Genomic DNA, 60,948 nt, shown 5'->3' with positions numbered 1-60,948 from the left:
GATGATGGAGTCAGTAGTAGTACTGGTAGTACTCTCAGAGATGATGGAGTCAGTAGTTTTTCTGGTAGCACTCTCAGAGATGATGGAGTCAGTAGTAGAACTGGTAGCACTCGCAGAGATGATGGAGTCAGTAGTAGTACTGGTAGCACTCTCAGAGATGATGGAGTCAGTAGTAGTACTGGTAGCACTCTCAGAGATGATGGAGTCAGTAGTAGTACTGGTAGCACTCTCAGAGATGATGGAGTCAGTAGTAGTACTGGTAGCACTCTCAGAGATGATGGAGTCAGTTGTAGTACTGGTAGCACTCTCAGAGATGATGGAGTCAGTAGTAGTACTGGTATCACTCTCAGAGATGATGGAGTCAGTAGTAGTACTGGTAGCACTCTCAGCAATGATGGAATCAGTAGTAGTACTGGTAATACTCTCAGAGATGATGGAGTCAATAGTAGTACTAGTAACACTCTCAGAGATGATGGAGTCAGTAGTAGTACTAGTAGCACTCTCAGAGATGATGGAGTCAGTAGTAGTCCTGGTAGCACTCTCAGAGATGATGGAGTCAGTAGTAGTACTGGTAGCACTCTCAGAGATGATGGAGTCAGTAGTTTTCCTGGTAGCACTCTCAGAGATGATGGAGTCAGTAGTAGAACTGGTAGCACTCGCAGAGATGATGGGGTCAGTAGTAGTACTGGTAGCACTCTCAGAGATGATAGAGTCGGTAGTAGTACTGGTAGCACTCTGAGAGATGATGGAGTCAGTAGTAGAACTGGTAACACTCTCAGAGATGATGGAGTCAGTATTAGTACTAGTAGCGCTCTGAGAGATGATGGAGTCAGTAGTAGTACAAATAGCACTCTCAGAAATGATGGAGTCAGTAGTAGTACTAGTAGCACTCTCAGAGATGATGGAGTCAGTAGTTTTTCTGGTAGCATACTCAGAGATGATGGAGTCAGTAGTAGTACTGGTAGCACTTGCAGAGATGATGGGGTCAGTAGTAGTACTGGTAGCACTCTCAGATATAATGGAGTCAGTAGTAGTACTAGTAGCACTCTCAGAGATGATGTAGTCAGTAGTAGTACTGGTAGCACTCTCAGAGATGTTGGAGTCAGTAGTAGTACTGGTAGCACTCTCAGAGATGATGGAGTCAGTAGTAGTACTAGTAGCAATCTCAGAGATGATGGAGTCAGTAGTAGTACTAGTAGCACTCTCAGAGATGATGGAGTCAGTAGTTTTTCTGGTAGCACTCTCAGAGATGATGGAGTCAGTAGTAGTACTGGTAGCACTCTCAGAGATGATGGAGTCAGTAGTAGTACTAGTAGCACTCTCAGAGATGATGGAGTCAGTAGTAATACTAGTAGCACTCTCAGAGATGATGGAGTCAGTAGTAGTACTAGTAGCAATCTCAGAGATGATGGAGTCAGTAGTAGTACTGGTAGCACTCTCAGAGATGATGGAGTCAGTAGTAATACTAGTAGCACTCTCAGAGATGATGGAGTCAGTAGTAGTACTAGTAGCAATCTCAGAGATGATGGAGTCAGTAGTAGTGCCAGTAGCACTCTCAGAGATGATGGAGTCAGTAGTTTTATTGGTAGCACTCTCAGAGATGATGGAGTCAGTAGTAGTAGTAGTAGGACTCTCAGAGATGATGGAGTCAGTAGTAGTACTGGTAGCACTCTCAGAGATGATGGAGTCAGTAGTAGTACTGGTAGCACTCTCAGAGATGTTGGAGTCAGTAGAAGTACTGATAGCACTCTCAGAGATGATGTAGTCAGTAGTAGTAGTAGTAGGACTCTCAGAGATGAAGGAGTCAGTAGTAGTACTAGTAGCACTCTCAAAGATGATGGAGTCAGTAGTTTTTCTGTTAGCACTCTCAGAGATGATGGAGTCAGTAGTAGAACTGGTAGCACTCGCAGAGATGATGGGGTCAGTAGTAGTATTGGTAGCACTCTGAGAGATTATGGAGTCAGTAGTAGTACTAGTAGCACTCTCAGAGATGATGGATTCAGTAGTAGTACTGGTAGCACTCTCAGAGATGATGGAGTCAGTAGTAGTACTGGTAGCACTCTCAGAGATGATGTAGTCAGTAGTAGTACTAGTAGCGCTCTGAGAGATGATGGAGTCAGTAGTACTAGTAGCAGTCTCAGAGATGATGGAGTCAGTAGTAGTACTGGTAGCACTCTCAGAGATGATGGAGTCCGTAGTAGTAGTAGTAGGACTCTCAGAGATGATGGAGTCAGTAGTAGTACTGGTAGCACTCTCAGAGATTATGGAGTCAGTAGTAGTACTGGTAGCACTCTCAGAGATGATGGAGTCAGTAGTAGTCCTGGTAGCACTCTCAGAGATGATGGAGTCAGTAGTAGTGCCAGTAGCATTCTCAAAAATGATGGAGTCAGTAGTAGTACTGGTAGCACTCTCAGAGATGATGGAGTCAGTAGTAGTGCCAGCAGCACTGTCAGAGATCATGAAGTCAGTAGTAGTACCGGTAGCACTCTCAGAGATGATGGAATCAGTAGTAGTACTGGTAGCACTCTCAGAGATGTTGGAGTCAGTAGTAGTCCTGGTAGCACTCTCAGAGATGATGGAGTCAGTAGAAGTACTGATCGCAATCTCAGAGATGATGGAGTCATTAGTAATACTGGTAGCACTCTCAGAGATGATGGAGTCAGTAGTAGTACTGGTAGCACTCTCAGAAATGATGGAGTCAGTAGTAGTACTGGTAGCACTCTCAGAGATGATGGAGTCCGTAGAAGTACTGGTAGCTCTCTCAGAGATGATGGAGTCAGTAGTAGTACTGGTAGCACTCTCAGAGATGATGGAGTCAGTAGTAGTGCCAGTAGCACTCTCAGAGTTGATGTAGTCAGTAGTAGTACTGGTCGCAATCTCAGAGAAGATGGAGTCAGTAGTAGTACTGGTAGCACTCTCAGAGATGATGCAGTTAGTAGTAGTACTATTAGGACTCTCAGAGATGATGGAGTCAGTAGTAGTACTGGTAGCACTCTCAGAGATGATGCAGATAGTAGTAGTCCTGGTAGCGCTCTCAGAGATGATGGAGTCAGTAGTAGTACTGGTAGCACTCTCAGATATGATGGAGTCAGTAGTAGTAATAGGAGGAATCTCAGAGATGATGGATTCAGTAGTAGTACTAGTAGCACTCTCAGAGATGATGGAGTCAGTAGTAGTTCTAGTAGGACTCTCAGAAATGATGGAGTCAGTAGTAGTACTAGTAGCACTCGCAGAGATGATGGAGTCAGTAGTCGTCCTGGTAGCACTTTCAGAGATGATGGAGTCAGTAGTAATGCCAGTAGCACTCTCAGAGATGATGGAGTCAGTAGTAGTAGTCCTGATAGCACTCTCAGAGATGATGGAGTGAGTAGTAATGCTGGTAGCACTCTCAGAGATGATGGATTCAGTAGTAGTTCTGGTAGCACTCTCAGAGATGATGGAGTCAGTAGTAGTACTAGTAGGACTCTCAGAGATGATGGAGTCAGTAGTAGTACTGGGAGCACTCTCAGAGATGATGGAGTCACTAGTAGTCCTGGTTGCACTCTCAGAGAAGATGGAGTCAGTAGAAGTATTGGTAGCACTCTCAGAGATGATGGAGTCAGTGGTACTAGTAGGACTCTCAGAGATGATGGAGTCAGTAGTAGTACTGGTAGCACTCGCAGAGATGATGGAGTCAGTAGTAGTACTGGTTGCACTCTCAGAGATAGTGGAGTCAGTAGTAGTACTGGTAGCACTCTCAGAGATGATGGAGTCAGTAGTAGTACTAGTAGGACTCTCAGAGATTATAGAGTCAGTAGTAGTACTGGTAGTACTGTTAGAGATGATGGAGTCAGTAGTAGTACTTGTAGCACTCTCAGAGATGATGGAGTCAGTAGTAATACTGGTAGCACTCTCAGAGATGATGGAGTCAGTAGCAATACTGGTAGCACACTCAGAGATGATGGAGTCAGTAGTAGTACTGGTAGCACTCTCAGAGATGATGGAGTCAGTAGTAGTGCCAGTAGCACTCTCAGAGATGATGGAGTCAGTAGTAGTGCCAGTAGCGTTCTCAGAGACGATAGAGTCAGTAGAAGTACTGGTAGCACTCTCAGAGATGATGGAGTCAGTAGAAGTACTGATCGCAATCTCAGAGATGATGGAGTCATTAGTAATACTGGTAGCACTCTCAGAGATGATGGAGTCAGTAGTAGTACTGGTAGCACTCTCAGAGATGATGGAGTCAGTAGTAGTACTGGTAGCACTCTCAGAGATGATGGAGTCCGTAGAAGTACTGGTAGCTCTCTCAGAGATGATGGAGTCAGTAGTAATACTGGTAGCACTCTCAGAGAAGATGGAGTCAGTAGTAGTACTGGTAGCACTCTCAGAGACGATAGAGTCAGTAGTAGTATTGGTAGCACTCTCAGAGATGATGGAGTCAGTAGTAGTACTGGTCGCAATCTCAGCGATGATGGAGTCAGTAGTAGTACTAGTAGCGCTCTGAGTGATGATGGAGTCAGTAGTAGTCCTGGTAGCGCTCTCAGAGATGATGGAGTCAGTAGTAGTAATAGGAGGAATCTCAGAGATGATGGAGTCAGTAGTAGTACTAGTAGCACTCTCAGAGATGATGGAGTCAGTAGTAGGGCTAGTAGGACTCTCAGAGATGATGGAGTCAGTAGTAGTACTAGCAGCACTCTCAGAGATGTTGGAGTCAGTAGTAGTACTGGTAGCACTCGCAGAGATGATGGAGTCAGTAGTCGTCCTGGTAGCACTCTCAGAGATGATGGAGTCAGTTGTAGTATTAGTAGGACTCTCAGAGATGATGGAGTAAGTAGTAGTCCTGGTAGCACTCTCAGAGATAATGGAGTCAGTAGTAGTTCTGGTAGCACTCTCAGAGATGATGGAGTCAGTAGTAGTACTAGTAGGTCTCTCAGAGAAGATGGAGTCAGTAGAAGTACTGGTAACACTCTCAGAGATGATGGAGTCAGTAGTACTAGTAGGACTCTCAGAGATGATGGAGTCAGTAGTGGTACTGGTAGCACTCGCAGAGATGATGGAGTCAGTTGTAGTACTAGTAGGACTCTCAGAGATGATGGAGTCAGTAGTAGTCCTGGTAGCACTCTTAGAGATAATGGAGTCAGTAGTAGTTCTGGTAGCACTCTCAGAGATGATGGAGTCAGTAGTAGTACTAGTAGGTCTCTCAGAGAAGATGGAGTCAGTAGACGTACTGGTAGCACTCTCAGAGATGATGGAGTCAGTAGTACTAGTAGGACTCTCAGAGATGATGGAGTCAGTAGTAGTACTGGTAGCACTCGCAGAGATGATGGAGTCAGTAGTAGTACTGGTTGCACTCTCAGAGATAATGGAGTCAGTAGTAGTACTGGTAGCACTCGCAGAGATGATGGAGTCAGTAGTAGTACTGGTTGCACTCTCAGAGATAATGGAGTCAGTAGTATTACTGGTAGCACTCTCAGAGAGGATGGAGTCAGTAGTAATCCTGGTAGCACTTGCAAAGATGATGGAGTCAGTAGTAGTGTTAGCACTCGCCGAGATGATGGAGTCAGTAGTAGTACTGATAGGACTCTCAGAGATGATGGAGTCAGTAGTAGTACTGGTAGTACTGTTAGAGATGATGGAGTCAGTAGTAGTACTTGTAGCACTCTCAGAGATGATGGAGTCAGTAGTAATACTGGTAGCACACTCAGAGATGATGGAGTCAGTAGTAGTACTGATAGCACTCTCAGAGATGATGGAGTCAGTAGTAGTGCCAGTAGCACTCTCAGAGATGATGGAGTCAGTAGTAGTACTGGTAGCACTCTCAGAGACGATAGAGTCAGTAGTAGTACTGGTAGCACTCTCAGAGATGATGGAGTCAGTAGTAGTACTGGTCGCAGTCTCAGAGATGATGGAGTCAGTAGTAATACTGGTAGCACTCTCAGAGATGATGGAGTCAGTAGTAGTACTGGTAGCACTCTCAGAGATGATGGAGTCAGTAGAAGTACTGGTAGCACTCTCAGAGATGATGGAGTCAGTAGTAATACTGGTAGCACTCTCAGAGATGATGGAGTCAGTAGTAGTACTGGTAGCACTCTCAGAGATGATGGAGTCAGTAGTAGCACTGGTAGCACTCTCAGAGATGATGGAGTCCGTAGTAGTACTGGTAGCACTCTCAGAGATGATGGAGTCAGTAGTAATACTGGTAGCACTCTCAGAGACGATAGAGTCAGTAGTAGTACTGGTCGCAATCTCAGAGATGATGAAGTCAGTAGTAATACTGGTAGCACTCTCAGAGATGATGGAGTCAGTAGTAGTACTGGTAGCACTCTCAGAGATGATGGAGTCAGTAGTAGTACTGGTAGCACTCTCAGAGATGATGGAGTCCGTAGTAGTACTGGTAGCACTCTCAGAGATGATGGAGTCAGTAGTAATACTGGTAGCACTCTCAGAGACGATAGAGTCAGTAGTAGTACTGGTCGCAATCTCAGAGATGATGGAGTCAGTAGTAGTACTAGTAGCGCGCTGAGTGATGATGGAGTCAGTAGTAGTCCTGGTAGCGCTCTCAGAGATGATGGAGTCAGTAGTAGTAATAGGAGGAATCTCAGAGATGATGGTGTCAGTAGTAGTACTAGTAGCACTCTCAGAGATGATGGAGTCAGTAGTAGTGCTAGTAGGACTCTCAGAGATGATGGAGTCAGTAGTAGTACTAGCAGCACTCTCAGAGATGTTGGAGTCAGCAGTAGTAGTAGTAGTAGCACTCGCAGAGATGATGGAGTCAGTAGTCGTCCTGGTAGCACTCTCAGAGATGATGGAGTCAGTTGTAGTACTAGTAGGACTCTCAGAGATGATGGAGTCAGTAGTAGTGCCAGTAGGACTCTCAGAGATGATGGAGTCAGTAGTAGTACTGGTAGCACTTTCAGAGATGATGGAGTCAGTTGTAGTACTAGTAGGACTCTCAGAGATGATGAAGTCAGTAGTAGTGCCAGTAGGACTCTCAGAGATGATGGAGTCAGTAGTAGTACTGGTAGCACTCTCAGAGATGATGGAGTCAGTACTAGTACTGGTAGCACTCTCAGAGATGGTGGAGTCAGTAGTAGCACTAGTAGGACTCTCAGAGATGATGGAGTCAGTAGTAGTGCCATTAGGACTCTCAGAGATGATGGAGTCAGTAGTAGTACTGGTAGCACTCTCAGAGATGATGGAGTCAGTACTAGTACTGGTAGCACTCTCAGAGATGATGGAGTCAGTAGTAGTGCCAGTAGCACTCTCAGAGAAGATGGAGTCAGTAGTAGTACTGGTAGCGCTCTCAGAGATGATGGAGTCAGTAGTAGAACCGGTAGCACTCTCAGAGATGATGGAGTCAGTAGTAGTGCCAGTAGCACTCTCAGAGATGATGGAGTCAGTAGTAGTACTGGTAGCACTTGCAGAGATGATGGAGTCAGTAGTAGTACTGGTAGCACTCGCAGAGATGATGGAGTCAGTAGTAGTACTAGTAGCACTCTCAGACATGATGGAGTCAGTAGTAGTACTGGTAGCACTCTCAGTGATGATGGAGTCAGTAGTAGGACTAGTAGCACTCGCAGAGATGATGGAGTCAGTAGTAGTACTGGTAGCACTCTCAGTAATGATGGAGTCAGTAGTAGGACTAGTAGCACTCGCAGAGATGATGGAGTCAGTAGTAGTACTGGTAGCACTCGCAGAGATGATGGAGTCAGTAGTAGTACTGGTAGCACTCGCAGAGTTGATGGAGTCAGTAGTGGTACTAGTAGCACTCACAGAGATGATAGAGTCAGTAGTAGTACTGTTAGCACTCTCAGAGATGATGGAGTCAGTAGTAGTACTAGTAGCACTCTCAGAGATGATGAAGTCAGTAGTAATACTGGTAGCACTCGCAGAGATGATGGAGTCAGTAGTAGTACTAGTAGCACTCTCAGAGATGATGGAGTCAGTAGTAATACTGGTAGCACTCGCAGAGATGATGGAGTCAGTAGTAGAACTGATAGCACTCTCATTGATGATGGAGTCAGTAGTAGGACTAGTAGCACTCGCAGAGATGATGGAGTCAGTAGTAGTACTGGTAGCACTCGCAAAGATGATGGGGTCAGTAGTAGTACTGGTTGCACTTTCAGAGATGATGGAGTCAGTAGTAGTACTGGTAGCACTCGCAGAGATGATGGAGTCAGTAGTGGTACTAGTAGCACTCTCAGAGATGATGGAGTCAGTAGTAGTACTGGTAGCACTCTCAGAGATGATGAAGTCAGTAGTAATACTGGTAGCACTCTCAGAGATGATGGAGTCAGTAGTAGTGCTGGTAGCACTCTCAGATATGATGGAGTCAGTAGTAGTACTGGTAGCACTCTCAGAGATGATGGAGTCAGTAGTTGTACTGGTAGCACTCTCAGAGATGATGGAGTCAGTAGTATTACTGGTAGCACTGTCAGAAATGATGGAGTCAGTAGTATTACTGGTAGCACTCTCAGTGATGGAGTCAGTAGTAGTTCTGGTAGCGCTCTCAGAGATGATGGAGTCTGTAGTAGTACTGGTAGCGCTCTCAGAGATGATGGAGTCTGTAGTAGTACTAGTAGCACTCTCAGAGATGATGGAGTAGTCAGTAGTAGATCTGGTAGTAGTGTCAGAAGTGACCATTTCAATAGTAGGTCTTGTAGTAGATTCAGTGATCATGGTGTTAGTAGTAGATCTCGTAGTACCGGCATATTTTGAGGAGTCAGTAGTAGATCTGCTATTCCTCTCAGAGATGATGGTTTCGGTAATCAATCTGGTTGTACTGTCAGATATGATGTTATCTGTAGAAGAATTGGTAACACCGTCAGAAATGATGGTATCATTAGCAGATATAGTAGTAATGTCAGGTCTGATGGAGTCAGAAGTAGATCTAGTAGTAATGTCAGGTATGATGGAGTCAGTAGTAGATCTAGTAGTAATGTCAGGTATGATGGAGTCAGTAGTAGATCTAGTAGTAATGTCAGGTATGATGGAGTCAGTAGCAGATCTGGTAGTAATGTCAGGTATGATGGAGTCAGTAGTAGATCTGATAGTAATGTCAGGTATGATGGATTAAGAAGTAGATCGAGTAGTAATGTCAAGTATGATGGAGTCAGTAGCAGATCTGATAGTAATGAGCTAATGACAGGTATGATGGAGTCAGTAGTAGATCTAGTAGTAATGACAGGTATGATGGAGTCAGAAGTAGATCTAGTCGTAATGACAGGTATGATGGAGTCAGAAGTAGATCTAGTAGTAATGTCAGGTATGATGGAGTCAGTAGTAGATCTAGTAGTAATGTCAGGTATGATGGATTAAGAATTAGATCGAGTAGTAATGTCAAGTATGATGGAGTCAGTAGTAGATCTGGTAGTAATGAGCTAATGACAGGTATGATGGAGTCAGTAGTAGATCTAGTAGTAATGACAGGTATGATGGAGTCAGAAGTAGATCTAGTAGTAATGTCAGGTATGATGGAGTCAGTAGTAGATCTAGTAGTAATGTCAGGTATGATCGAGTCAGTAGCAGATCTGGTAGTAATGTCAGGTATGATGGAGTCAGTAGTAGATCTGATAGTAATGTCAGGTATGATGGATTAAGAAGTAGATCGAGTAGTAATGTCAAGTATGATGGAGTCAGTAGCAGATCTGATAGTAATGAGCTAATGACAGGTATGATGGAGTCAGTAGTAGATCTAGTAGTAATGACAGGTATGATGGAGTCAGAAGTAGATCTAGTCGTAATGACAGGTATGATGGAGTCAGTAGTAGATCTGGTAGTAATGACAGGTATGATGGAGTCAGAAGTAGATCTAGTAGTAATGTCAGGTATGATGGAGTCAGTAGTAGATCTAGTAGTAATGTCAGGTATGATGGATTAAGAATTAGATCGAGTAGTAATGTCAAGTATGATGGAGTCAGTAGCAGATCTGATAGTAATGAGCTAATGACAGGTATGATGGAGTCAGTAGTAGATCTAGTAGTAATGACAGGTATGATGGAGTCAGAAGTAGATCTAGTCGTAATGACAGGTATGATGGAGTCAGAAGTAGATCTAGTAGTAATGTCAGGTATGATGGAGTCAGTAGTAGATCTAGTAGTAATGTCAGGTATGATGGATTAAGAATTAGATCGAGTAGTAATGTCAAGTATGATGGAGTCAGTAGTAGATCTAGTAGTAATGACAGGTATGATGGAGTCAGAAGTAGATCTAGTCATAATGTCAGGTATGATGGAGTCAGTAATAGTTCTGGTAGTAATGTCAGGTATGATGGAGTCAGTAGTAGATCTAGTAGTAATGTCAGGTATGATGGAGTCAGAAGTAAATCTAGTAGTAATGTAAGGTATGATGGAGTCAGAAGTAGATCTAGTAGTAATGTCAGGTATGATGGAGTCAGTAGTAGATCTAGTAGCAATGTCAGGTATGATGGAGTCAGTAGTAGATCAGCAGCGCCCCAGAGATCTGGTCGTTGCAGTATAGCGCTCTGCCACTAAGGGGAGCAGCGGTACGTCTGATGGCACTGAAGGAATTCTCCAGACCAGGTATCACCAGCACACATTACACTTCACACTCCGGCCACTAGGGGGAGAAAAAGGCTTTATTTATTGGGCCACTCCTCACACTGGTAAAACTAGGGGTTGGATAGGAAGTTAGTCAGAAGCTGACTGGGTTGGATTCAGGCAACATCCCGTGGCAGGGGGTGTTGCAGGGAGAAGACACAGGGGGGTCCCTATCAGGCGTGGGAACCTGGCAGGTGCCTAGCGAACAGAGCAGAGCGTTACGGAACCGCGCCTGCACACCCCGCGGCGGTATCCTAAGAAAGTGACACGAAGGGAAGGATATTGTGGAACAGTGAGAAACGAGATCAAGCACAAAGGAGAACCAGTAGGAGTCGTGCCGTGGGACTGAGGCAACATCCTACTGAGGCGCGTAGCCGGTGGCCGGAACACCGCGGGAGTAACTGACTCTAGGCCTTACTCCGAACTTCGCAGGACAGTTAATTATTGGTTGGCTGTCTACCTTAAATTTCCTACGAAGACATAGGGGGCAACGCGTGGAGAGGGGCATCTCTAGGGTCCCGGAAGAGCTCCGAGCCTTCCCGTCATACGGGTGCGTCCTAGCCATAACATACATGGGGGACGAGAAACTAGTAACATCTGGAACAAGCGAGAGAGAATTAGAAAGAACGAACGAACGAGAACAGCAGTTTTGAGGACTATTCCGAATGCTCAGCAGGGTAGCACTACAACACACAGGTGCTAGTGGTAGGCACTGATTTCCACCTGCAAAGGGAACTCTGGATGTGCCCATCGGACCGGCCGGTCTCTGATAGCCCTGTTAAACGTGCTCTGGATTGAGGATCCTGAAGTCTTCAGTAAAGACTTGCAACCCTGCAACCTTGTGTCCTCGTTATTGACTGCACCTCACACCATCACCATCTACCTTACTGGGAAGCCTTGGGGACATACTTCACCTGTGGGAAGTTATACCATCCAGCTGCCATTCCATCACCCCAGCGGACCCCACAGCAGCGTCGGCCACCCTGACCGAACACCACAGATGGCGTCAAGAATCCCTGACAGACTGTACTACCTTTATTGGACGCCCCTTAGCAGGGTCGCGGACCGGGTCTAGCCACCGTGACAGCCTCAGAACCGAACCAGAGAGGCCCGGTACCGAGAACTCGTGGCCCTGTGTCTGGGGGCGCTCCAAGCACTGCTCCTGAAGTAACAGGGGAGGCGAAGAAACTTTTATCCTCAGCCTGGTTAGATTGTGGGAAAGTGCGTATCACAGCGGGTCAATGTGAAAGAAAAGTGTTACCCATAGTCTGTCAGGATGATGGGAAAGCGTTTCCCACAACCTGTCAGGGGGTTGGGAAAGTTTCATCCCCAACCTGTCAAGGTGGTGAAAAAATCGTTCCCATAGCCAGTCCGGGTGAGGGAAAAGTGTTACCTATGTCCGGTCAGGGGAATGGGAAAGTAGAGTCTACATTCTGTCAACGGGATTGGAAAGTAGAGTTCACAGCATATCAGGGGAGTGGAAAAATAGGATACTGGTAAGGTGTGCCCAGAGCATGTCACGGCGGAAGAAAAGTTGGATCCTTAGTCCATCAGTGTGAGGGGAAACTTTAATCCACAGCCTGTCAGGCTAATGGAAAAGCAATGTGATCCCCTTGGAAGACTTGTTTGAAGACGCTGAATGACCTCATGGGGAAGACCATCTCCAAATTCCTAAAAAAGGGGGTACTATGGGATCCAGGGATGTTGGATCATAAGGTGGGCTTGGGGGATGATCTGTAAATCAGTCCCTCATGTCGCCTCAAAAAGGGTGAGATGTCATAGAAAAATTTTAATCCATAAAATCTCCAGAAGTACAAGATCTTACATGTCATTAAAGTAAAAACACATGTTTAACATAGAGTAAGAGAGGAAATGATGTCTAGTTAGGAGTTGAGAAAAATTCATTAAAACACCCATTGAAGCTAGGACCTCCTAGTGTGGACAGGAAATTAAGACTGGCATATTTGCTGGGAATAGGCATGAAATCTGGGGTTTGTTTAATAAAAGGTGGAGAAATACCTTTCACAAGCACCAGCTTTTCAGAACAAAAGACTGCTTCAGACACTTGGGCATCGGTGGAAAGTTATGAATATTGGGGTTAGGATCGATCCGCTATTGATGGGATATACATTTTCAGCTTCTTGCATGTTTTTCATAACTGTTGAACATGCCTATCTGCGCCAAATTAAGGCATGCCTTCTATTGACAGTATTGTGTGAATAGTAGTAATATTTAATTTGACATTGGGACACATACTGTGTTTTCTGTTCTAATCACTGACGTAAGAGCAACATGACTTTGTGGCTGGAGAAGATAAACCGTATAATCTCGCATTTCTTACAAACATTTCAGGTTCATATAACATTGATAAAAACTTTTATGACTTAATGATATTATAAACTTTATCAGTATTATATTATCTTAGCTTTTTTTTTAATATTTAATGCCTGTATGTATTAAGGACACAGAGCCAACGTTTTAGAATTTTTCTGGTCTTAGGATGAGAGTCATTATTAATGTATTTTTATTGAAAAGATATCTGTCCACTTATAGGGAACCGGTCACCTCAAATTGGCGGGATATTAAAATGATTTTTTACCGGTCCGATGGGCGGCGTATCCTCTTCATTTGTCCGCCCCATCCGTCCCTGTTTTATGCAATATTTTAGGGAATAAGAGTATGCGTGCACCATAGTTGGCACATGCGCCATGCAGTCTTCAGTGGCGCACATGCAGTATGCTTTGCCCTACTGCGGGCAAAGCCGAAAAGCAATACTGCGCATGCGCCTGCACACTATGTCCCAGAAGTATTTTACTGTGTTCCGGGACATAGTGCGCGGGTGCTGCGCAGAAATGCTTTTTGGCTTTGCCTGCAATAGGGCAAAGCATACTGTGTGTGTGCCACCGTCCTTGGTATTGGTCCAAGCATAATATATAAGAATCAGTATATGCCTGTTAGGATTATGCATTGACTAAGATCTGACATGATCGAAACGCGTCGCATATTCTTCTGTACCTAAGCATTTGCACAATAGCAAGGAATTATGGATTGAAGGAATTTTAATGAATGAATAAAGAAGCATTGTTTTATGGAGCCAGAACGCTTTCTTTTTGTTGCCATTTCATTCTGTCCCTGTTCAAGGGGACTTACTACTGGTGTCTGGGGCTCACACAGTAACGCCCCCTTCGGAGCCCCCCGGACTGTGGTCTAGTGGTTCCACATCAAACCTTAATAAATACGAATGTGAACTTCTACATCTGTGCCTCCGTTTCCATTTGTTACAGCCAAACACACTACTGATCCCATTATGGGATGTCAGGAGCACATACAGACAAATTTGTCTATAGACGCTACTGATCACATTATGGGATGCCAATAGTACATATACTGTAGACACGTGGGGCCATCAACACTACTCATCATATTATGGGATGGCAGCAGCACATACAGACACATTTGAGCTATAGACACTATTGATCACATTATGGGATGTCAGGAGTACATACAGACTGTAACAACTCTGCTGGCATCACGGCATGGCCTCACATCTCTCACACAATCTTACCCACTGCTCCAGGCCATGATGTGGTTTCTCTTTAATGCCAGCTCCATGTTCTGTGTCTCTGCTCTCTGCATGCCTCATGGCTATGTGTATAGGGGGCCGGCGCCTGAACTCTCTGGTTCTTATAGGAATCAGGTGCATCTGTCTAATCAGTTCCTGACCAATTACCAAGAGGCCTCCTGTATATAGTGCAGCTCCACCCTGTGGTCGGGGCCTGTGCAACTTACTCCCTCAGTCAGTTCTTAGCTGCTGAGGTGCCAGGTCCTGTCTCGGTTACTCTCTCTTGTCTGCCACCCAGGGGGGCATTGTACCCTGGTCTGTGTCCTGTGTAGCCACCCAGTGGGGCTTAGTACCCTGGCCTATGTCTGCCACCCAGAGGGGCATCATACCCTGGCTTGTGTCTATGTCTCTGTGTCTTGTCTCGTTCCTGACTCTGTCTTAGTCTAGTCCTATTCCACTGTCTGTTTATATCTCTGTCTTGGTTTGCCTTTTCTGCTTTGCATTCTCTGTGTCTTGCTTTACTCCGCTTTCGGCTGCGCTCTCTGCGACCTTGCTTTGCTCTCAGCTCTGCACTCTGTGGCTTAGCTCTAGCTCTGCTCTCAGTAACTTTGCTCTGCACTCTGTGGCTTCACTCTGTGGCTTTGCTCTGCACTCCCTGGCTCCGCTCTTTGCGGTTCTACCTGGCTCCGCTCTTTGCGGTTCTACATGGCTCTGCCTCCAGCGTCTCCGCTCTTGGCTCCGCCTCCAGCGTCTCCGCTCTTGGCTCCGCCTCCAGCATCTCCGCTCTTGGCTCCGCCTCCAGCGTCTCCGCTCTTGGCTCCGCCTCCAGCGTCCCCACTCTTGGCTCCGCCTCCAGCGTCTCCGCTCTTGGCTCTGCCTCCAGCGTCTCCGCTCTTGGCTCCGCCTCCAGCGTCTCCGCCCTTGGCTCCGCCTCTTGCAGCTCCGCCCTTGGCTCTGCCTCCAGCGTCTCCGCTCTTGGCTCCGCCTCCAGCGTCTCCGCCCTTGGCTCCGCCTCTTGCAGCTCCGCCCTTGGCTCTGCCTTCTTCTCTTCTCTTAGTTCCACCTTCTACTCGTACTCTGCATCCGCTCTTGCGGTCTTTCTCTACTTGTTACTTAGTCCTTCTGTCTGAACAGGTTCCTACCTGTTTCACATACCTGCCTGCAGACCGGTCCCTACCGGTTCTTCCTATGTTCCAGCCGTACCTGCCTGCCTACCAGAGAGCCAGCCGTGTCCGCCTGCTCGCCAGTGTCTGTTGTACCCGTCTGCCTGCCTGTGCCCCAGCCGTGCCCGCCTGTCAGCCAGAGTGCCAGCCGTGCCCGCTCCATTCTTTAGTGGGATCAGCAGCCACAGCCAGACATCACCCTGGAGTGGCACCTGGTAGCTTCCTGCTGCACAAGTCTGACCTCACCATCAGAGGCTCCAGCGAACACCTAGGAAGCTACTTAGTTACGCCCCTTCCAGGGAAGTTTGGTCTGTGGTCCAGTGGGGCCACACCCCCGTATGCCCACGCCAACCAGTCTGGGCGCGTGCGTGACACAGACACATGGGGGCCATGCACACTACTGATCACATTATGGGATGTCAAGTGTACAAACAGTTATGTACCATAAACAATTAACACATTGAGTTGCCTTGATGAAACTCACAGAATTATTTGTTTTCATATTTAAGCATTCTGATAGTCATAAACTACCGTATTAGCTTTTTATCAATATGAATATAGAACAATATGGTTCATCCTTTATCTTTGTGCTCCGGATCTCTTTTCCGATTTTAACTTGGTGCTAAAGATATAGTATTGATCAGCAACATAACTGAAGGCCAACATTGTATACTTACAAACCCTCATCGCTTCAGAGAATGGCGGAAATGACTATTATATTGCGGAGAGACAAGAACATTGCTCATACTGCCGAGGCTGAAGACACAATTCCACATATTTATATTGGGCAATATCAGTATTTCTAATACATGTTAGGATAGGAATTACACTCGATACATACAGAGAGTAGGTAAGTCACCAATAAATACAAATAATGAAAATGACAGCAATTTTATAAAAACAATACCTGGTGTAGTAAGTATTGTGAATTCACATTGCGACCCATAAAATCCTGGTTCACATACGCAAACGCCATTAATAAGAGAACCGCTTATTGCAGGACACTCTCCTAAATCAAATACAGTAACACAGGAAAAAAAAAAATTAATAATTCATCTTGTAGGCTTTAAATAATGTCACACTGCCCTTTTGGACAAGAATAAATCTTACAAATCTGCTCCCAAATATAAAAGAATGGATAACATATTTGATATAAATTATAACTACTACGACTGCAGTATAACACTGCCCCTATGCACAATAATATAACTACTATAATACTACTCCTGAGTACAAGAGTATAACTACTATAATACTGCTCCTATGTACAAGAATATAACTACTATAATACTGCTCCTATGTACAAGAATATAACTACTATAATACTACTCCTGAGAACAAGAATATAACTACTATAATACTGCTCCTATGTACAAGAATAAAACTACTATAATATTGCCTCCTACGGACAAGAATATAACTACTATAATACTACCCATATATACAAGAATATAACTACTATAATACTGCTCCCTATGTACAAGAATATAACTACTATAACACTGCCCCTATGTACAAGAATATAACTACTATAACACTGCTCCTATGTACAAGAATATAACTACTATAATACTGCCCCTATGTAAAAGAATATAACTACTATAATACTGCTCCTATGTACAAGAATATAACTACTATAATACTGCCCCTATGTACAAGAATATAACTACTATAATACTGCCCCTTATGTACAAGAATATAACTACTATAATACTGCCCCTATGTACAAGAATATAACTACTATAATACTGCTCCCTATGTACAGGAATATAACTACTATAATACTGCCCATATGTACAAGAATATAACTACTATAATACTGCCCCCTATGTACAAGAATATAACTACTATAATACTGCTCCTATGTACAAGAATATAACTACTATAATACTGCCCCTATGTACAAGAATATAACTACTATAATACTGCTCCTATGTACAAGAATATAACTACTATAATACTGCCCCTATGTACAAGAATATAACTACTATAATACTGCTCCTATGTACAAGAATATTACTACTATAATACTGCCCATATGTACAAGAATATAACTACTATAATACTGCCCCCTATGTAAAAGAATATAACTACTATAATACTGCTCCCTATGTACAAGAATATAACTACTATAATACTGCCTCCTATGTACAAGAATATAACTACTATAATACTGCCTCCTATGTACAAGAATATAACTACTATAATACTGCTCCCTATGTACAAGAATATAACTACTATAATTGTCATGATCCCCATGGCAGGGGATCACAAACGGACAAGCACAAAAACAAAACAAGCTCTAGGGTGATGGAACCTGAGCTGACCGCGATCCTGAACCTAAACACACAACTAGCAGTAGCCGGGGAACGTGCCTACGATGATTCCTAGACGTCTCGCGCCAGTCGAAGGATTAACTTCCCCTATTAGAAGAAACACAGACCTCACTTGCCTCCAGAGAAACACCCCACAGAAATAGCAGCCCCCCACATGTAATAACGGTGAAATGAGAGGAAAGCACATACGTAGTTATGAAAATAGAATCAGCAAAAATGAGGCCCGCTAAAGCTAGATAGCAGAGGATACAAAAGTAAACTGCGCGGTCAGCGAAAAACCCTTCAAAAAACCATCCTGAAATTACTTGAACTCATGTGCCAACTCATGGAACATGAGGAGTAATTTCAGCCCACTAGAGCAACCAGCAGCAAGGAATCACATATCTGCAAGCTGGACTAAGACAAAAATTAAGCAAAACGTGGAAAAGGAAAATCAAAACTTAGCTTGTCCTGAAGATAACAGACGCAGGGAGCAGAAGTAAAAAGACACGCTGATTACATTGATAGCCGGCGAGGAAATGACAAAAAAGCCAGGTTAAATAGGAAACTCCCATAACCTGATGGAACAGGTGGACACCAGAGACCACAGAGAACACAAGTCACCCAGTACCATCAGTAACCACCAGAGGGAGCCCAAAAACAGAACTCACAACAGTACCCCCCCATTGAGGAGGGGTCACCGAACCCTCACGAGAACCACCAGGGCGACCAGGATGAGCCCTATGAAAAGCACGGACCAAATCGGCAGCATGAACATCAGAGGCAATCACCCAAGAATTATCCTCCTGACCATAACCCTTCCACTTGACCAAATACTGGAGTTTCCGTCTGGAAACACGAGAATCCAAGATCTTCTCAACAACATACTCCAATTCACCCTCCACCAGCACCGGAGCAGGAGGCTTAAGCGAAGGAACAACAGGTACCTCATACTTCCGCAACAACGACCGATGGAACACATTATGAATAGCAAACGATGCCGGGAGATCCAAACGAAACGACACAGGGTTAAGAATTTCCAAGATCCTATAGGGACCGATGAACCGAGGCTTGAACTTAGGAGAAGAGACCTTCATAGGAACAAAACGAGAAGACAACCACACCAAGTCCCCAACAAGAAGTCGAGGACCCACGCGGCGACGGCGATTAGCAAACTGCTGAGCCCTCTCCTGGGACAACTTCAAATTGTCCACCACATGACTCCAAATCCGATGCAACCTATCCACCACCATGTCCACTCCAGGACAATCAGAAGGCTCCACCTGACCAGAGGAAAAACGAGGATGAAACCCCGAATTACAAAAGAAAGGAGAAACCAAGGTAGCAGAACTAGCCCGATTATTAAGGGCAAACTCGGCAAGCGGCAAAAAGGAAACCCAGTCATCTTGATCAGCAGAAACAAAACACCTTAAATAAGTTTCTAAAGTCTGATTAGTTCGTTCCGTCTGGCCATTCGTCTGGGGATGGAATGCAGACGAAAAGGACAAATCAATGCCCATCTTAGCACAGAACGTCCGCCAAAATCTAGACACAAACTGGGATCCCCTGTCAGAAACGATGTTCTCCGGAATGCCATGCAAACGGACCACGTTTTGAAAAAACAGAGGGACCAACTCAGAGGAGGAAGGTAACTTAGGCAAGGGTACCAGATGAACCATCTTAGAAAAGCGGTCACACACAACCCATATGACGGACATTTTTTGAGAGACAGGGAGATCCGAAATAAAGTCCATGGAAATGTGCGTCCAAGGCCTCTTCGGGATAGGCAAAGGTGACAACAATCCACTGGCCCGAGAACAGCAAGGCTTAGCCCGAGCGCAAACTCCACAAGACTGCACGAAAGAACGCACATCCCTCGACAAGGAAGGCCACCAAAAAGACCTGGCCACCAAGTCTCTAGTACCAAATATTCCAGGATGACCTGCCAACACAGAAGAATGGACCTCGGAGATAACTCTACTGGTCCAATTATCCGGAACAAACAGTCTTTCCGGCGGACAACGATCAGGTTTATCCGCCTGAAACTCCTGCAAAGCACGTCGCAAGTCTGGGGAGACAGCCGACAAAATCACCCCATCCCTAAGGATACCAGTGGGCTCAGAATTTCCAGGGGAGTCAGGCACAAAACTCCTAGAAAGAGCATCCGCCTTAACATTCTTTGAACCTGGCAGGTATGAAACCACAAAATTGAAACGGGAGAAAAACAGTGACCAACGAGCCTGTCTAGGATTCAGACGCTTGGCAGACTCAAGGTACATCAGATTTTTGTGATCAGTCAAGACCACCACACGATGTCTAGCACCCTCAAGCCAATGACGCCACTCCTCAAATGCCCACTTCATGGCCAAAAGCTCCCGATTACCAACATCATAATTCCGTTCAGCGGGCGAAAATTTTCTAGAAAAGAACGCACATGGCTTCATCACTGAGCCATCGGAGCTTCTCTGTGACAAAACCGCCCCCGCTCCGATCCGATCTCGGAAGCATCAACCTCAACCTGAAAAGGAAGCGACGTATCTGGCTGACGCAACACAGGAGCAGAAGAAAACCGGCGCTTAAGTTCCTGAAAGGCCTCCACAGCCGCAGGGGACCAATCAGTAACATCAGCACCCTTTTTAGTCAAATCCGTCAAAGGCTTAACAACACTAGAAAAATTAATTATGCAGCGACGATAAAAATTAGCAAAGCCCAAGAACTTCTGTAGACTCTTAAGAGATGTAGGCTGCGTCCAGTCACAAATAGCCTGAACCTTGACGGGATCCATCTCAATAGTATAAGGGGAAAAAATATACCCCAAGAAAGAAATCTTCTGGACTCCAAAGAGACATTTAGAACCTTTTACAAACAAAGAATTGGCCCGCAGGACCTGAAACACCTTCCTGACCTGCTGAACATGAGACTCCCAGTCATCAGAAAAAACCAAAACATCATCCAAATACACGATAATAAATTTATCCAGATATTCACGGAAAATATCGTGCATAAAAGACTGGAAGACAGAAGGAGCATTAGAAAGTCCAAAAGGCATCACCAAATACTCGAAATGGCCCTCAGGCGTATTAAATGCGGTTTTCCACTCATCACCCTGCCTTATCCGCACAAGATTATACGCACCCCGAAGATCAATCTTAGTGAACCATTTAGCCCCCTTAATGCGAGCGAACAAATCAGTCAACAATGGCAAAGGATACTGATATTTGACTGTAATCTTATTCAAAAGACGATAATCTATGCAAGGCCTCAAGGAACCATCTTTTTTGGCCACAAAAAAAAAACCTGCTCCCAAAGGGGACGAAGATGGACGGATATGTCCCTTTTCCAAGGACTCCTTAACATAATTCCACATAGCAGTATGCTCTGGCACTGACAGATTGAACAAACGACCTTTAGGGAATTTACTGCCAGGAATCAAATCTATAGCACAATCGCAATCCCTGTGAGGAGGAAGCGAACTGAGCTTAGGCTCCTCAAAAACCTCCCGATAATCAGACAAAAATACCGGAACCTCAGAAGGAGTAGATGAAGCGATAGAAATCGGAGATGCATCATCATGAACCCCCTGACATCCCCAGCTTAATACAGACATTGTTTTCCAGTCCAGGACTGGGTTATGAGTTTGTAACCATGGCAGACCAAGCACTAAGACATCATGTAAATTATACAGTACCAGGAAGCGAATCACCTCCTGATGAACAGGAGTCATACGCATGGTCACTTGTGTCCAGTACTGAGGTTTATTCATAGCCAAAGGTGTAGAGTCAATTCCTTTCAAAGGAATAGGAACTTCCAGAGGTTCCAGACTAAACCCACAGCGATTGGCAAATGACCAATCCATAAGACTCAGGGCAGCGCCTGAATCCACATAGGCATCGACGGAAATGGATGATAATGAACAAATCAGCGTCACAGACAGAATGAACTTAGACTGTAAAGTACCAATGGCAACAGACTTATCAACCTTTTTTGTGCGTTTAGAGCATGCTGATATAACATGAGCTGAATCACCACAATAAAAACACAATCCATTTTTCCGCCTATAATTTTGCCGTTCACTTCTGGACTGAATTCTATCACATTGCATTGCCTCAGGTGCCTGTTCAGAAGACACCGCCAAATGGTGCACAGGTTTGCGCTACCGTAAACGCCGATCAATCTGAATAGCCATAGTCATGGACTCATTCAGACCTGTAGGCGCCGGGAACCCCACCATAACATCTTTAATGGCCTCAGAAAGGCCATCTCTGAATTTTGCAGCCAGAGCGCACTCATTCCACTGAGTAAGCACCGACCATTTCCGAAATTTCTGACAATATATTTCTGCTTCATCTTGCCCCTGAGAGAGAGCCAATAAAGCTTTTTCAGCCTGAATCTCTAGGTTAGGTTCCTCATAGAGCAAACCCAATGCCAGAAAAAACGCATCCACATTGAGCAACGCAGGATTCCCTGGTGCCAATGCAAATGCCCAATTCTGAGGGTCACCTCGCAGGAAAGATATAACAATCTTGACCTGCTGAGCAGGGTCTCCAGAGGAGCGAGATTTCAAGGAAAGAAACAACTTGCAATTGTTCCTAAAATTCAGAAAACTAGATCTATCTCCAGAAAAAAACTCTGGGATAGGAATTCTAGGTTCAGACATAGGCGTATGTACAACAAAATCTTGTATATTTTGAACCTTAGCAGCATGATTATTCAGGCTGGAAGCCAAACTCTGGACGTCCATGATAAACTGCTGAGGTCAGAGCCATTCAAGGATTAAGAGGAGGAAAGAAGCAGCCAAGCTGCAATTAAGGCTAGGCAGCAAACACTGAGGAGGGGAAAAAAAAAAAAAAAAAACTTCCTCAGACTACTTTTCCTCCTACTTCAGCCAAAACGATGACCAATTTTTTTTAGGCCGGCTATACTGTCATGATCCCAATGGCAGGGGATCACAAAAGGACAAGCACAGAAACAAAACAAGCTCTAGGGTGATGGAACCTGAGCTGACCGCGATCCTGAACCTAAACACACAACTAGCAGTAGCCGGGGAACGTGCCTACGATGATTCCTAGACGTCTCGCGCCAGCCGAAGGATTAACTTCCCCTATTAGAAGAAACACAGACCTCACTTGCCTCCAGAGAAACACCCCACAGAAATAGCAGCCCCCCACATGTAATAACGGTGAAATGAGAGGAAAGCACATACGTAGTTATGAAAATAGAATCAGCAAAAATGAGGCCCGCTAAAGCTAGATAGCAGAGGATACAAAAGTAAACTGCGCGGTCAGCGAAAAACCCTTCAAAAAACCATCCTGAAATTACTTGAACTCATGTGCCAACTCATGGAACATGAGGAGTAATTTCAGCCCACTAGAGCAACCAGCAGCAAGGAATCACATATCTGCAAGCTGGACTAAGACAAAAATTAAGCAAAACGTGGAACAGGAAAATCAAAACTTAGCTTGTCCTGAAGATAACAGACGCAGGGAGCAGAAGTAAAAAGACACGCTGATTACATTGATAGCCGGCGAGGAAATGACAAAAAAGCCAGGTTAAATAGGAAACTCCCATAACCTGATGGAACAGGTGGACACCAGAGACCGCAGAGAACACAAGTCACCCAGTACCATCAGTAACCACCAGAGGGAGCCCAAAAACAGAACTCACAACATATAATACTGCCCCCTATGTACAAGAATATAACTAATATAATACTGTCTCCTATGTACAAGAATATAACTACTATAATACTGCCCCTATGTGCAAGAATATAACTATAATAATACTGCTCCTATGTACAAGAATATAACTACTATAATCCTGTCCCTATGTACAAGACTATACCTACTATATTACTGCTACCTATGTACAAGAATATAACTACTATAATACTGCCCATATGTACAAGAATATAACTACTATAATACTGCCTCCTATGTACAAGAATATAACTACTATAATACTGCCCATATGTACAACAATATAACTACTATAATACTGCACCTATGTACAAGAATATAACTACTATAATACTGCCTCCTATGTACAGGAATATAACTAATATAATATTGCCTCCTACGTACAAGAATATAACTACTATAATAGTGCCCATATGTACAAGAATATAACTACTATAATACTGCCCCTGTGTACAAGAATATAACTACTATAATACTGCTCCTATGTACAAGAATATAACTACTATAATACTGCACCTATGTGCAAGAATATAACTATAATAATACTGCTCCTATGTATAAGAATATAACTACTATAATCCTGTCCCTATGTACAAGACTATACCTACTATATTACTGCTACCTATGTACAAGACTATAGCTACTATAATACTGACCCCTATGTACAAGAATATAACTACTATAATACTGCCCATATGTACAAGAATATAACTACTATAATACTGCCTCCTATGTACAAGAATATAACTAATATAATATTGCCTCCTACGTGCAAGAATATAACTACTATAATACTGTCCATATGTACAACAATATAACTACTATAATACTGCCCCTATGTACAAGAATATAACTACTATAATACTGCTCCTATGTACAAGAATATAACTACTATAACACTGCTCCTATGTACAAGAATATAACTATAATAATACTGCTCCTATGTACAAGAATATAACTACTATAATACTGCACCTATGTACAAGAATATAACTACTATAATACTGACCCCAATGTACAAGAAAATAACTACTATAATACTGCTTCTATGTACAAGAATATAACTACTATAATACTGCTCCTATAAAGAAGAATATAACTACTATAATACTGCTCCTATAAACAAGAATATAACTACTGTAATACTGCCCCTATGTACAAGAATATAACTACTATAATATTTCCTCTTTATACAAGAATATAACTACTATAATACTGCACCTATGTACAAGAATATAACTACTATAATACTGACCCCTATGTACAAGAAAATAACTACTATAATACTGCTTCTATGTACAAGAATATAACTACTATAATACTGCTCCTATCTGCAAGAATATAACTACTATGATGCTGCTACATATGCACAAGAATATAAATACTATAATATTGCTCCTATGGACAAAAATATAACTACGGTACTATAATACTGCTCCTATGTACAATAATTTAACTACTATTATAATGTCCCTATGTACAAGAACATAACTTCTATAATATTTCCCCCATATACAAGACTATAACTACTATAATACTGCTACTATGTACAAGAATATAACTACTATAATACTATCCCTATGTACAAGAATATAACTAATATAATTTTTCCCCAATATACAAGATTATAGCTACTATAATACTGTCCCCTATGTACAAGAATATAACTACTATAATACTGCTCTTATGAACAAAAATATAACTACTATAATACTGCTCCTATGTGCAAGAATATAACTACTATAATACTTTCTCTTATGAACAAGAATATAACTACTATAATACTGCTCCTATGTATAAGAATATAACTACTATAACACTGCTCCCTATGTACAAGAATATAACTACTGTAATATTTCCCCTATATACAAGAATATAACTACTATAATATTGCTACTATGTACAAGAATATAACTACTATAATACTGCCCCTAAGTACAAGAATATAACTACTATAATACTGCCCCCTATGAACAAGAATATAACTATTATAATACTGCCCCTATGTACAAGATTATAACTACTATAATATTTCCCCTATATTCAAGAATATAACTACTATAATACTACTCCTATGTACAAGAATATAACTACTGTAATACTGCCCTTATGTACAAGAATATAAATACTGTAATATTTCCCCTATATACAAGAATATAACTACTATAATACTGCTCCTATGTACAAGAATATAACTACTATAATACTGCTCCCTATGTATAAGAATATAACTACTATAATACTGCCCCTATATACAAGAATATAACTACTATAATACTGCTCCTATGTACAAGAATATAGCAACTATAATACTGCTCCTATGTACAAGACTATAACTACTATAATACTGCCCCTATGTACAAGAATATAACTACTATAATACTGCTCCTATATACAAGACTATATCTACTATAATACTGCTCCTATGTACAAGAATATAACTACTATAATACTGCCCCTATGTACAAGAATATAACTACTATAATACTGCTACTATGTACAAGAATATCACTACGATAATACTGACCCCTATGTACAAGAAAATAACTACTATAATACTGCTTCTATGTACAAGAATATAACTACTATAATACTGCTCCTATAAAGAAGAATATAACTACTATAATACTGCTCCTATGTGCAAGAATATAACTACTATGATGCTACTACATATGCACAAGAATATAAATACTATAATATTGCTCCTATGGACAAAAATATAACTACGGTACTATAATACTGCTCCTATGTACAATAATTAACTACTATTATAATGTCCCTATGTACAAGAATATAACTTCTATAATATTTCCCCAATATACAAGAGTATAGCTACTATAATACTGTCCCCTATGTACAAGAATATAACTACTATAATACTGCTCCTATGTACAAGAAAATAACTGCTATAATACTGCTTCTATGTACAAGAATATAACTACTATAATACTGCTCCTATAAAGAAGAATATAACTACTATAATACTGCTCCTATAAACAAGAATATAACTACTGTAATACTGCCCCTATGTACAAGAATATAACTACTATAATATTTCCTCTTTATACAAGAATATAACTACTATAATACTGCACCTATGTACAAGAATATAACTACTATAATACTGACCCCTATGTACAAGAAAATAACTACTATAATACTGCTTCTATGTACAAGAATATAACTACTATAATATGCTCCTATAAAGAAGAATATAACTACTATAATACTGCTCCTATGTGCAAGAATATAACTACTATGATGCTACTACATATGCACAAGAATATAAATACTATAATATTGCTCCTATGGACAAAAATATAACTACGGTACTATAATACTGCTCCTATGTACAATAATTTAACTACTATTATAATGTCCCTATGTACAAGAATATAACTTCTATAATATTTCCCCCCTATACAAGACTATAACTACTATAATACTGCTACTATGTACAAGAATATAACTACTATAATACTATCCCTATGTACAAGAATATAACTAATATAATTTTTCCCCAATATACAAGATTATAGCTACTATAATACTGTCCCCTATGTACAAGAATATAACTACTATAATACTGCTCTTATGAACAAAAATATAACTACTATAATACTGCCCCTATGTGCAAGAATATAACTACTATAATACTTTCTCTTATGAACAAGAATATAACTACTATAATACTGCTCCTATGTGCAAGAATATAACTACTATAATACTTTCTCTTATGAACAAGAATATAACTACTATAATACTGCTCCTATGTATAAGAATATAACTACTGTAATATTTCCCCTATATACAAGAATATAACTACTATAACACTGCCCCTATGTACAAGAATATATCTACTATAATATTGCTACTATGTACAAGAATATAACTACTATAATACTGCCCCCTATGAACAAGAATATAACTATTATAATACTGCCCCTATGTACAAGATTATAACTACTATAATATTTCCCCTATATTCAAGAATATAACTACTATCATACTACTCCTATGTACAAGAATATAACTACTGTAATACTGCCCTTATGTACAAGAATATAAATACTGTAATATTTCCCCTATATACAAGAATATAACTACTATAATACTGCTCCTATGTACAAGAATATAACTACTATAATACTGCTCCCTATGTATAAGAATATAACTACTATAATACTGCTCCTATGTATAAGAGTATAACTACTATAACACTGCTCCCTATGTAAAAGAATATAACTACTGTAATATTTCCCCTACATACAAGAATATAACTACTATAATACTGCCCCTATATACAAGAATATATCTACTATAATATTGCTACTATGTACAAGAATATAACTTCTATAATAGTGCCCCTAAGTACAAGAATGTAACTACTATAATACTGCCCCCTATGCACAAGAATATAACTATTATAATACTGCCCCTATGTACAAGATTATAACTACTATAATATTTCCCCTATATTCAAGAATATAACTACTATCATACTGCTCCTATGTACAAGAATATAACTACTATAATACTGCTCCTATGTACAAGAATATAACTACTATAATACTGCTCCTATGTACAAGAATATAACTTCTATAATAGTGCCCCTAAGTACAAGAATATAACTACTATAATACTGCCTCCTATGTACAAGAATATAACTACTATAATACTGACCCCTATGTACAAGAAAATAACTACTATAATAATGCTTCTATGTACAAGAATATAACTACTATAATACTGCTCCTATAAAGAAGAATATAACTACTATAATACTGCTCCTATGTGCAAGAATATAACTACTATGATGCTACTACATATGCACAAGAATATAAATACTATAATATTGCTCCTATGGACAAAAATATAACTACGGTACTATAATACTGCTCCAATGTACAATAATTAACTACTATTATAATGTCCCTATGTACAAGAATGTAACTTCTATAATATTTCCCCCATATACAAGACTATAACTACTATAATACTGCTACTATGTACAAGAATATAACTAATATAATTTTCCCCAATATACAAGAGTATAGCTACTATAATACTGTCCCCTATGTACAAGAATATAACTACTATAATACTGCTCCTATGTGCAATAATATAACTACTATAATACTTTCTCTTATGAACAAGAATATAAGTACTATAATACTGTGCCTATGTACAGGAATATAACTAATATAATACTGCTACCTATGTACAAGACAGTAACTACTATAATACCGTCTCTATGTACAAGAATATAACTATTATAATACTGCTAACTATGTACAAGAATATAACTACTATAATACCGTCCCTATGTACAAGAATATAACAACTATAATACTTCTCCTATGTACAAAAATATAACTGCTATAATACTGCTCCTATGTATAAGAGTATAACTACTATAACACTGCTCCCTATGTACAAGAATATAACTACTGTAATATTTCCCCTATATACAAGAATATAACTACTATAACACTGCCCTCTGTGTACAAGACTATAACTACTATAATACTGCTCCTATATACAAGAATATATCTACTATAATATTGCTACTATGTACAAGAATATAACTTCTATAATAGTTATATTCTTGTGCATAGGGGGCAGTATTATAGTAGTTATATTCTTGTACTTAGGGGCACTATTATAATACTGCCCCTATGTACAAGATTATAACTACTATAATATTTCCCCTATATTCAAGAATATAACTACTATCATACTGCTCCTATGTACAAGAATATAACTACTATAATACTGCTCCTATGTACAAGAATATAACTTCTTTAATAGTGCCCCTAAGTACAAGAATATAACTACTATAATACTGCCCCCTATGCACAAGAATATAACTATTATAATACTGCTCCTATGTACAAGAATATAACTACTGTAATACTGCTCCTATGTACAAGAATATAACTACTATAACACTGCCCTTATGTACAAGAATATAAATACTGTAATATTTCCCCTATATACAAGAATATAACTACTATAATACTGCTCCTATGTACAAGAATATAACTACTATAATACTGCTCCCTATGTATAAGAATATAAATACTATAATACTGCTCCTATATACAAGAATATAACTACTATAATACTGCTCCTATGTACAAGAATATAACTACTATAATACTGCCCCTATGTACAAGAATATAACTACTATAATACTGCTCCTATGTACAAGAATATAACTACTATAATACTGCCCCTATGTACAAGACTATAACTACTATAATACTGCCCCTATGTACAAGAATATAACTACTATAATACTGCCCCTATGTACAAGAATATAACTACTATAATACTGCTCCTATGTACAAGAATATAACTACTATAATACTGCCCCTATGTAGAAGAATATAACTACTATAATACTGCTACTATGTACAAGAATATAACTACTATAACACTGCCCCCTGTGTACAATAATATAACTACTATAATACTGCTCCTATATACAAGAATATATCTACTATAATACTGCTCCTATGTACAAGAATATAACTACTATAATACTGCCCCTATGTACAAGAATATAACTACTATAATACTGCTCCTATGTACAAGAATATAACTACTATAATACTGCCCCTATGTAGAAGAATATAACTACTATAATACTGCTACTATGTACAAGAATATAACTACTATAACACTGCCCCCTGTGTACAATAATATAACTACTATAATACTGCTCCTATATACAAGAATATATCTACTATAATACTGCTCCTATGTACAAGAATATAACTACTATAATACTGCCCCTATGTACAAGAATATAACTACTATAATACTGCCCCTATGTACAAGAATATAACTACTATAATACTGCTCCTATATACAAGAATATATCTACTATAATACTGCTCCTATGTACAAGAATATAACTACTATAATACTGCCCCTATGTAGAAGAATATAACTACTATAATACTGCTACTATGTACAAGAATATAACTACTATAACACTGCCCCCTGTGTACAATAATATAACTACTATAATACTGCTCCTATATACAAGAATATATCTACTATAATACTGCCCCTATGTAGAAGAATATAACTACTATAATACTGCTACTATGTACAAGAATATAACTACTATAACACTGCCCCCTGTGTACAATAATATAACTACTATAATACTGCTCCTATATACAAGAATATATCTACTATAATACTGCTCCTATGTACAAGAATATAACTACTATAATACTGCCCCTATGTACAAAACTATAACTACTATAATACTGCTACTATGTACAAGAATATAACTACTATAATACTGCCCCTATGTACAAGAAAATAACTACTATAATACTGCCCCTATGCACAAGAATATAACTATAATAATACTGCTCCTATGTACAAGAATATAACTACTATATTCCTGCCCCTATGTACAAGACTATACCTACTCTATCACTGCTACCTATGTACAAGACTATAACTACTATAATACTGACCCCTATGTACTAGAAAATAACTACTATAATACTCCTCCTATAAAGAAGAATATAACTACTATAATACGGCTCCTATAAACAAGAATATAACTACTGTAATACTGCCCCTATGTACAAGAATATAACTACTATAATATTTCCTCTTTATACAAGAATATAACTACTATAATACTGCTAATATGTACAAAAATATAACTACTATAATACTGCTCCTATGTGCAAGAATATGACTACTATAATGCTACTACCTATGCACAAGAATATAAATACTATCATACTGCTCCTATGTACAATAATTTAACTAAAATGATAATGTCCCTATGTACAAGAATATAACTTCTATAATATTTCCCCTATATATAAGACTATAACTACTATAATACTGCTACTATGTACAAGAATATAACTACTATAATACTTTCCCTATGTACAAGAATATAACTACTATAATTTTTCCCCTATATACAAGAGTATAGCTACTATAATACTGTCCCCTAAGTACAAGAATACAACTACTAAAATACTGTGCCCTATGTACAAGAATAATACTATAATATTGCTCCTATGTACAAATATAAAACTACTATAATACTGCTCCTATGCACAAGAATATAACTACTATAATACTGCTCTTATGAACAAAAATATAACTACTATAATACTTTCCCTTATGTACAAGAATATAACTACCATAATACTACCCCTATGTACAAGAATATAACTACTAAAATACTGCTCCTATAAACAAGAATATAACTACTATATTACTGCCTCCTATGTACAAGAATATAACTACTATAATACTGCCTCCTATGTACAAGAATATAACTACTATAATACTGCCCCTATATACAAGAATAAAAGTACTATAATACTGCTCCCTATGTACAAGAATATAACTACTATAATACTGCCTCCTATGTACAATAATATAACTACTATAATACTGCTCCTATGAACAAGAATATAACTACTATAATACTGCTCCCTATGTACAAGAATATAACTACTATAATACTGCCTCCTACGTACATGAATATAACTACTATAATACTGCCCATATGTACAAGAATGTAACTACTATAACACTTCTCCTGAGTCTAAGACTATAACTACTATAATACTGCTCCCTATGTACGATAATATAACTACTATTATACTGCCTCCTATGTACAAGAATATAACTACTATAATACTGCTCCTATGAACAAGAATATAACTACTATAATACTGCTCCCTATGTACAAGAATATAACTACTATAATACTGCCTCCTACGTACAAGAATATAACTACAATAATGCTGCCCATATGTACAAGAATATAACTACTATAATACTGCTCCTATGTACAAGAATATAACTACTATAATACTGCCTCCTACATACATGAATATAACTACTATAATACTGCCCATATGTACAAGAATATAACTACTATAACACTTCTCCTGAGTACAAGACTATAACTACTATAATACTGCTCCCTATGTACAAGAATATAACTACTATAATACTGCCTCCTATGTACAAGAATATAACTACTATAATACTGCTCCAATGAACAAGAATATAACTACTATAATACTGCTCCCTATGTACAAGAATATAACTACTATAATACTGCCTCCTACGTACAAGAATATAACTACTATAATACTGCCCATATGTACAAGAATATAACTAATATAATACTGCCCCCTATGTACAAGAATATAACTACTATAATACTGCTCCTATGTACAAGAATATAACTACTTTAATACTTCTCCTATATACAAGAATATAACTACTATAATACTTCTCCTTTGTACAAGAATATAACTACTATAATACTGCCTCCTATGTACAAGAATATAACTACTATAATACTGCCTCCTATGTACAAGAATATAACTACTATAATACTGCCCATATGTACAAGAATATAACTACTATAATACTGCCCCCTATGTACAAGAATATAACTACTATAATACTGTCTCCTATGTACAAGAATATAACTACTATAATACTGCCTATGTACAAGAATATAACTACTATAATACTGCCCCTATCTGCAAGAATATAACTATAATAATACTGCTCCTATGTACAAGAATATAACTACTATAATACTGCCCATATGTACAGGAATATAACTACTATAATACTGCCTCCTATGTACAAGAATATAACTACTATAATCTTGCCCATATGTACAAGAATATAACTACTATAATACAGCACCTATGTACAAGAATATAACTACTATAATACTGCTCCCTATGTACAAGAACATAACTACTATAATACTGCTCCTATGTACAAGAATATAACAACTATAATATTGCCTCCTACGTACAAGAATATAACTACTATAATACTGCCCCTATGTACAAGAATATAACTACTATAACACTTCTCCTGAGTACAAGAATATAACTACTATAACACTGCTCCTATGTACAAGAATATAACTACTATAATCCTGTCCCTATGTACAAGACTATACCTACTCTGTTACTGCTACCTATGTACAAGACTATAGCTACTATAATACTGACCCCTATGTACAAGAAAATAACTACTATAATACTGCTTCTATGTACAAGAATATAACTACTATAATACTGCTCCTATAAAGAAGAATATAACTACTATAATAGTGCTCCTATAAACAAGAATATAACTACTGTAATACTGCCCCTATGTACAAGAATATAACTACTATAATATTTCCTCTTTATACAAGAATATAACTACTATAATACTGCTCTTATGTGCAAGAATATAACTACTATAATGCTACTACCTATGCACAAGAATATAAATACTATAATATTGCTCCTATGGACAAAAATATAACTACGGTACTATAATACTGCTTCTATGTACAATAATTTAACTACTATTATAATATCCCTATGTACAAGAATATAACTTCTATAAAATTTCCCCTATATACAAGACTATAACAACTATAATACTGCTACTAAATACAAGAATATAACTACTATAATACTGCTCCTATGTACAAGAATATAACTGCTATAATACTGCTCCTATGTACAAGAATATAACTACTTTAATACTGCTCCTATGTACAAGAATATAACTACTATAACACTGCCCCCTGTGTACAAGAATATAACTACTATAATACTGCCCCTATGTGCAAGAATATAACTATAATAATACTGCTCCTATGTACAAGAATATAACTACGATAATCCTGTCCCTATATACAAGACTATACCTACTCTATTACTGCTACCTATGTACAAGACTATAACTACTATAATACTGACCCCTATGTACAAAAAAATAACTACTATAATACTGCCCATATGCACAGGAATATAACTACTATATTACTGCCTCCTATGTACAAGAATATAACTACTATAATCTTGCCCATATGTACAAGAATATAACTACTATAATACAGCATCTATGTACAAGAATATAACTACTATAATACTGTTCCCTATGTACAAGAATATAACTACTATAATACTGCTCCTATGTACAAGAATATAACAACTATAATATTGCCTCCTACGTACAAGAATATAACTACTATAATACTGCCCCTATGTACAAGAATATAACAACTATAACACTTCTCCTGAGTACAAGAATATAACTACTATAATACTGCCCCTATGTACAAGGATATAACTATAATAATACTGCTCCTATGTACAAGAATATAACTACTATAATCCTGTCCCTATGTACAAGACTATACCTACTCTGTTACTGCTACCTATGTACAAGACTATAGCTACTATAATACTGACCCCTATGTACAAGAAAATAACTACTATAATACTGCTTCTATGTACAAGAATATAACTACTATAATACTGCTCCTATAAAGAAGAATATAACCACTATAATAGTGCTCCTATAAACAAGAATATAACTACTGTAATACTGCCCCTATGTACAAGAATATAACTACTATAATATTTCCTCTTTATACAAGAATATAACTTCTATAATACTGCTCCTTTGTGCAATAATTTAACTACTATTATAATATCCCTATGTACAAGAATATAACTTCTATAAAATTTCCCCTATATACAAGACTATAACTACTATAATACTGCTACTATATACAAGAATATAACTACTATAATACTGCTCCTATGTACAAGAATATAACTGCTATAATACTGCTCCTATGTACAAGAATATAACTACTATAATACTGCTCCTATGTACAAGAATATAACTACTATAACACCGCCCCCTGTGTACAAGAATATAACTACTATAATACTGCCCCTATGTGCAAGAATATAACTATAATAATACTGCTCCTATGTACAATAATATAACTACGATAATCCTGTCCCTATATACAAGACTATACCTACTCTATTACTGCTACCTATGTACAAGACTATAACTACTATAATACTGACCCCTATGTACAAAAAAATAACTACCATAATACTGCCCATATGTACAGGAATATTACTACTATAATACTGCCTCCTATGTACAAGAATATAACTACTATAATCTTGCCCATATGTACAAGAATATAACTACTATAATACTGCTCCCTATGTACAAGAATATAACTACTATAATACTGCTCCTATGTACAAGAATATAACAACTATAATATTGCCTCCTACGTACAAGAATATAACTACTATAATACTGCCCCTATGTACAAGAATATAACTACTATAACACTGCTCCTATGTACAAGAATATAACTATAATAATACTGCTCCTATGTACAAGAATATAACTACTATAATCCTGTCCCTATGTACAAGACTATACCTACTCTGTTACTGCTACCTATGTACAAGACTATAGCTACTATAATACTGACCCCTATGTACAAGATAATAACTACTATAATACTGCTTCTATGTACAAGAATATAACTACTATAATACTGCTCCTATAAAGAAGAATATAACTACTATAATACTGCTCCCTATGTACAAGAATATAACTACTGTAATACTGCCCCTATGTACAAGAATATAACTACTATAATACTGCCCCTATGTACAAGAATATAACTACTATAATCCTGTCCATATGTACAGGACTATACCTACTCTATTACTGCTACCTATGTACAAGACAATAACTACTATAATACTGACCCCTATGTACAAGAATATAACTACAATAATACTGCTCCTATGGACAAGAATATAACTACTATAATAATGCTCCTATGTACAAGAATATAACTACTATAATACTGCCTATTATGTACAAGAATATAACTACTGTAATACTGCTCCTATGTACAAGAATATAACTACTATAATACTGCCTATTATGTACAAGAATATAACTACTATAATACTGCTCCTATGGACAAGAATATAACTACTATAATACTGCTCCTATGGACAAGAATATAACTACTATAATACTGCTCCTATGTACAAGAATATAACTACTATAATACTGCCTATTATGTACAAGAATATAACTACTATAATACTGCTCCTATGTACAAGAATATAACTACTATAATACTGCCTATTATGTACAAGAATATAACTACTATAATACTGACCCCTATGTACAAGAATATAACTACTATAATACTGCCTATTATGTACAAGAATATAGCTACTATAATACTGCCCCTATGTACAAGAATATAACTGCTATAATACTGCCCCTATGTACAAGAATATAACTACTATAATACTGCTCCTATGTACAAGAATATAACTACTATAATACTGCTCCTATGTACAAGAATATAACTACTATAATACTGCCCCTATGTACAAGAATATAACTACTATAATACTGCCTCCTAGCTGTGAGGTTGTGTGTCTGTAGTTCTCCTCATGTCTGGAGCAAGCCCAGGGAGGGGCCACCCTGGGCGGGGAAGCTCCCCAGGCAAGGCCCAGGCTTCTTGGCCTACACTGGGACAAGGCTCCCAGACCTCTCTGAATGGGAATATTAATCCCAAAGCCACTGTGAGACCAGTGAATGCAGCGGCCAAAGCTGCAGCAGTTCTGTGAAGGAGGAAAAACCTGCGAGTAAAGTTTTGGGAGGAAAATCTACTCCAAGTCCAGCAAAGAAGCCAGAAGTGAAAGTGTTGGTGAGTGATGTTCCACAGCACAGTATGAAGTCCTGTAACTCCCCGGTCAGTAAGCAGCCCCTGCCTGGAGCACAGGTGAAATCGGTCTCAGCTGTACCCATACCTCCCAACTTTTGAAGTTGGGAAAGAGGGACAAAGTTGGCGGCGCGCAATGCGCGCCGCGGCAGATTTTAGGCCACGTCTCTGACCACACCCATTCACTAGTCACACCCATATCCACGTCCCAACCACACCCATTTAGCACTGCTGATAACACTGTTCATAAAGAATAATTATAAACAAAAAAATATGGCCACACAGTGCTCCATACTGTATAATGGCCACACATGATGCTCCATACTGTATAACGGCCACACATGATGCTCCATACTGTATAATGGCCACACATGATGCTCCATACTGTATAATGGCCGCACATGATGCTCCATACTGTATAATGGCCACACATGATGCTCCATACTGTATAATGGCCACACATGATGCTCCATACTGTATAATGGCCACACATGATGCTCCATACTGTATAATGGCCGCACATGATGCTCCATACTGTATAATGGCCGCACATGATGCTCCATACTGTATAATGGCCGCACATGATGCTCCATACTGTATAATGGCCACACATGATGCTCCATACTGTATAATGGCCGCACATGATGCTCCATACTGTATAATGACCACACATGATGCTCCATACTGTATAATGACCGCACATGATGCTCCATACTGTATAATGGCCGCACATGATGCTCCATACTGTATAATGGCCGCACATGATGCTCCATACTGTATAATGGCCGCACATGATGCTCCATACTGTATAATGGCCACACATGATGCTCCATACTGTATAATGGCCGCACATGATGCTCCATACTGTATAATGGCCGCACATGATGCTCCATACTGTAAAATGGCCGCACATGATGCTCCATACTGTATTATGACCACACATGATGCTCCATACTGTATAATGGCCACACATGATGCTCCATACTGTATAATGACCACACATGATGCTCAATACTGTATAATGGCCACACATGATGCTCCATACTGTATAATGGCTGCACATGATGCTCCATACTGTATAATGGCCGCACATGATGCTCCATACTGTATAATGACCGAACATGATGCTCCATACTGTATAATGACCACACATGATGCTCCATACTGTATAATGGCCGCACATGATGCTCCATACTGTATAATGACTGCACATGATGCTCCATACTGTATAATGGCTGCACATGATGCTCCATACTGTATAATGGCCGCACATGATGCTCCATACTGTATAATGACCACACATGATGCTCCATACTGTATAATGACCACACATAATGCTCCATACTGTATAATGACCGCACATGATGCTCAATACTGTATAATGACCGCACATGATGCTCCATACTGTATAATGACCACACATGATGCTCCATACTGTATAATGACCACACATGATGCTCCATACTGTATAATGGCTGCACATGATGCTCCATACTGTATAATGGCTGCACATGATGCTCCATACTGTATAATGACCACACATGATGCTCCATACTGTATAATGGCCGCACATGATGCTCCATACTGTATAATGACCGCACATGATGCTCCATACTGTATATTGGCCGCACATAATACTTCGTATCGTATAATGGCCACGCATAGCTACTCCTACACTTTGCACACACGGCTCCGCTCCGTACACACGGCTCCACTCCATACATCTCATACACACACGGCTCCGCTCCGTACACCTCGTACACATTCAGCTCCGCTCCGTACACCTCGTACACATTCAGCTCCGCTCCATACACCTCATACACGGCTCCGCTCCATACACCTCATACACACACGGCTCCGCTCCATACATCTCGTACACATGGCACTACTCCGTACACCTCATACACACACCGCTCCGCTCCATACACATTGCACACGCTGCTCCGCTCCGTATACCTTCCACACACACGGCTCCACTGCGTACACATACGGCTCCTCTCCATACATCTCATACACACACAGCTCCGCTCTATACACATTGCACACGCTGCTCCGCTCCGTATACCTTGTACATGCATGGCTCTGCTCCGCACACCTCGTACACACGTGGCTCTGCTCTGTACACCTCGTACACACGTGGCTCTGCTCCGTACATCTCGTACACACGTGGCTCTGCTCCATACACCTTTCACACTCTGCTCTGATCTGCACACCCTACACACACGACTCCACTCCATACACCTTTCACACGCTGCTCCGCTCCGTACACCTCGTACACACGGCTCCGTACACCTCTTACACACGACTCCGCTCCGTACATCTTTCACATGCTGCTCCGCTCCGTACACCTCATACACATTCAGCTCCGCTCCATACACCTCGCAAACATTCAGCTCCGCTCCATACACCTCATACACGGCTCCGCTCCATACACCTCATACACACGGCTCCTCTCCATACATCTCATACACACACGGCTCCGCTCTATACACATTGCACACGCTGCTCCGCTCCGTATACCTTGTACACGCATGGCTCTGCTCCACACACCTCGTACACACGTGGCTCTGCTCTGTACACCTGTGGCTCCGCTCCGTACACCTCATACACACGTGGCTCCGCTCCGTACACCTTTCACACTCTGCTCTGATCCGCACACCTCTTACACCCACGACTCCACTCCATACACCTTTCACACGCTGCTCCGCTCCGTACACCTCGTACACACGCGGGTGTGCTCCGTACACCTCGTACACACGGCTCCGTACACCTCTTACACACGACTCCGCTCCGTACATCTTTCACATGCTGCTCCGCTCCGTACACCTCATACACACGCGGCTGTGCTTCGTACACCTCGTACACACGCGGCTGTGCTCTGTACACCTCGTACACACGGCTCCGTACACCTCTTACACACGACTCCGCTCCGTACACCTTTCAAATGCTGCTCCGCTCCGTACACCTCGTACACACGCGGCTGTGCTCTGTACACCTCGTACACATGGCTCCGTACACCTCTTACACACGACTCCACTCCGTACACCTTTCACATGCTGCTCCGCTCCGTACACCTCGTACACACGTGGCTGTGCTCCGTACACCTTTCACATGCTGCTCCGCTCCGTACACCTCGTACACACGCGGTTGTGCTCCGTACACCTCGTACACACGGCTCTGTACACTTCGTAGACATGGCTCCGCTCCGTACACCTTTCACATGCTGCTCCGCTCCGTACACCTCGTACACACGCGGTTGTGCTCCGTACACCTTGTACACACGCGGCTGTGCTCCGTACACCTCGTACACACGGCTCTGTACACCTCGTACACACGGCTCCGCTCCGTACACCTTTCACATGCTGCTCCGCTCCATACACACGCGACTGTGCTCCGTACACCTCGTACACACGACTCCACTCTGTACACCTCATACACATGCGGCTGTGCTCCGTACACTTCGTACACACGCGGCTGTGCTCCGTACACCTCATACACATGGCTCCGTACACCTCGTACCCATGGCTCCGTACACCTCTTACACACGACTCTGCTCCGTACACCTTTCACAGTACGAGGTGCACCGAGCGGAGCCGTGTGTGTACGAGGTGCACCAAGCAGAGCCGCGTGTGTGTGTCTGTGTACGAAGTGTACTGAGTGGAGCCTCAGCCGCGTGTGTGCACCGAGCGGAGCTGCAGCTTGTAATTAGCACATGATGATACAGTGACTGTCATAGGGGTTTAGGCTTAGGCCTTTTATGCCAGGGTAAAAAAAGCAGCCACATTGATTAGTGTTGTCACTCTCTCCCAGGAGGCTGCAGCTGCTCCTCCTCCACAATGCACTGGACGGAGGAGTCATCTCTGTGACATCCACTACTCACTGATCTGCATCTGTCCCATTAGCAGCCTCCAGTCCACTCACGGTCTGCTGCTTACATTGCCCCCGGCACCCAGGCTGTGTCCGGCTGTGTTATGTCACCTCAGGTGTCCCCTCTCTCTGAACTGTGAGGCACACTGAAGACTCAGGAACACACCGACGAGGAAGGGGCGTGGCCTAACAAAAGGGGGCGTGTTACAGCAGCTTCAACTGTTCTGTCTGCGGGAAGCTCTGCGTCCAGTGCAGGACAGCCGGGACAAGCATGAAATCCGGGGCAGTCCCGCACAATGAGGGACGGTTGGGAGGTATGGCTGTACCAATCACCTCTCCTGCCTCCAGGCAGAGACGGACGTCTTTGGAAAGACAGACCATCCAGGAGAACTTGCAGCAACATGGCAGTGTGGCGCTGTCAGGACGCACCCGGTCACAGTCAGGTGGCAGCGATAAACCTGCTGCGGAGCCGGCATCCAGCCGAGGAGCCACAAAGCCGTCTGTGGTGGAGCCGCACAAGACAGTGTTCAAAACCCCTGCACCTGTGGTGAAGACAAAACCTGTGCAGCCGGCGCGTGCACCCGAGCTGCAGCTAGCGGACGAGATACCGGGACTTGTCAGAAAACTGGGTGAGTTACAGCAGCAAAAAAAAGCGCTGCAAATGGAGGAAGACTTTATAACCTAAAGACCACTAATCCTGCCAGTAATGATGTGTATGACCTGAGACTGAACACACTGGGGGTGCAGCTGGCAAGTGTGGTGCAGGACATTGAGTCTGTGCTGGAGGGCATGGGGCCCCTGGCGGAGACCTACAGGAACCGGGAGCGGTTCGCCTCCTATAAGCAGGACTGTGCTGTAGAGACCAGGACCCCTGATGTTCAGGACGGGACCCCCCGGACACGGCCAGTGTTACAGGCTGCCCGCTTCTGCTTCCAAGAAGGAAAAAAACTGCAGCAGCAAGCAGCTGAGTGTGAACAGGAGCTTGCACTTCAGACTCCAACAGAGGCACCACAGGTCCCAGAATGCCCCACGCAGGAGCAGGACAGTGTTTGTGAGACTGTTTGTGCTGCTGAGGCAGCTGAGTGTGAATAGGAGCTTGCACTTCAGACTCCAGCATAGGCACCACAGGTCCCAGAATGCTCCATGCAGGAGCAGGACAGTATATGTGAGACTGTTTGTGTTTATGAGGCTGAGGCACAGACTGGGGCTGGTGATGTTGTGCCCATGGGGTCGGGGGTTGGGGAGGTTTCACATTCTGTCATGGACGTGGCACTGTCTGATGATAATGATGCTACTAATGATAATGTGCATGATATGTGTGACTATCCCCCGTTACCATCTAGTCCACAAGGTGTGGCAGCCCCCCCTGCTGCAGACCCTCTCCCTGTCAGTCGGCCCAGTGTGGCCCGGCAGGTGCCCCCCAGGAATGCCTGGAGCCGCGACGCCCCATCCTTCACTTCCAGCGCCAGGTATACCGGCCAGACTTTTAAGCGCATTAATGTGATGCGGTTTAAGTACATAGGTGTCAAGGAGGATCTGCCGCAGCGCAGGTATGTGGTGAGAGAGCTGCTATGCGGCCAGATGGGGTTTGTGGCAAACGAGATACTGGCGGTGTCCAATCTTCAGGACAGACAAGGCTACGAGGTCAGCTTCAAGCTGCAGTGTGACCTGGACAGGTTCTGGGCCAATTACCCCAGGTTCAGAGATGCTGAAGGCTGGAATAAATTTATATTGGTTCCTATCTCCAGGCCGGACACTGTCACGGTAAATATCACCTTCTGGAATGAGGCCGTTTCCCCCACAGGACATCGAGGTTTGGCTCCGGAGACACTGTGACCTCGCCTCTGGACTCTCCAAGGTCAGAGATGAGGATGGTATCTGGACAATGGGGTGGAAAGCTGTGGTGAAACTGCGGCAACTCAATAACATTACTGCCCATTTACCCAACTCCTTCTTCATTGGGAGGGAGAAGGGAAGATGTTATTACCCCGGGCAGCCCAGAAAGTGCTTCAAATGTGGTGAGAAAGGTCATCTGGCCAACGCCTGTACGGTGGTGAAGTGCAGCTTGTGTGGGGATATCGGCCATGTCGCTGTGGATTGCCGGGATGTTAGGTGCAACCTCTGCGGTAAGATGGGCCACCCTCACAGGGACTGTCCAGACGCCTGGCATAATATCTGCAGGGTCTTCCCTGATGAGGCTGTACTGGCAGGGGCAGAGGCTCAGGAGGATGAGGATGTGGTGGCAGGGGCGCATGAGGGGGAGGATTTAATTTCAGGAGAGATGGTGACCAGCCCAAATGCCCAACAGGAGTCCACTCATAAGCAGGGTGCAGAGGGGAACATGGAGGTCGCTCCTCAGGTCCAGCAGCCTCAGGTAGCCCCCCCTTCAGCATCACTATCTGAATCTGATGACTGGAGTGTTAATCACAATAAAAGGAAGAAAAAGAGCACGTCCTCCCGTAAACCTGAGACAGAATATGACACCGGTCAGAGTGCTACTAGGAAGGTTCAGAATTCTGCAGGAGTGATGGTTGTGTCCAACAAGTATGGGGTTTTATCTGAGTCTAATGATGACGATTATGAGACAGAGTTGAGGAAAGTTGATGCAGAGTGTGACAGGGACATAGAGGACCACCCTCCGTCAAAGCGGAAGCCCTTATCTGTGGACCCTCAGGTAGAGTCTGACATGGACACCGGCGGTGGACAGAACATCCCTGACTCATGATGATGGCAGTTACTGTGCTCCTCTATTGTGTTGTGATGGCGGGGTTCTCATTAACACTGACCTCCAGTAATGTCAATAGTATTAAGGCAAGGAGGACGAGACATGTGGTGTATGAACATCTCACACATCTGGACACCGATGTCATTTTCCTGCAGGAGACACGACTGACATCTCTGGGGCTTATGAGAGAGGCTGAGAGGGAATGGCGGTGCGGTCCTTCTTTCTGGTCACTGGCTGTGGAGCCTTACGCCGGAGTCGCTGTCCTGTTTAACACCAATGATGTGACTGTGCATAGGATGACGGAGGTGGTCATGGGAAGATGTTTGGTCCTGGAAGTCACTATTCATGGGAGGCGACTCCGGCTTATTAACATCTATGGGCCACAGACAGTGACTGACAGGATTCAGCTATTTAATAACGTTAAGCCTTACCTCTTCACTTCTCTTCCGGTGGTGATGGCAGGGGACTTTAATGCCATACTGACATCAGGTGACAGTACCTCGGGCAGGACAGTGACCAGGGACGGTAAGGTCCTACATAACATTATAATGCAGGCTGGACTGACTGACATTTTCGCACAGGGAGGTCGACAGCCAAAATTCACATATTCATGTTCCAACAGGAGCAGTAGGATAGATTTTGCTTTTGTGAGCCCTACTGAGGATGTCGACACCCTGAGTGAGAAGGTCGTCCCTTACTCTGATCACCTCGCCTTGTGCTTCTGTCTGGGGACCTCTAACCGTCCAGACATCGGTAGAGGGCTGTGGAAGCTCAATTCCAGTCTCCTGGATGATGCTTATGTTCAGAGTCGTGTCTACTCCCTTATCCAGCTTCATCTAGATAGGGTTGACTTCTATGATAACATGACCGACTGGTGGGAGGACGTCAAGTAGGATATCAGATCCCTCTTAAAGAGACTGTCAGTTAATAAAGGGAGGAATAAGTACAGCCAGTACCTAAAGCTGCGTAAAGAATTGGAGTCACTATATTCGGCGGGCGGGGATGACAAAGTGAAGATCGACCAACTGAAATCTGAGATAAGGCAGTATCAGTATAGTAGGTATACCTCCCTGGTTCTTGAACGGGATTATGGGTCCTTAGGGGCTCCTGATCCCTTTGAGAATTGCAGGGAGAGGGTAGTCAAAAAAATGGTCACGGGTCTCACTGACTTCCAGGGTGTATTGCAGGAGTCACGGGAGGGTGTCCTGGAGGTGGTGAGATCTTACTATGCTGACTTGTTTCAGAGGAAAGTTTTGGATAAAGATAAGATGGCTCAATTCTTGGAGGCAACTCCTACGCCTGATACTAATGATCTGGACTTTTCTCCTTTGACAGCGGAGTTAACGGTGGAGGAAGTTAAGGAGGCTATTGATAAATTACATCTGAAGAAGGCACCAGGTCCAGATGGCATAACAGCAGAATTTTATAGGAAATTCAGAGACCTCCTGGCTCCAATCCTCGTGGATGTGTATAGAAGTTGTCTAGAAAATCACCTGATGCCTCCATCCATGAGAGTGTCCTCGTTGATTCTGCTGTCTAAAGGTAAAGAGCCGAGCGACATCAAGAACTGGAGGCCGATTGCCCTCTTGAATGTGGACAGGAAGATTCTAGCAAAGATCCTGTTTTCTAGATTAGTCTGTTTGTCCCCAGCACTGTTGGCAGGCTCACAGTTTGGCACAGTAAAAGGGCGGAACATCTCTGGAGCAGTCATCTCGATACAGGAGATGTTTGAGAGATGTAAAGCCCTGCGGTGTGGGAAATATATTGTTAGTCTGGACCAGGCTAAAGCCTTTGACAGGGTTGATCATGACTATCTGTGGGCCACTTTGTCAAAGTACGGTATTCCGGGACAATTTGTGGATTGGCTGAAGACATTGTACAGAGAGGCGGTGAGCTTTCCTCTGATTAATGGTTGGCAGGGTGACACTTTTGGAGTTGAGGCAGGGGTGAGACAGGGTTGCCCACTGAGTCCGCTCCTGTATGTTTTTGCCCTAGACCCGTTTCTGAGGTCACTGCAGGAGTGTGATTTTCAGGGGGTGCCGGTCCCCCATTGCCTGCCTCTGAAGGTTGTTGCCTATGCGGATGATGTGACGTTGGTGATCTCTAATCCTCGAGAGGTGCAGATGTTATCTGCATCTATCAGAAGTTACTCAGAGGCCTCCGGGTCTCTGGTCAACCTTGAGAAGAGTCAAGCTCTGTGGACATTAGATACTGATCCCAGCTATGATCTGCTGCAGTTTGCCAAAGCCTCCACCCATATTAAGATCCTCGGGGTTAAATGTGGGAGGGATGATAATGCCACCCTAAATTGGGAGGAGAAATTGGAAGCCGGAAATGCAAAGGTTCAGCGATGGAAGAACTGGAGGCTGACCTACAGAGAAAGGGTCGCAATGTTGAAGACTTATCTGGTCCCTGTTTTCTTGTATGTCTCTGTCATTTTTCCTTTGCCAGAATCTTTCTCAGCGAGGCTCTTCAGCCTGTTCTTCCAGCTCTTGTGGGGGAATAGGTTGAACCTAATAAAGAGGGGAATAACCTACCTACGGCGGAGAGAGGGTGGGCTGGATATGTTGAATCCAAGGGTTTTCTTTGACTCCTTGTTTCTAAAAGTAAATTTTGCGAACATGGACTCAAACAGTAGCTCTCTGTGGGTAAATAGTATCAGGTACTGGATATTGCCTTTTGCAGAATCTTGGGTGCGAGGCGGCAGTCTCAAGAGGAGGAGATGGACAGGTGACCACCTCCCCCAGTATCTGGACTATGGTCTGAAGTGTGTTAGGAGGTGGGGACTGGAGAAGTCTTACATTGAGAGCAGTACGAGAAGAGACCTGTATGCTCATGCATGTAGGACTTTCTTCTACTCTCCACTGGCCCTGAGAGATTGTGTCACGACCACCCTGCAGGAAAGTCTTAGGTTCCTAAACGGGAAACGACTTCCTCCTAAACTGTTTGATGTCACTTGGCTTTCACTGCATAGTCGTCTCTTTGTCAGGGGGAACCTGAAACATCTGAGTGTCTCTGATAGGAATTGTCCCCTTGGTTGTCAGCAGGAGGAGACTATGGAGCACTTTATATGTGATTGCTGGGGAGGGAGGAAGATCTGGGAGGAAGTGTCCGATAATCTAAAAATCCCCAGACTGCGGACTCTAAAGTATTCTGACATAATCTATGGTGTCCCCTCCACTGTTAGTAACATCGACAGAGAGACAATGTACATTATTATAAGTGTTATCAAGTACTATCATTGGCACATGAGAACCCGGGTGTCACTGCACAATGAGCTGTTTGATCACACCGCTGCGGCTGCTCAGGTAATGTCAGATAAAATCGCTAGAAGTTGGAAGGAGTCAGAGGAACATTAAGTTATGGAGCAACATAAATTTCAGTTAGGAAATATGATGGTATATATTTATTTTGTTTTGTTTGTTTCATTTTCTTCTCCCTCCAGGTGTGGACACTTTTATTTATATATGAATATGATCTGACTATTTAGTACTTGTGTATATGTAACCTAAGTGATTTGTGTTTTTGTAATGCTGGGTGATTTTTGTTTTTATTATAATTGTATTTATGTTTGGTTTTATAATAAAAATTGCCCCTATGTACAAGAATATAGGTACTATAATACAGCTCCTATGTACAAGAATATAACTACTATAATACTGCCCCTATGTACAAGAATATAGCTACCATAATACTGCTCCTATGTACAAGAATATAACTACTATAATACTGCCTCTTATGTCCAAAAATATAACTACTATAATACTGCTCCTATGTACAAGAATATAACTACTAAAATACTGCCCCTTATGTCCAAGAATATAACTACTATAATACTGCCTCCTATGTACAAGAATATAACTACTATAATACTGCCCCTTATGTCCAATAATATAACTACTATAATACTGCCCCTATGTACAAGAATATAACTACTATAATACTGCTCCTATGTACAAGAATATAACTATTATAATACTGCCCCAATGTACAAGAATATAATTACTATAATACTGCCCCTATGTATAAGAATATAGCTACTATAATACTGCTCCTATGTACAAGAATATAACTACTATAATACTGCTCCTATGTACAAGAATATAACTACTATAATACTGCCCCTATGTACAAGAGTATAACTACTATAATACTGCCCCTATGTACAAGAATATAACTACTATAATACTGCCCCAATGTACAAGAATATAATTACTATAATACTGCCCCTATGTATAAGAATATAACTACTATAATACTGCCCCTTATGTCCAAGAATAGAACTACTATAATACTGCCCCTATATACAAGAATATAACTACTATAATACTGCCCCTATGTACAAGAGTATAACTACTATAATACTGCCCCTATGTACAAGAATATAACTATTATAATACTGCCCCAATGTACAAGAATATAATTACTATAATACTGCCCCTATGTACAAGAATATAACTACTATAATACTGCCCCTTATGTCCAAGAATAGAACTACTATAATACTGCCCCTATATACAAGAATATAACTACTATAATACTGCTCCTATGTACAAGAATATAACTACTATAATACTGCCCCTATGTACAAGAATTTAACTACTATAATACTGCCCCTATATACAAGAATATAACTACTATAATAATTTCCCCTATGTTCAAGAATATAACTACTATAATACTGCCTCTTATGTCCAAAAATATAACTACTATAATACTGCTCCTATGTACAAGAATATAACTACTATAATACTGCCCCTTATGTCCAAGAATATAACTACTATAATACTGCCTCCTATGTACAAGAATATAACTACTATAATACTGCCCCTTATGTCCAATAATATAACTACTATAATACTGCCCCTATGTACAGGAATATAGGTACTATAATACTGCTCCTATGTACAAGAATATAACTACTATAATACTGCTCCTATGTACAAGAATATAACTACTATAATACTGCCCCAATGTACAAGAATATAATTACTATAATACTGCCCCTATGTATAAGAATATAGCTACTATAATACTGCTCCTATGTACAAGAATATAACTACTATAATACTGCTCCTATGTACAAGAATATAACTACTATAATACTGCCCCTATGTACAAGAGTATAACTACTATAATACTGCCCCTATGTACAAGAATATAACTATTATAATACTGCCCCAATGTACAAGAATATAATTACTATAATACTGCCCCTATGTATAAGAATATAACTACTATAATACTGCCCCTATGTACAAGAATATAACTATTATAATACTGCCCCAATGTACAAGAATATAATTACTATAATACTGCCCCTATGTACAAGAATATAACTACTATAATACTGCCCCTTATGTCCAAGAATAGAACTACTATAATACTGCCCCTATATACAAGAATATAACTACTATAATACTGCTCCTATGTACAAGAATATAACTACTATAATACTGCCCCTATGTACAAGAATTTAACTACTATAATACTGCCCCTATATACAAGAATATAACTACTATAATAATTTCCCCTATGTTCAAGAATATAACTACTATAATACTGCTCCTATGTACAAGAATACAACTACTATAATACTGCCCCTATGTACAATAATATATCTACTATTATACTGATCCTATGTGCAAGAATATAACTACTATAATACTGCCCCTATGTACAAGAATATAACTACTTTAATACTTATCTGTTGCAGTTTTGAGGACAGAACTTCTTATTATTTGAACCATTCTATGTAACTTTTATACTGTATACTATATTTATATTATTTTTTAGTTCTTTCTATACTGTACCTGGTCTTACGACAACGATCTCACAGTTGCTTCCCATGAAGTCAGGAAGACATGAACACTTGAAACCATCAAAAGTTCCTCCATTAGCACAGAAAAGTCCTGAGTAAAATATGACAAACAGATTTTGGTGACATTATACTCCTTTGGTAATTTACCATACTATCTTTTTATACTTATATTCTGTGCAGATAATGTACCAGAACTCTTATATTTGTCAAATATTCAGTGGTCAAGATGAGCAATTCAAGGGGAAAATTATCGGCAGTCAGAAGTAAGGGACTTCCTGAGAAGAACTCTCAGAGGGTTCAGAATATAGGATGTAGGATGGTGGTTAGGTAAACTAAAGTCAAAGTCATCGAAAAGAAACATTTAATGGTTAGTTAAAACAATAAGAGGCCGAGAAACCTACTCAGGTTTCGTTCAAACTATTGACTCTAGGAGAGGAGAAGAATCGTGACAATTCCCCATAGTTTGTAAGCTTGCGAGCAGGGCCCTCACTCCTCCTGGTATCTGTTTTGAACTGTATTTCTGTTATGCTGTAATGTTTATTGTCTGTACAAGTCCCCTCTATAATTTGTAAAGCGCTGCGGAATATGTTGGCGCTATATAAATAAAATTATTATTATTATTATTTATTATTATTACCTACGCACAGCTTCCTCTCAACTACGAGTTGGCAACCCAAGAGTGAAGAAATGCCCTGACAAATTGGATCCCCTAGGAAAGTCAAATTATGTATATCATACAGCAACCAGCAGTGTTAACCACACCAATCTCCTTGTCCTACGATCAACAGTTATGACCCAGTTCCACATGGTATAGTCGGCAGAATCCAGAGTTGAGCATGAACCACTCTGCATTTTTTGAAAAAAGACATGAGGAGGTCAGCGCTCTAAGGTGAATCATCAGCCAACTGGTTGGAACTTGGGAGGTGGTGAAATTTCACAGGCTTAAAGTATGATTGCTTGACCTTCCAATGGAAGCCAAGATGCCTATATGTAAAACTTTGAAGTGTGAGATTCTGACTGATCAGCACTGCTGGGTAAGAATGTGGACCTGGTGGTGAAAGTCAGAATAACGGGACTGTCCATGAGCTGCCTGGCCAAAACAGGTTTTGAGGTCTCTACCATGACTAACATGCTATAATAGCATCACCTACAGGGAAGTGGGTTGGAAAATCCTTGTCTCACTGTGACCACCACTAAGAACTTCCCTATCTTGCTGGATATGATGTCATGTGGAGATACAGATCTTTTTAGCTTGAGTTTTAACAAAAACGGCAGTGGTAGTATTCCCCAGCTGTGATCTTAGACCCCATATTAAAACCAACAATGCAAGAAATAGTCGTTGTGCAGAGAACCACAGTTTTGGTCCAAGTGTGATCCATCAAAACATTGGATCACATTCGGACCAATGATGTTCAATGAGTTAGTGCACATATCTGATTTTTTTGTTCGGACCGTGTGCGAGCAGCGTGCATGATTTTCCTCCCATAATCCTATGGCACTCACCCATTCTTGTTTATGGAGCCATGGAGAACATCGAATCTCAATCAATTTTTATGGACCGACTGATTGGAGAAGATGGAGACTTTTTTCAATTCTCCACTTCTGAGAAAACGAGATGCTACTGTGATCTAACTCTAATCAAACTCTTATCAGAGTCTGATGAGAGTGTAACTAGCAAAATCGGATTGTTTTTTTCGGATGGAGATCATACGATCATCTTTATGAGAGGAAGATATTGACATACAGTATTTTTGCATAACCTTTAGGCAGGTTAATTCACAAATTCCAATTTTGGATGAGAAGAGACAAGAAGTAAATATGTCAACCAAGTAATTAGATTTCAACAATATGGAAACTAGACAGTTAACATCGAACGAATCCTTAATAGAATTTCCCCTCCTGGGGAACCTTTAGATTAACATCATTTGATTCCAAGGAGCCTTGATTGGGAAAAAACTTACTCATAGACCTAAAGTACGTAAAGATTTTCAAAAATTCCAAAATATTAAAAAAAGAATAAAGCATACTCCTTGTTTTATAATGATGTGTGATTTCAATTTAGACTATGATGGACTTTTAAGAAAAGATTTTCGATGAAGAACAAATTTCCCCATCTATATTATTTTCTGCCACTGGCCGATATTAATGTTTTAGGAAACTATGAAATTGCCTAACATATTAATTGAGCAGAAGCAATGTCCTTGAGGATAATTATGACCACCTTGTTGGTAAGATAATTTCGACAGGAGTCTGTGGACCAAGTTCTTCTGAGTGGAGCGAGCAGTACAAGTTTTCTCAAAGGTTTTCCTCGCCATTCATGGGACTCTGAGATTGTACCATAGTGGTCTTGCACTTTTTTGGGGATGTAACCCCCTTTTGAAACTCATTCTTTATCATTTTTGCTTTTGAAGTCAACACCGATCAGTTGGAACCCTAATGTCTCCGGAGTCCTTACACAATTTCTATTGATTGGTCATGACTATCAACAGGGCCAACTTTACAAACAAATCAAATTATCAGGTAGAAATAAAATAAACTTTATACCTAAGTTTGATAAAAGCAAAACATCTTGTAAAAAGTCAAAGCACAAAAAGTCAGTGCACATAAGAAATAAATCCAAGGTTAGCATCGTACAGTAAATAAAAAAAATTGACAAAAATATATCCAACCTGGCCAGCAAATTTCCATCTGAAAACATCTTCTTAAATGAATATATCCCTGCCATATACATTAATTAGACATGGCCCTCATTGAAAGAAACTTACCAGACACTGGATAGGTTAGCACCAGCACCATCACAAGAGACCACAAAAGGGTCCCCATCCCTCAGGATTCAGAATATTTTAGTTTCTGTGCCAAACATTAACATCTTCTTTCATGCTAGGTTCACTTATGAGCCTTGACCGGCAAGTAAGTAATATTTATGACGGAGCAGGGATGCCGACTCCAGCTATAAAGTATGTGACGCAAGGCGACGGGTGACGCACAGGGCGTGACACTTCTTTTTGAGTGCAAAGGTTTGTGGTGTTATTGGTTACAAAGAAACAATGATAGAGTCCAGAAATAATTGACCCTGTAATCTTAGAACAAGGCAGGTCTCTGCGTATGGGATAGGCTACTAAATAGCCTATTAAACCTATAGTGCTGATTTTTTTAGCTATATCCACTTTGGTATGAGGGTGCATGTACATGGTAAGACCCTGTGCATTGCGTTCGTATGGCAGAACATGGAACCTTGATGACCCCTATAAGAAAACCTTTGGGCATTATCGTACAAGTTCCATCAGACTTTGTATATTTGAAGAAATGCCTCTACAGTTCAATGGAGCCCATGACCGTTTTGGTTTATTTTTTTATTACCCGTCATTACATAGCATTATCATAGTCCATATCTTTGTAAACAAAATACAATTACTCAGATAAGATGATGACTCCAAATGGCTTCCATCCAATTTCCCTCATCTCAGTTGCATTGTAGGTCCAAGCTGAAAGGAATTAACAAGTATACCAAAACATTTTGGACTGTGAGAAGCTCACGGAATATATTGCATTTTCCATGAGTGTATTCAACAGGTTGAAAGTCTTTTGGACAATGCTTCTTCAGGCAGTTTGGAAGGTCGGCTTACTTAGCTGCTGCTCCAGGTAGCTACAATTACATATTTGGTTAAAGTTTCTAGGTGGTTTATTGCCTCATAAACCAAAAACCCAAACTGGTAACAGAAAACAGCTTTTCTGCCTCAAATGAAAGTAAACAGTTGACATAAAATCCTTCCCAGTACTTCTTGAACAACACCTATGGCAGCGCTCCCAGGAGCTAGCAGTCTGAAGGTTTCCTTCCTCCACACTACACACAGAAAGAGGGAAAAAACTGGCTGGACATTAAACTCCCTCCAGCCACACCCTGGAGGTGCAGATATGGTGGGTAGGTGTCTGGCCCATTCCTGACCTACCCACCATGAAAGCCAGGCCCATTTAGCGGCTGGTTGCTTTCAGCACATATCATAAAGGAGCACAAACTAATGGCTTTCACATCACACAGGAAAGCAACCTTTGTGACACATATCTTCCCTCACTTATGGTGCCAGTGACCCTGTCAAATATGCCCCCCTCGGCCCAAAGCCGGGGGATATGGCACCTTCAGACACCAAACAGAGAATTCGGGAGAGGGCATCTGTGTTCCCGTGTAACTTCCCGAGTTTATGTTATACGTGGAACCTGAAATCCTGGAGGCCTTAGAACCACCTAGTCACCCAGGCATGCTTACCCTTTTTCTCCTTTAACCATCTCATGGGATATGATTGGACACAAGTGTAAACTTCTGGCCTAGTAGACAATACTTCAATGTATCCATGGCCCATTTTATGGCCAGACACTCTTTCTCCACAATGGCATAGTTTTTCTTGCTTGACGAGAGCATCCAGCTCAAATACAGGATGGAATGCTCTTCCCCATTTACTTCTTGATACAGCATGGCTCCCAACCCAACTTCTAAGGCATCCATCTGGACCACGAAGTCTTTGCTGAAGTCTGGTGCAACCAGAACCGGATGTTTACACAGAGCCTTCTTCAGCTCCTGGAATGCCATCTCTGTATCAGCAATCCATTTAATTATCATTGACTTTAAGAAGGTCCGTTTATGGTGCAGCAATTATAGGAAAACTTGGGATGAACCCCCGGTAATAGCTCACAATTCCAAGAAATGTACTCACTTGCTTCTTGAAAAGCGATTGCGGCCACTTCTGAATCGCCTCGATTATGTTTATCTGTGTCTTAATTTCGCCCATCCCGATGACATAGCCCTGGTACTTAGCCTCTTCCTTCCCTATGGCAGATTTTTTGGGATTTATGGTGAACCCTGCAGTTCCTAAAGCATCCAGAACCAACTGTACCTTTGGCAGATGACTAGCCCAGTCAAGGCTAAAGACCACAATGCCATCGAGGTATGCTGCAGCATACTTCTTATGCAGAGTCAGGATCCAATCCATTGCCCTCGGGAAGGTGTCCGGGGCCTCCTGCAGACCGAAGGGCATCCTGGCATATGAAAACACCCATCATGCATCGAGATGGTTGTCTTCTTCTTGGCACTCCGATCTGCCAATAGCCCTTCGTCAGATCGAGGGTTGTACTGTACCTTGCGGGTCCAAGTCTCTCAATGAGTTCATCCTCACGAGGCATCAGGAAAGCTTCAAAACTTGAGACTTCATTCAGCCTGCGGTAGTCTTTTCAAAACCGCCACTCATCATCTGGCTTCAGCACGAGGACAATGGGTCTCGACCATCCACTTTTCGAATCCTCTGCCACCCCAAAGACTAGCATCCTCTTCACCTCATCTGATATCACCTCTCTCCATGCTTCCAGAATTCTATAGGGCTTGAGGTTCACTCTTGCATGCGATTCTCTCACCATGTCATGTCCACCACCTGTGCATGCCCTGGCAACTCTGAGAACAGGTAATGGTTCCACTGCAACAGCTTCTGACACTGTTGCCTCTGGGTCGGCATTAGAGACTCTGCAATGAAACAGTTTTTCCCCCAGACATGGATTATGGCAATACAAAGGTGACATCAACCCCACAAATATTAACCTCACTTGCCTCCGCTACAGGGCAAGTGGGAAGAGCCAGGCAAAACGCCAGAATTGGCAAATCTAATAGATGTGTCTTTTCTGGGTAGCTTTGGGCTGCTATTTTTAGGCTGGGGGGGGCAATAGCCATGACCCCTTACCAGCCTGAGAATACCAGCTGTCTGCTTTAGCAAGGCTGGTTGTCAATAATGGGGGGACCCCATGCCATGCACATGATGTGCGACAAACACCTGGTGTTCGGGCAGCTGAACCCGAACAGGAACATGAACTTCCTGTTGAAGTCCGTGTTTGGTGTCTGTGCCCAAACAGTAGATGTTCGGTGCGGACACCGAACTTACTGTTTGGGTTCGCCCATCTCTAATAGTGACCCCTGAGCGTGCCAATATCTCTGTTTTCAACTTGGCATATTCCTGCACATCCTGTAATGCTAAATCATAATAGGCCTTCTGGGGTTCACCAGTCAAATAAAGGGTGAGCACCTCTGCCCACTGCTCGGGCTGCAGCTTCTCACGATCCACCACCAGCTTGAACACAGTGAAAAATGCCTCCATATCATCCCCTGGGGTCATCTTTTGCATGGCTTGTCTTATCGCTTTCCGGATGCACAAGTTATCACCTTGATGTGGGGGAGGGGCGGTTTCTCTGCTGTGGGCATCTCCCACAAGGAGTTCCATCTGCCTTCGTTATTGTTGAATCTGATGTATTAGGAGTTGATTTGTTTCCTGCTGTACCTGGTGCTGCTTCTGTAGGCTCAGGATCAGGTGTTTGATAAGGTCCTCCATTTTGTTTGACTGTTTCTCCATCCCTGTAGCTGCCTTCACCCAGGACATATGGTTTATCCTCTGCTCCTACCCGTGTTCCTGGAATGTTGCCCGCATCTGAAACACCACTTGTGGAAGGTCAGCTCACTTAGCTGCTCCTCGAGGTAGATAGAGGAACACGTTTGGTTAAAGTCTCTTGATGGTTTATTGTCTCATAAACCAAAAGCCCAAGCTGGTGTGACTAATAGGCTGAGAACCAGACACTATGCATTACCTTTATGTGAACAGCGCCCTATACAGGCCTTTATTGTGCAAATGTATACTAAGCAGTCACCCCCTCCATGAATGGGTAGGTGGTTAGTGGCTGTCTAGAGTTGTGACACTTCAGTTGGAGCGCCTCCAGGCACAGGGCCACGCGTTTCGGTACCGGGCCTCTCTGGTTCGGTTCTGAGGCTGTCACGGTGGCTAGACCCGGTCCGCGACCCTGCTAAGGGGCGTCCAATAAAGGTGGGTACAGTTTGTCAGGAGTTCGTGACGCCACCTGTGGTGTTCAGTCAGGGTGACCGACGCTGCTGTGGGGTCCGCTGGGGTGATGGAATGGCAGCTGGATGGTATACCTTCCCACAGGTGAAGTATGTCCCCAGGGCTTCCCAGTAAGGTGGATGATGATGGTGTGAGGTGCAGGCAATAACGAGGACACAAGGTTGCAGTCTCTTTACCTCTTTACTGAAGACTTCAGGATCCTCAGTCCAGAGCACGTTTAACAGGGCTATCAGAGACCGGCCTGTCTGATGGGCACTTCCAGAGTTTCCCTCGCAGATGGATTTCGTTGCCCACCACTAGCGCCTGTGTGTTGTAGTCCTACCCTGCTGAGCATTCGGAATAGTCCTCACAACTGCTGTTCTTTCGTTTGTTCTCTACAGCTCTCTCTCTTTAGTTCCAGATGTTACTAGTTTCTCGTCCCCCAGGTATATTTTGGCTAGGACGCACCCGTATGACGGGAAGGCTTGGAGGTCTTCCGGGACCCTAGAGACGCCCCTCTCCCAATGTTGCCCCCTATGTCTTCTTAGGAAATTTAAGGTAGACAGCCAACCTATAATTAACTGTCCTGCGGAGTTTGAAGTAAGGCCTGAAGTCAGTTACTCCTGTGGTGTTCCGGCCACCGGCCACACGCATCAGTAGGATGTTGCCTCGGTCTCACGGCACGACTCCTACTGGTACTCCTTTTTGCTTGATCTCGTTTACACTGTTCCACAATATCCTTCCTTTCTTATCTCTTTCTCAGGATACCGCCGCAAGGTAGTGCAGGCGCGGTTCCGTAACGTTCTGTTCTGTTCGCTAGGCACCTGCCAGGTTCCCACGCCTGACAGGAACCCCCCTGTGCCTTCTCCCAGCAACACCCCCTGCCACGGGATGTTGCCTGAATCCAACCCAGTCAGCTTCTGGCTGACTTCCTCCCCAGCCCCTAGTTTTACCAGTGTGAGGAGTGGCCCAATAAATAAAGCCTTTTTCTCCCCCTGGTGGCCGGAGTGTGAAGTGTAATGTTTTCTGGTGATACCTGGTCAGGAGAATTCCTTCAGTGCCATCAGACGTACCATCACTCCCCTTAGTGGCAGAGTGTCATACTGCAATGACCAGTTCTCTGGGGCGCTGCACAACCCACCGGTTAAATCCAGTACTCCTGGACTGGAAAGAAGAACAACAATACATAGCAGAAAAACACATACAAAATTTTTGAAATGCTAAAACAAGTAAATAGAACAATAGTAACATAGTAACATACATAGTAACATAGTTAGTAAGGCCGAAAAAAGACGTTTGTCCATCCAGTTCAGCCTATGTTCCATCATAATAAATCCCCTGATCTACGTCCTTCTACAGAACCTAATAATTGTATGATACAATATTGTTCTGCTCCAGGAAGACATCCAGGCCTCTCTTGAACCCCTCGACTGAGTTCGCCATCACCACCTCCTCAGGCAAGCAATTCCAGATTCTCACTGCCCTAACAGTAAAGAATCCTCTTCTATGTTGGTGGAAAAAGCTTCTCTCCTCCAGACGCAAAGAATGCCCCCTTGTGCCCGTCACCTTCCTTGGTATAAACAGATCCTCAGCGAGATATTTGTATTGTCCCCTTATATACTTATACATGGTTATTAGATCGCCCCTCAGTCGTCTTTTTTCTAGACTAAATAATCCTAATTTTGCAAATACATAGTAACATAGTAACGTAGTAACATAGTTAGTAAGGCCGAAAAAAGACATTTGTCCATCCAGTTCAGCCTATATTCCATCATAATAAATCCCCAGATCTACGTCCTTCTACAGAACCTAATTGTATGATACAATATTGTTCTGCTCCAAGAAGACATCCAGGCCTCTCTTGAACCCCTCGACTGAGTTCGCCATCACCACCTCCTCAGGCAAGCAATTCCAGATTCTCACTGCCCTAACAGTAAAGAATCCTCTTCTATGTTGGTGGAAAAACCTTCTCTCCTCCAGACGCAAAGAATGCCCCCTTGTGCCCGTCACCTTTCTTCTATCTGGGTATTGTAGTTCTCCCATCCCCTTTATTAATTTTGTTGCCCTCCTTTGTACTCTCTCTAGTTCCATTATATCCTTCCTGAGCACCGGTGCCCAAAACTGGACACAGTACTCCATGTGCGGTCTAACTAGGGATTTGTACAGAGGCAATATAATGCTCTCATCATGTGTATCCAGACCTCTTTTAATGCACCCCATGATCCTGTTTGCCTTGGCAGCTGCTGCCTGGCACTGGCTGCTCCAGGTAAGTTTATCATTAACTCCAAGTCCTTCTCCCTGTCAGATTTACCCAGTGTTTTCCCGTTCAGTGTGTAATGGTGATATTGATTCCTTCTTCCCATGTGTATAACCTTACATTTATCAATGTTAAACCTCATCTGCCACCTTTCAGCCCAAGTTTCCAACTTATCCAGATCCATCTGTAGCAGAATACTATCTTCTCTTGTATTAACTGCTTTACATAGTTTTGTATCATCTGCAAATATCGATATTTTACTGTGTAAACCTTCTACCAGATCATTAATGAATATGTTGAAGAGAACAGGTCCCAATACTGATCCCTGCGGTACCCCACTGGTCACAGCGACCCAGTTAGAGACTATACCATTTATAACCACCCTCTGCTTTCTATCACTAAGCCAGTTACTAACCCATTTACACACAATTTCCCCCAGACCAAGCATTCTCATTTTGTGTACCAACCTCTTGTGCGGCACGGTATCAAACGCTTTGGAAAAATCGAGATATACCACGTCCAATGACTCACCGTGGTCCAGCCTATAGCTTACCTCTTCATAAAAACTGATTAGATTGGTTTGACAGGAGCGATTTCTCATAAACCCATGCTGATATGGAGTTAAACAGTTATTCTCATTGAGATAATCCAGAATAACGTCCCTCAGAAACCCTTCAAATATTTTACCAACAATAGAGGTTAGACTTACTGGCCTATAATTTCCAGGTTCACTTTTAGAGCCCTTTTTGAATATTGGCACCACATTTGCTATGCGCGAGTCCTGCGGAATAGACCCCGTCGCTATAGAGTCTCTAAAAATAAGAAATAATGGTTTATCTATTACATTACTTAGTTCTCTTAGTACTCGTGGGTGAATGCCATCCGGACCCGGAGATTTATCTATTTTAATCTTATTTAGCCGGTTTCGCACCTCTTCTTGGGTTAGATTGGTGACCCTTAATATAGGGTTTTCATTGTTTCTTGGGATTTCACCTAGCATTTCATTTTCCACCGTGAATACCGTGGAGAAGAAGGTGTTTAATATGTTAGCTTTTTCCTCGTCATCTACAACCTTTCTTTCCTCACTATTTTTTAAGGGGCCTACATTTTCAGTTTTTATTCTTTTACTATTGATATAGTTGAAGAACAGTTTGGGATTAGTTTTACTCTCCTTAGCAATGTGCTTCTCTGTTTCCTTTTTGGCAGCTTTAATTAGTTTTTTAGATAAAGTATTTTTCTCCCTATAGTTTTTTAGAGCTTCAATGGTGCCATCCTGCTTTAGTAGTGCAAATGCTTTCTTTTTACTGTTAATTGCCTGTCTTACTTCTTTGTTTAGCCACATTGGGTTTTTCCTATTTCTAGTCCTTTTATTCCCACAAGGTATAACCCGCTTACACTGCCTATTTAGGATGTTCTTAAACATTTTCCATTTATTATCTGTATTCTTATTTCTGAGGATATTGTCCCAGTCTACCAGATTAAGGGCATCTCTAAGCTGGTCAAACTTTGCCTTCCTAAAGTTCAGTGTTTTTGTGACTCCCTGACCAGTCCCCTTAGTGAAAGACAGGTGAAACTGTACAATATTGTGGTCGCTATTTCCTAGATGCCCGACCACCTGCAGATTTGTTATTCTGTCAGGTCTATTAGATAGTATTAGGTCTAAAAGTGCTGCTCCTCTGGTTGGATTCTGCACCAATTGTGAAAGAATTTTTCTTGGTTATTAGCAGAAACCTGTTGCCTTTATGGGTTTCACAGGTTTCTGTTTCCCAGTTAATATCCGGGTAGTTAAAGTCCCCCATAACCAGGACCTCATTATGGGTTGCAGCTTCATCTATCTGCTTTAGAAGTAGACTTTCCATGGTTTCTGTTATATTTGGGGGTTTGTAACAGACCCCAATGAGAATTTTGTTACCATTTTTCCCTCCATGAATTTCGACCCATATGGACTCGACATCCTCATTCCCTTCACTAATATCCTCCCTTAAAGTGGACTTTAGACAAGACTTTACATAGAGACAAACCCCTCCTCCTCTCCGATTTTTACGATCCTTTCTAAACAGACTGTAACCCTGTAAGTTAACTGCCCAGTCATAGCTTTCATCTAACCATGTCTCGGTTATTCCCACTATGTCAAAGTTACCTGTAGATATTTCTGCTTCTAGTTCTTCCATCTTGTTTGTCAGGCTTCTGGCGTTTGCGAGCATGCAGTTTAGAGGATTTTGTTTTGTTCCAATCTCCTCGCTGTGGATTGTTTTAGAAATGTTCTTACCTCCCTTCTGAGTATGTTTTCCTGGGTCTTCTTTGTTCGAGTCTAATGTTTTTCTTCCCGTCCCCTCTTCTTCTAGTTTAACGCCCTCCTGATGAGTGTAGCGAGTCTTCTGGCGAATGTGTGTTTCCCAGGTTTGTTGAGGTGTAGTCCGTCTCTGGCGAGGAGTCCATCGTACAAGTAATTCACACCGTGGTCCAGGAATCCGAATCCTTGTTGTCTGCACCATTGTCTTAGCCAGTTGTTCGCATCAAGGATCCTGTTCCATC

General features: G+C 41.6%; 1 protein-coding gene across 1 annotated transcript; it reads right to left on the bottom strand.

The window, feature by feature from the left end:
• Positions 1 to 2,089: 2,089 nt before the first annotated feature.
• Positions 2,090 to 54,320, bottom strand: LOC138674683 (serine-rich adhesin for platelets-like). Its single transcript, XM_069762498.1, has 8 exons — positions 54,000 to 54,320; positions 53,628 to 53,908; positions 8,514 to 9,022; positions 8,400 to 8,407; positions 7,399 to 8,292; positions 6,427 to 7,317; positions 2,292 to 5,715; positions 2,090 to 2,100 (listed from the first exon to the last, which is right to left on the bottom strand). Exons 1-8 carry the CDS (start codon positions 54,318 to 54,320, stop codon positions 2,090 to 2,092), a joined length of 6,339 nt encoding a protein of 2,112 aa, XP_069618599.1.
• Between the last annotated feature and the right edge of the window lie 6,628 nt (positions 54,321 to 60,948).

This window comes from Ranitomeya imitator, chromosome 4 (assembly GCF_032444005.1).
Source record: "Ranitomeya imitator isolate aRanImi1 chromosome 4, aRanImi1.pri, whole genome shotgun sequence".
NCBI classification, from domain to species: Eukaryota; Metazoa; Chordata; class Amphibia; order Anura; family Dendrobatidae; genus Ranitomeya; species Ranitomeya imitator.
The sequence above is the reverse complement of the archived record's forward strand: the minus strand, read 5'-3'. Positions and strand labels throughout refer to the sequence as shown.

Coding starts and splice junctions, on each gene's coding strand:
- LOC138674683 (XM_069762498.1), bottom strand. CDS start 54,320: ATGCCCTTCGGTCTGCAGGAGGCCCCGGACACCTTCCCGAGGGCAATG. Junction 53,909..53,999: donor AATCGCTTTTCAAGAAGCAA/GTGAGTACATTT, acceptor ACCTTCTTAAAG/TCAATGATAATTAAATGGAT. Junction 9,023..53,627: donor TGGGCCATGGATACATTGAA/GTATTGTCTACT, acceptor CATTACTATCAG/ATCTACTACTGACTCCATCA.